The sequence below is a fragment of the Nannobrachium achirus genome (assembly GCF_963921795.1).
Source record: "Nannobrachium achirus genome assembly, chromosome: 7".
NCBI classification, from domain to species: domain Eukaryota; kingdom Metazoa; phylum Chordata; class Actinopteri; order Myctophiformes; family Myctophidae; genus Nannobrachium; species Nannobrachium achirus.
The window spans coordinates 979,555-1,051,643 of NC_137816.1; the positions used below are offsets into that span (position 1 = coordinate 979,555).

Here is a 72,089-nt window from a genome sequence, read left to right on the forward strand (position 1 = left end):
TTTCCACAGGAACCACACTTTAAGTATATCATCTAACATTGAAAGACAGACGGATAGAACATAGTACTTTATCTAGGATAACATACATTTCAAAAGCAGAAAAAGCATAACATCAAATAAGGGCAGAAAAAAGGGGGGGGGGGGGCATGGGGGCTTAGTCTATTTACAAGTCACGGGTAGCAGCCGCCTGAAGGTGACTTTTCATACCAATTTTGAAGGAGGCTAGGGATTTGCTCTCCTTTAAGGCTTCACATGTTGTTGGTATAGCAGGAGCACGAATTAGAGCCTTGTTTAGTGTTAGATCTACGTTGATGGTGATTAGTGGAGCTGCCTCTGGTGTTGTGATCGTGAACATCCTTGATCTTATAGGAAGTAGTTTGTCAGGTACATGGGTATCTTGGAGGTGTAGTGTATCTTGTACACCAGGCCCATTGCAAGATGCTGTACTCGCTCTACTACAATATGAACAGGAAGGATTGTTAATGTCAATTGCTTTCTTTTTGTGTAATGTGTCCCATATGGGATGGGCCAATCTTTCATTCATTCATTCATTCGTTCATATAAGGGGGACAGCAACAATTAGCCTGCTAGGATGAAGAGCCACAACACGATCGAAACGTTGTCGGCCAAAACAGACATTTTGTACCTACTCTGGTGTGCAGGGTCTACCTCCCTTTTTCTAGAGCCTATTTAGCCCAGCACCCACCAGTCCATGTGTGTTACCTAAGTTCCCTTTCACATGTATGAAATTATTGACCATGGCGAATCCAAACAGCCCTACAGACAAGATGGGGGCACTATTTAACCCCAGTCATTCTGAATTAAAAACAAACAAAACAACATTTACAAAAAGGAGGGGGGCTTTATTCTGCATTATAGATCTGCCTGCTAGGAGATGATTCCCCTCTTTCTCAGACCCGGCCTACACCAACTCCAAACAGCCCCAAGGGCATAGAGAGAGAGAGAGAGAAAGAGAGAGAGAGAGAGAGAGAGAGAGAGAGAGAGAGAGAGAGAGAGAGAGAGAGAGAGAGAGAGAAACTATAGAAAGAAACTATAGACTTGAGGGAGTAGTCACCCCTGACAATACAGTAGATGTAACATATACCATGTGCCCCTATTGTATTGTGCTGCTGAGACCTGAAAGCTATGGCACTGTGTTCACAACAGCAATAACTCAAATATGCAGCCTATGACAGTATTACAATATCAGAATCAGGTTATCTGGGGGTGAAATAATTTTTCATGCACAGTTACCATCACCCGATCTCTAATGAATCACCCCATAGATCCCCATCGTAACGTGTTTATATTACCACAGAATAAAAGAAGGGGAAGAGGAAGACGGGGGAGGCCAAGGGGGAAAGGAGATTAAAAAAATAAAGAAGACAAGATATCTACACATATTTACACACATGGTACCTGAGATAAGTACATGAGCAGCAGATGTACAGTGCATGATATACCGGAACTTATGGATGTTAATTAAGGTGCTAGAAAAGAAAAACACACAAAAGGACATGGGCCATTCAGAACGGGTACACATTATTGTGTATCATTATTTTATGCTTTAACTATTGAAAACTCGGTGCCGCGCTGTGAGCTTGTATATCTGCTATTTTTGAAAAATCTCGAAAATTAGAATTTTGACCCGATTCTATAAGTGTCTTTTGAATCCTTCAAAGGTTTTTTGAAAAAACTATGTTTCTATGTCAGCAATCTGGCCAGCCATCGTCAAAGAAAAGGTCCTTTTCACTCAACTGGAGCTCAGTTAGTCTGTTCTTGAGAGACTACTGTGTCAGTGGTTCTCAAACCTTTTCATGTGAAGGACCCCCAAAATTATATGTATTTGACCACGGACCCCCATCTCAAAATATTTAGTTCCAGGGTCCACCCAGAAGCAAAATTTGAGTTACAATCGTTCGCTTTGAAAATACATATATTCAAAGATTTGCACACATTTTCACGACTTTTTCAAAAATAGCAGATCTACAACCTCGCAGCGCGGCACTCGGTGCCGCGCTGTGAGCTTGTTGCGACCGTAGGTCGCAGTTACTTGCACACTATCCAAACCTCCACCGGCTGTCCCTCCGTCACTCCCTCCGTCACTCCCTCTGTCACACGTCACACGTCACACTTTTGCCCTGCTCATATCTCTGCAACCGTTGCCCCGATCCATGCCAGATTTTGCACACACACTCCTTGCCTGCCAAACTACAACCTCCAAGGACCCCCGGAGTTTCGGGGACCCCCAGGTCCCTGGGGGACCCCCAGGTGTAAAAAATTACCAAATGTGCAAAAATGACCAAATGACCACCCCAACGGGGCTGCTCACGGGGCATTCCCGGGGACCACCCACTCCTGGTGCTCCAGAACGGATGCAAAAGTGGTGGCGCCCCCAGTGGAGGACCCCCTGCCACTGCAGCTCACATAAAATGCCGTAACTCGGGCTAGGAGCGACCGGGAGAGCCGGGGCCGGTACCTATTCGTCCGCCTTGGCGGCGAGGAGACCCCACCCCTCATTTCTCACATGGCCCTCTAGCGCCACCATGAGGCCGATTCAGATTTTGCCCTAAAATCACGAAAATCACTACACAGTATGTCTACACTCATGTCAACAACATGGATCAGGAAGATTTTGGAAAAACACATTTTTGCTCTATTTATGGAGATAAGCGACCAACGGTCGCTTATCTCCCGATTAGGGAGTCTTACTGGTATATCTGCTATGTTTCACTGGTTAAAGTATTCAATAATTCTAGGCCTAAATGGGTTAATCGTCCCTGGTATAATCCACAGCAGGGACGTGCAGAGAATGTTAGAGAGGCAGGGGCTGAAATATGTAAAAGGGCTTTTGGTGAAAATATTGAAAATAGCAGACCTCCAAACTCACTACGCGTCGCAGGAGGTCGGCTATTTTCAGTACTTGATATAGCACACTAAGCTAAGCATAAAAATGCAACGTGGCATACAGCATGGATTTCTACACAGAGAGGGCAATTCTTTCAACATAAGATGCTGCATTCAAGTTCAGGAGAGTTTGGACAAGGCAATTCTCTTGTATGCTGCCTTCAGGTATGGAATGGAAAGAGGGCATAATTTGCATTTCTTTCACCAAAGTAAAAAGTGCATTCATGGTCTGGAGAGGGCGCTTTATACAGACGGATAAAAGGGCTCCTTGCTCAAACCCCCTTTGATGTCTATCTATGTGTGCACGTGAGTGGGTCCATGAGGAAGAACAAAGAAAAAAAGGTTCAAGTCATTTGTCCCTGGTACAAGTCACAGGCAGGTCCAATGAAGAGCTAGGTCCTTCCTAAGGTCCAATTAAGTCACTTGTCCTTAAGTATAATCCACAGGTAGGTTGAAGGAAGAGTAAATGTCAGAGTGGAGACCAGCCTGACAGCACCCACCTGTCATCAGGCTGCTGAACAAGGCTTATGCCTTGTAGAGCCGTCCGACAGATTGTTTGTGACACGGACACCAAGTGACCAGCAGATAACAGCTGCCTCCACAAGCGGCTGTGGTCCTTTAAAGTCAGGGGTCTTCAATGTTTTCAGGCCAAGGTCTCCTTAGTTGAGAGAGAGAGATGAAGCAGGGACCCCCACAACCCTTTCAAAGATTCCATATAGTTTCATTGTTTAACAGCACAATCAGTGTATTTTAGATTGATGTCAATTTGTGTTTTCATATATTTAAGCACTTGAACCGTCAATACTTAATGAACGTAACTTTCACTCTGTACTTAGTCTTCTCTTTTTCCCCTCTACACCAAAGCTCTTTGCCGATCTCACAACGTCTCACAACGTCTCGGCGCTGCTATTTTTGGCTAAAGTTCTCAGAATATGGATGCTAGGGTTCAAGTGGTTAATATAAAAAGGGTAGTAACTCTGAGGACCCCCTAGGGGTCCCGGACCCCCTGTTGAAGACCCCTGTTTTAAGTTACAGCTGATTGTATATACTGCTGTAGTAAGCTGCACTGTAATACACTTAACACAGCTGCAGCAGCGATTCGGTCACAGGTTATGTATTTATTTGGTATTTGTATATTGTAAAATGTCAAATCTTCCCAGCCTTGTTTTGCATTGTGTCCTTCTCCCCACAGTGTATCAGGGGCATCAAATGTCAAATTCAGGTCAGACAGGTAGGCAGGCAGGGAGTACTGCCTGCCTACCTGAACCTGGGAGTTCAGTGTAATACACTGAACGTTTCAGAAGAAACAAGGAAACGAATTCTGTATTTCATGTAACCAGGAGGAAGGAACCCGTGCCCGTCCTTTAGTGCTGTGTTGTTGAGAACTGAAAGCTGTGGGTGGCTTCACTACCAGGGACGTCAATTGGGTATGGCAGGGGTATGCAGCTGCCATACCCTGGGTCCAGGGGGGAAAATAAGTTACTTTTAAATATAAATCCATGAATGTCTCTTTGTCTATCTGTGCTGGTTATTATGTTGTTAAATTACAGTAAAATAACTACAAATGCAAAATTAAACAAAATGGTCACTTTAACACGGTATTATAATTGTTTTCTCCACACTTGTATTCTCCCCATCTTGACAGAATGGTATATTCCCAGGTTCCGCAGGTCAGCTGCACAGGTGCAATGCATTATTGTTAATTGTGGCACGTTTACTAACATGCCAAGTTTAGCTGCACTTGAACAACCGCTCCAGGCTGCCCAAGAAACCGTAGAAACGGAGGAAAAAATAAAATGTACTTCTTAAAATAAATGTATCGTGCCTGTTGCTAAGGTATGGCAACATGACTGGTGTCTTGCACGCGCGTGCAAGACACCAGTCATGTTGCCATACCTTAGCTTTTTCTGAACTGACGCCACTGTTCACTACCTGACGAGGCCTTTGTATTTTTTGTTACCGCTCTGTTATTAACCCATTTAGGCCTAAAATTTGTGAATGCTTTAACTATAAAAAAATAGCAGATCTACAAGCTCACAGCGCGGCACCGAGTGCCGCGCTGCGAGCTTGTAGATCTGCTATTTTTGGAAAAAGTCGTGAAAATGTGTGCAAATCTTTGAATATAGGTATTTTCAAAGCGAACGTTTGTAACTAAAATTTTGCTTCTGGGGGGGGGGGGGGGGGGGTCCCTGGAACTAGATATTTTGAAATGGGGGTCCGTGGCCAAATACATATCATTTTGGGGGTCCTTCACATGAAAAGGTTTGAGAACCACTGACATAGTAGTCTCTCAAGGACAGACTAACTGAGCTCCAGTTAAGTGAAAAGGACCTTTTTCTTTGATGATGGCTGGCCAGATTGTTGACATACAAACATCGTTTTTTCAAAAAATCTTAGAAGGATTCAAAAGACACTTATGTAATCGGGTCAAAAATCTAATTTTCACGATTTTTCAAAAATAGCAGATCTACAAGCTCGCAGCGCGGCACTCGGTGCCGCGCTGTGAGCTTGTATATCTGCTATTTTTCAATAGTTAAAGCATAAAATATTGCGTCATAATGTGTTCAGGCCTAAATGGGTCAATATTTTGGGAGCATTAGGACAGTGTGCAGACCAGCTTTTCTTCTTTTCAGTGTCTCTATTTTGATCCACCCGTCGAAATGTTTGGATGTGCGTGCAAACCGCATCTCTTGACCACTGTGTTCACAACAACCATATAACCCAAACATGCTGCCTGTGACATTACAGATGCATGTTCTTATTTATATCATATAAGATTTCAGATCTGATATTTGGCACTGAGCATTTCTTTGTATCTCTGCCATGCCAAAGATGCAGATGATGTTTTCACCACTGTGTGTGTGTGTGTGTGTGTGTGTGTGTGTGTGTGTGTGTGTGTGTGTGTGTGTGTGTGTGTGTGTGTGTGTGTGTGTGTGCGTGCGTGGGTGCGTGCGTGCGTGCGTGCGTGCGTGCGTGCGTGTGGCACTGGCCAAAGTACAACATCTATTCTCCAATGTGCATGTCCCACGAAAATCACTATGTGATTTGACTGATAAAACTGTACATCTAGTGAGGCAGTGGACTGGCCTAAACACACACACAACACGTGACATTATATTTCACAGTAAAGGCGAGGGTGTGGTCTGGGTGTTCCCAATTTCGAATGGGTTTATATTGCTACACGGCTCTCCCATCATTTGAATATGCTGAACAGTGATGACCACTATGTGAGAATGCTTGCGCGTTCTTCTCTATTCTTGGACCTAAAAAGACGCAAGGTCCCTCTGGCTCGTGGCTCGGACTCTAACTTCCTTGGTTTCAAGAGAAAACCGAATGGAAAAATGGACAGTCGCTCCCCTGGCTTTGGTGTGTGGTCAGACTGGCCGGACCTAAATGACTTGTGTTGCTGGGCTGATGTTACCTTGGAGTGGGTAGGGCCTAACTCTGAGGTGGTGGCTGTCTCAGAGAATGTTATATCTGACCCCAGTATCTCTGTGAGAGCAACTATGACTGTGTGTGGAACAGAACACCAACTTCCACTGATTAATGCCCGAGGTCGCCTCCTGTGGGCACAACAGCAAAGGCAGAGGCAGCATTGGACTCAGTTGAGATTGCAAGGGAAGACTGCATGTCTCCCTGAGGCAGACCATTCTGTCTCTCACTCTGTGTTCAAAAATGTTGCCATAGATGAGTGCATCGTTGTCTTTACTTTGAAAGCAAGCTTACAGGTTTTACCAACTAAACTTAATCTCTCCATCTGGTTTCCAGGCAACCATGCTCCTCACTGTATTCATCATGGCAATGAGCAAATAGCCGAAACCATGTCCCACATCTTAAATGGTTGCCATGTATACAGGGGCCTCTACATATGTAGGCACGACAGAATTGTAGATTTGATATCAAAAGATATCTCTTCTATGTTTATGTCCTCCATCATGCTGTATAAGCACACTGCTGTGAAGCCGAGCATGTTTAACCTGTGTAATGATGATTCTGTGTTCTCTAACATTACAGCTAACACTCCTGATGTCTTTGTTGTAAATGAAATCCTTAGGGAGGTGTTTATTCTCGAGGTCGGCTGCACTTTTGACTACAGCTTGGAAGAAGCCTTTCTAACCAAAGTGCTGAAATATGAACAGCTAGTGCAGACCATCTCACAGCTAGGCTACTGATGTAAACTTTTAGTTTTTATCTTTGGCAGCCTAGGGCATGTGCACAAGTTGGTTGTGAGGGGCTTACAAATGGCAGGCCTCTCCAAAAGGAGGGCCAAACAGTTATCAAGGTATTGCTCAGTGTCAGCCATTATAGGAAGCCGCTCAATTTGGAGGAGGCGGTGCTTCCTCTACCCATGACTTGGGTCTGCTGTCTGACAAGTATTGAATGTAACAATGATTAGCCGGTTAGGCTCTTCTAACTGGCTGTTCTTTCATATTATCTGACTTCACTGTCATTGTTTATGACCTTTGTATGAGGCTTCCTTGTACTTCTGTTTATGTGGTCATAAATAAACATTTCAAATGTGTGTGTGTGTGTGTGTGTGTGTGTGTGTGTGTGTGTGTGTGTGTGTGTGTGTGTGTGTGTGTGTGTGTGTGTGTGTGTGTGTGTGTGTGTGTGTGTGTGAGAGAGAGCATGCGTGCGTGCGTGTGTGTGATCCACAGACGAGTATTTTCTGGTGGGGAGATAATATCACCAACGTATATCAAATTATCTGATGATATCATTGATTGATTGATTGAAGACTTTATTAGAAGTTTGCATAGGAAAAGGTACAGTTTCATGACGGTACAGTTCACTGGTACAAGGTCTACTAAAAGGAGATCCATGAAAAGACTAAGCTTATTTCCACTGGAAACCATTGAAGTATCTCATATAACATTGAATGACAGACAAATAGAACACAGTACTATGCAGTAGATATGTAAAGAAAAACAAAAAAAGACAGTAAGTCTAAAACAAACAGTATATACAGAGAAGGGGCAGGGGAGGGTAGGGTTGGGCTAGGTTCATTTTTTACCAGTTGCGAACGGCTGCTGCCTGTAAGTGGTTTTTCAGGGCAATTTTAAAGGATGCTAGTGATCCACACTCCTTTATGGCCTTCGGTAAAGCTTTCCACATTTTGGTGGTATAGCAGAAAAAAGAGTTTGACCCTTTGTTGGTTTTGACTCTGGGTTGAAAGTGATCTGTGGCGCTGCCTCTGGTGTTGTAATTATGGACATCCTTAATGTTTATAAAGTATTTTGAAAGGTACTTGGGTATCATAGTGGTGTAGTGTATCTTGTACACCAGGCCCATTGCAAGTTGCTGGTAGGCACTGGGCAGCAGATTCCTCCTGAACTGTCCGCAGTCCACCTCTGAAACACAGCAGTAGATGGAAATGATGCCATCTTGAAAGAGAATGTGAAGAGCGTGAAATTAATAGCTGCATGCAAAGCTCACAACATGGCGCCACCTGTCCACTGAACTCAATCGACTAGGGGTCGCAGTCATGTTTTGAGACTAGCTCTTTCTTGATATGAACTTTATTGAAGCTCATTATATGAAGATTAAAGTTTGTGTTAGTATAAGATTGGTTTAGGTATTGGTGTGGTTCAGGGTGTTCTAAGAAATGTACATATTTACCAACCCACTGGAAAATGATCAGTTCTACTATAGCAGTGGTTCCCAAACGTTTCAGTTCGAGAGAGACACAAAAGAGAGATAGGACGTTTGCGACCCAAACTAGTGCAAATCTACACGTTTTCAACACGTCACTTCACGCTGCGTTGCAAGCTTGTAGATCGGCTATTTTCACAACTTCTTAAACATTTGTTTTCTAATTCATGGAATTTCTTTGATTTCTTCATGAAATTATTTAACAAATGATTGAATTTTCTTTTTAATTCATGAAATATTTAGCTTTTTAGGACCCCCCAAAACAAAATGTAGGAAACAAAAAAATGAAGGGACCCACAAAAGTGTGTCCGCGACCCAAAAATGGGTCCCGACCCAGTGTTTGGGAAACGGTGTACTATACTGTATATAAGAGCATTGTTTAGTGGGCAAGAGTGTTCTTCCACATATGGATCATGTGACAGCCTGGTATGAAATAAGGAACACACCCAATGAACAGTGGTGGAAAGTAACTAAGTAGATTTACTTGAGTACTACACGTTTTAGGTGTTTGCACTTTACTTGAGTATTTCCAATTTCCAATAGCCTACTTACAGTATACTTCTAATCCACTAAATATTGGATACAACTATTGTACTTTTACTCTACATTTACTCTACATTTATTCTGAACACAGCCAATATTTACATTTTGGCGATGTTGAAAACTTGAAATGGGACATTCTGCATAATGAGTACTTTTACTTCTGGTACTTTAAGTACATTTTGATGACAATACATTTGCACTTTTACTCGAGTACACTGAGTATTTCTGCACTGCAGTGTGTAAAAATAATTGAGTACCTTTTTTCTAGTGCAATGACTCTATTCAGATCACGTGGTCTCTCTCAAACAGAGTAAAGATGGGATTTATGGCTCTATGAAGTGAGCCGGTTCTCTGGGATCCGTTCCTTTCAAAGAGCCGTTCAAAAGACTCTCATTTTAGTTATACTGGTTACTTTGTAGATTTTGATTATGATTGCAAATCACTTCAAGCTATACATATTCCTATTTGGCCTATACATTTTGGCCATATGATACATTTCTGTCATTTGAAAATAGCCGATCTACAGGCGACGCATATGTGAGCTTGTAGATCTGCTATTTTCAAATGATTTTTCTACATTCATTGGTAAAACATAATGAGTACTTTCTACTATTGGTACTTTAAGTACATTTTTATACCAATACTGTCTTTTGTAGACCTACTTTTACTCAAGTACATTTTAATGCCGAACTTCAACTTGTGGCAGAGTACAGAGGCGACATTGCACTTAAGTAAAGCATTTTTGAGTACTTTTCCCATCACATTACTATCCCATTACTGTATATACTGATCAGTATACTGTATATACTGATTGTTTAGCCTTACTGTTACCTGCCCCTTCCTTGTATATATTGTATATACTGTACTTACTGATTGTATAGACCTACTGTTTTCTTTTTTCTTTACATATCTACTGCATAGTACTGTGTTCTATTTGTCTGTCATTCAATGTTATATGAGATACTTTAATGGTTTCCTGTTGAAATAAGCTTAGTCTTTTCATGGATCTCCTTTTAGTAGACCTTGTACCAGTGAACTGTACCGTCATGAATCTGTACATTTTCCTATGCAAACTTCTAATAAAGCCTTCAATCAATCAATCAAACAAACACGTTCATTAGAAAGGAACGGCTCCCTACTGCGAACCGGATCCCATCGTTCATTTCAAAGAGCCGTTCAAAAGACTCGATTCGTTCGCGAACGTCCCACCTCTCAAACAGAGGCAGAGCAAGGAGCAGGAAGGAAGAACAGGAAAACCCCGGAATTCGCATTGTGTTTGTGTGATGAACAATGAGACATCTACTGCGTTAAATTACAACACCTAACCGTTTGTACCGCTTTATAGCTTGGACACCGCGCTTCTTCTCATAGAGAACGTGTTTGTTTTGACCAAACTAAAGAGGACAAAGCGCACAGGCAGCGCTGCAGCAGAGCCAGAAAGAAGCTCCAACAGCAAAATGACAGCCTCTGTGTTTTTCGGTTGTACCTTCATTGCTTTCGGCCCCGCCATTGCATTGTTCCTGTTTACCATCGCCCGAGACCCGCTCAGAGTCATCTTTCTAATAGCAGGGTAAGAAGAGGCCTGGGTGTTGGTGGTGGAGGAGTCCAACAATGGAACGTTATTTTGGTTCTGTAGCATTGATTGATAGCTATCTCACCCATAGCATTTAGCTAGCGACATTGTTACACGCATATTGGTGACCCATAGAGGTCCGTGACTCCAGAGGCCGCTGTTTTGCTAGTTCACAATAGACAAGAAAAAAGTGGTGGGGAAAGTACTCATATTTCTTATTTAAGTAAAAGTATCAATACTGCAATATAGAAATACTCTGTTACAAGTAAAAGTCCGCAATTCTAAATGTACTTGAGTAAAAAGTTCAAAAGTATTGGTATTAAAATGTACTTGAAGTACCAAAAGTTATTTAATTATGCAGAATGTCCCATTTTCATGTTTTCAAATGTATAAAAATCTATTGAAAATAGCAGATCTACAAGCTCAAGTCAATGAACTTGTTGCTGTTCCCTATTTTTTAATGGCCGAAATGTATATAGGGCGTTAAATCTACAATGTAACTAGTAACTAAAAGTCTTTAAATAATTGTAGTGGGTTAAACGTACAATATTTTCCACTGAGATGTAGTGGCGGTAAATGTAAAACTACTGAAAATTGGAAGTACCTCCAACCTAGTATTGTAAGTAAAAATACCTCAAAATTGCATTAAGTACAGTACCAATGTAAATGTAGTTACCTTACACCACTGCTCAGGGCTCTATAAAAAAAAGAAAAAACACACACACACACACACACACACACACACACACACACACACACACACACAAAACACACACTAGGTGTATCCTCTCATTTTGTGTACAGATGACTTATAACAGTGACTATTTATACAGTAATAGTATAGGTCACCAACGCCGGCGTAACCCAGTCGGTTCTCTACAATGTCTAGCTAGGTGGCTAGTGATGGGGTATCATGCATTTATCATGCAATCATTACATTTAATAAATGATATGCAAATGTCATTGGAGATGCAGAGGTTTGCCCCAATTTAATGTCATTGTTTACAAATGAAGCAACACCAAAATGATTGTGGAATCAAGCCCACTGTGTTTTTTATGTTATCCTTTTAGCATCATTTTAAAGTCACTATTTGCAAACTGTTAAATCACTCAGTCAAACAACACCAATATGATCATGGAACTTCAGATAAATCGTGATTAGGGTTGGGCTCTTTGAAGAAAGTATCTGCTTTATGGAACCCTATTAAATCTTTTGGTTTATTTACCAATGTATCTGTGCAAAATGTGTAAAGTTTACGCCGTAGTGTACAGCCTTTATTGCACTTCAATACCCAAACAAAAAAGATGAAGTGCTCTTCTACATTGAAAGGTGCACACAAGTCTCACAAATAGTGTAAATGTTGACTGTAGCTGTCTGCCCCTTCTAAAAAAAGAGTGTGTGTGTGTGTGTGTGTGTGTGTGTGTGTGTGTGTGTGTGTGTGTGTGTGTGTGTGTGTGTGTGTGTGTTACACTCACACACACCACTGCACATTAGTCACTGTTATAATTTTAAAAAGGAGACACACACACACACACCGGCCACTTTATTAAGTACCGTACACTTGTCCAACTGCTCCTTGATGCAGAAATGTGAAAAAGAAAAGTGATTTTGAACGTGACATGGTAGCTGATATCAAACGGACTCAAATAAGTATTTAAGAGATTGCTGATCTGCTACTGTTTCATGCAATTGATATCATTACCATTCTTAACAATTTTGCTGCCATTTTAAACATAGCTGTAGTAAGCAGCTGCCAAATTGTCCTTACCTTTTAACGTGGGCACGTGCACGCATAGTGCATGATCTGTGCGCGACTCATCTAGTAGACGTGTAGACTCGATGACAAGCTTTCGAATAAAAAACCCCCCATTGAAATAGACATATCCGTTGCCACGCTGTATTCCTGCTTATCCGCCAGTGTTTAGTTTACATGAAAAAACATTGAAAAAAGCCAACTGTGCGCTATGGTAACACGTGGACACGTTCACGCACAAAACGCACGATATGTGCGGGGATCATAATCCAGGCGTGTAGAGACTGGATCAAAGTTTCCAAACGCAAAAATCGGATAGAAAAACGAGCGTTCCATCGCCGAGTAGCTTTCTCTTCTGTTACAATGTAAACCAATGGAGGCGGGACTATGGCCCAGGCTCAGACAGGATACGGAAAGCTAGATCCGGTCCAGAACGGAAATACGGCAGGATACAGTTAAGGGGCGGGCCTAAAGAGCCAGAATCAGCGAAAATCAGCGATAATACTTTTAATCCTTTCATAATGATTAAAGCTAATTAAACTTCCGGGATCTACGGGCATGGCACCGGGAAATCTGCGGTTTCGACGGGGATCGCAGAGTATGAGTTAATTGCATCACCTTTACTAAGTAAAAATCACATTTTATTGCTGCTTTATCAAAGGGAATGGAGTCGCACACTGTATGAAAATGAAATAAATCATTCTGAAAACGCACACGCATAATTGGGTGCCTGTGATGTGAGCGCTTTGTCCAGGCCTCTCCTGGCGTGTCAGAACGTAACATTTAGTTCTGACATCTGGCCCTGATGCAAGCACATCTACCCCTCTTTGTCTTTGTTCAAAAGATACTGTATGAATTATTACTTGTAGATAATGTGGCAGAACAGAAAATGTGTAGAAATCCCAAACAAAGCATTGAGGATTCAAAACCCAGCAAAGCAGCAGAATTTAACCCATTTAGGCCTAACATTATTGGATGCTTTAACTATTAAAAAAATAGCAGATATACAAGCTCACAGCGCGGCACCGAGTGCCGCGCTGCGAGCTTGTAGATCTGCTATTTTTGAAAAAGTCGTGAAAATGTGTGCAAATCTTTGAATATATGTATTTTCAAAGCGAACGTTTGTAACTCAGATTTTGCTTCTGGGGGGTCCCTGGAACTAGATATTTTGAGATGGGGGGGGGGGTCCATGGCCAAATACATGTCATTTTGGGGGTCCTTCACATGAAAAGGTTTGAGAACCACTGACATAGTTGTCTCTCAAGAACAGACTAACTGAGCTCCAGTTAAGTGAAAAGGACCTTTTCTTTGACGATGGCTGGCCAGATTGCTGACATACTGTAGAAACAAAGGTTTTTCAAAAAACCTTATAAGGATTCAAAAGACACTTATAGAATCGGGTCAGAATTCAAATTTTCACGACTTTTCAAAAATAGCAGATCTACGAGCTCGCAGCGCGGCACTCGGTGCCGCGCTGTGAGCTTGTATATCTGCTATTTTTCAATAGTTAAAGCATAAAATAACGATACACAATAATGTGTGTACCCGTTCTGAATGGGTTTTAATATAGCCTTTCCAAGCCAAATAATGTGTTTTATCTTTATGTTGTCTCTTCCTTCCAGAGCGTTCTTCTGGCTGGTGTCCCTGCTCCTGTCGTCTCTGGTGTGGTTCATCACGGTTCAGATCAGTAACAAAGAAAGCGCCACCCAGCAGAAAGGCCTGCTCGTCTTCGGCGTGGTGCTCTCCGTGCTTCTCCAGGAGACCTTCCGCTTTGGTTACTACAAGCTCCTCAAGTAAGCCTAAAATCCACTGATAAGTCTTTAGCACTGATAGGCTAAAGACTTATTAACTCTCCCCACGCTTTGAACGTTAACGTTCGCCCCATTTTTTAAAGAACCTCGATGCCAATACGGCGCTCGTTCGGTTCGTTCGTCTGATGACTGTAAGCTGATGAGGGGTCGCACGGCCGTGTACTGTACACACATTTTCCGCGGTGATGGTGTAAAAAATCCATTATGCGTTAGATCAACGGAGAACAATTCACTTCCTTGTTGATTTCCTCTGGCTGTAAGGCTCTGTGGCCAGTGACTGGTCTTCTTCTTCTTCAACACATTCATTCTCGCATGACGCCGCCCTCTGCTGCCTGGCAGACCAAAGTGCACTATTGCACAATTAAAAAAAATAAAAAAAATAAATGTCTGTCTATCTGCTATAACGTCGCAAAGGTAAGCCGCTTTTTGATGGCACCAGACCCAATAAATAAATAAATAATCTGGCAGTAGGAGAGTTAATACTTGATCAAACATGCCATGTCGTACGACAGACATGTGTTACACATTTTGCGTCTACACTTGAAACGTCTTTTCTCGTATGACCGTGTCGTACATGACACGGCCGCTTGCCCTAGTGCAGGGGTTTTCAAAGTGGGTGACGGGGCACCCTGGGGTGCCGCGACAGCAGTCCAGTCCAGTCCAGATAATTATTTGAAATTTATTTGGACATATTTATGGAGTGCCCTGAGACAAAAAAAAGTTTGAAAACCCCTGCCCTAGTGTATACCTGTACACAAAGACTTAAAATGTGTTGTGCTTTTTATTTTATATATGGATACATATAGATGTTTATTTATCAACCATTTTTGTTGTATACCCATATATGGTTGGATATTACACCAAGAATAATAAAGAGACGGGAGACAGGTATGGATTCACTGTAGCTTCACCTTTAGTGTAAACAAGACTGCAGGTACCTGGAAGTAGAACAATAGACAGGGGGGCATGACGGTAGCACCACAGGGACAAAACTAGGGCTGTCAATAATACACAACCAATACACAACAATTTTAATGTCAGGGTGACCTCCTGGTTAAATTGCAGTTGAATATTATCAATTTTGATATAAGTGTGACATTGTCTAAAGGTTTAGAGCTGCATTCCATAACCTTTTTTTGTATTATTGTTAATGGCTATTATTATTTTGTTTGTAGAGTATGTTACACAACTGCAGTGGTTGTAGTTGGTCTACTAGCTTCTTCTATTGAGAAGTGCAAACGCATGTCTTGTTATCGGATAGGACCCACTGCTGGTTATCAAGTGGAATTGCATGAAACTCATAATGGCGTCATCACACAGGCTTTATGTATAGTCTCAGCAGTAGAACTTTCAGCGCTTGCACAGCGGACCTGGGTTCAAAACGCCAGTAGGGCATTAAAGTTACAGATTGCAGCTTTAAAGGTGATACGGTCAGGGTACTAAAGTATCGTTAGATTTTCAATAGGAATTCAATTTTAAAAAATCATTTTTCTCTCAATTTTCAAATTTTCTAGCTCCCCATAAAATCAAATATTGGTTCATTTTTCCAATTTTCTAGCTTGCAAAAAAATCAGGAAAATGCTTCAATTTTTTAAATGTGTGATTCATATTTGTCATTATTTGATTTGGAACCGACAAAGGAAAAACATCTTTAAAAAAGGTATTTTTCATTTTTTTACCACATTACGAATATCAAAAAATGGACCAATTTTTCCAATTTTCTAGCTTGCAAAAAAATCAGGAAAATGCTTAAATTTTTTAAATGTGTGGTCAGGGGATCTTAGTATAATTGGATAATTCAATTTAAATCCAAAATAGAAAAATCCATTTTTGTGATTTCTGTCCTACCAACAAATTCAAAATAATCACATTTTGCCCCTTTTTCAATTTTTCAATTCAAATTGAATAACACAAATTATACTAAGATCCCATGACCGGGGGATCTTAGTATAATTGGGGTATTCAATTAGAATCAAATAAACAAAATTTGCTATTTTTTCAATTTTCGTTTAGAAATTAAAAATTGTGAAAACACAAATCAGAAAATCACAAAAACAGCCAGGGTGTCTTAGTATAATTGGGATATTCAATTTGAATAAAAAGAAACAGTAATTGGCTATTTTTCCAATTTTCGTTCAGAATTGAAAAATTGAGAAAACCCAAATAAGAAAATCACAAAAATGGACAAAAATGTATTTGTGCACAAAAAAATCTGGAAAATAGGCCCATTATTCAATTTTCTAGTCAAGGAAACAAAATCAGCATCATCAATGTCACGTGACCACGTCACAAATCACATGGTCTACAACTTCAAAATAAAAGCTAGTCTAGCTGCCTTAAAGCTAAAGCTCCAAACAGCCCAAAACAAACTAATTAGGGTTGTGCTTGGTCTCCCTCCTCTGACCCACCTTACCGAGCATCACCACGAAAGCGTGGGGTGGCTCAAAGTAGCTGACAGAGTACAGCATCTTGCAATGGGCCTGGTGTACAAGATACACTACACCTCCAAGATTCCCATGTACCTGACAAACTACTTCTTAAAGGTCAAGGATGTTCACGATCATAACACCAGAGGCAGCTCCACTAATCATCATCAGCGTAGATTTAACACTAAACAAGGCGCTAACTCGTTCTCCTGCTATACCATCAACATGTGGAACGCCCTTCCACAAGCCCTAAAGGAGAGCAAATCCCTAGACTCCTTCAAAATTGGTATGAAAAGTCACCTTCAGACAGCAGCTACCCGTGACTTGTAAATAGACTAAGCCCCCATGCTCCCCCCCCCCCTTTTTCTTTGTATTCTGCCTTTTGTATTTGATGTTATGCTTTTGAAACTGATATTATCCTAGATAAAGTACTATGTTCTATCCGTCTGTCTTTCAATGTTATATGAGATACTTAAAGTGTGGTTCCTGTGGAAATAAGCCTCGGCTTTCTAGGATCTCCTTTTAGTTGACCTTGTACCAGTGATTTGTACTGTCATGAAACTGTACTTTTTTCTATTGCAAACTTCTAATAAATTCTTCAATCAATCAATCAATCAATCAATAGCTCTAGTCTAACATCCAAGCAATAGGATCAACAGGCATGCAGGCAGGCAGGCAGGCAGGCAGACAGACAGACAGACAGACAGACAGACAGACAGACAGACAGACAGACAGACAGACAGACAGACAGACAGACAGACAGACAGACAGACAGACACTTAGAACATTGACATACAGAGTTATAGAATGATGCCAATGACATACACTTTAATAAATATAAGTATTAATAACATTAATGATTATTAGTGCAGTCAGTCTGTACGGAGTAAAATCATCTGTGTTATTTTATCCATTAATAACTCTTGAGAGAGTATGAATTGAATTGGTTCCATTCCATTCTCTCTCTCTCTCTCTCTCTCTCTCTCTCTCTCTCTCTCTCTCTCTCTCTCTCTCTCTCTCTCTCTCTCTCTCTCGGGTTAAATCAACACTCAGGTTTTTACTGTGTAGTTTCATGGATGATATAATTCAGTTTATTATTATGTATTACTTTACCCTATGCTCATACATATATTTAGAATCTATTTCTGATGTTATATTTGACTCTGTATTTAACTTAAAATGGGGGAACTACAATAAGCACTAGTTATAAAGACTTCCTGGGGTCTATATCCAGGGACACTGTTGATGTCAGAAAATATTGTTTACAGCCTCTCAGTCTAGATTAATAAAAGCATAGCTTTGTTTTTGAGCGAAGCTCCAACATTTGGCATTGGGACGAAACATGGACAAACACGTCCCGAAGCATGCCTTACATCTGGCCTTCATCTTGTCACATAAGCCCCTTTTCCACTGCAGCTTTAGCACCACACCACAGTACACCACACTACACCACACCACACCGCACCACATAAAAATAATTACACAAAAGTACCCCTTTCGGTAAGAAACAAATTGACCCTTTTAACTGTGATTATAATACAATATAAATTTGTATTACAACTATCATAAATTATAATACACTATAATGGATTATAACTGTGATTATAATACACTATAAAGTATTTATGTATTACTATGATAATTATAATACACTATAATAGGTTATAATAGTGGTTATAACACAATATAATCTATTGTCGTGTATTACAACTATATCCTGGTGGTCTAAATGAAAAGTCAGTGAGTGATCAGTCATTATGAAGTGTTTGGCCCTGTTTGGCCTTGCTCAGACCTACTCTAGATTGGATACCTTTTAGTACCACGTTTAGTACCACTTTCACACCACTCTACCCAGTTTTTTTTTTTTTTTTTTTTTTTTTTTTTTTGCTGATGTGTTTTTGTACTTCCAAAAAATGTACAACATTTATGGGTGTTTTTATCCACCTCCCCTGGGGTCCCCAGGAGTTCCCAGGCCAGTGTTCTCTCCATGTAATCCCTCCATCTAGTCTTTGGCCCCCAGACCACCCTATAGGGAGATGCTCAGGAGGCATCTATCTGTACTACAACTTAGGCATTTAGCAGACGCGACTTATAATAAGTGTTTCGTTCAATTGGTCACTTGCTCTAGTATTTAAATAATTGTCACCTGTTAAAATAATTTCATGGGTTTAAATAATTCATGGATATAAATAAGTTAATGTATAAAAGAAATGGGAACAGTTTAAAATATTAATACTGTATATTTGCTATTTCTATATATTTTCTATTTACAGTTTCTACTTGTATTGAAATAATTCATACGTTTAATGTTAAGATTACATATCTGGTACTCTACTGTATACTTATGCGCATGCGCAGTTCATACTAGCAGTCACTAGGTGGCGCGGAGTGCAAAGCTTCGTTCATTCATTTCAGACCTCTGACAGGAGCACACTGGCCGTTGGTATGTAAAACAATGCTAGAGTGTAATTTATGTTCTGTAACTACATCTGCCTGCTAGTGATGTACAAAGCTTGATCTAGTGTTTCTGTGTAAAAACGTTTGCATTATAACTTGAAATGGTCACTTTAAGACACTTAATTACTGTAGGTTGTGTGTGACTGTTGGTTAGCTTCTAGTTAGCAACCATGCTAGCGTAGCCAGCCGGCACATTAACGTCAATCAGTGACAAGTGTCTGGGCATGTTCAGTGTTGCTAAGCATTGTGGGTAGTGTAGTTCACTATTATTTCGAGCCCACTTGGTAGTACTAGTAGTAAGAGTGAGAGAACTACAGTACACTTTACCAGTGTGTCTATGTGAGTCAGTAGAACACATGTATTGGTTTGCTAGTTTATCAGTACATTTAAGTTAACACTGTGTGTTTTTGTGAGCTAGTAGAGTAGCCAGACATACTGTATGTGTTTTGGTTTGCTAATTTATGAATGCATTGTGTATATTTGTATATTCAATGAATATTGAGAATGTTTTATTTCTTTCTATTTTAGGTTTATAACCTGTGTAGCTGTTCATATGTGAGAGAAAGTGAGAAATAAATAATGATAACAGCCAAGCACGAGTTGTGAACAAGTGTGTGTCCTGTCAAGCCCTTTCCGTGGGCGAAGTTCTAAAATAACGGAACAATAAGCAAGGTCAATACATAAACATCAGTACATCAAATGCATAAAAAGAGTTACTTTCAGTCATGACCCACACTCCATGACCATAGGTGAGAGTAGGAACAAAAGATTGCTCGGTAGACTGAGAGCTTTGCAATCTAGCTCAACTCTCTCTTCTTCACAACAGTGCGATTCCGAGACCGCCAGCTCCTGCTGCTCTGAAGCTCCTTTTTCCGTTCTCATTCATGAACAGGACCCCAAGATATCTGAACTCCTTCACCTGGGGTCTCCCTACCTGGAGTGTGCAATCTATCAGTTCCCTGCTGAGAGCAATGGACTCAGATTTGGACACTTTTTTCTTTTTTTTAACTTTTCATATCAGGTCAATCACACATTAAAGTTCAGGTCAAGGTTAAATTTGACCTCTGGGAGAACAAAAAGTTGAAACAACTTCATTTTATCGTGATGTCTGCCTCGCTATGACTAAATGTAGTCTCCACTTGTGTACATTATGCTCACCAGCCACCCCCCATCAAGGACAAAGTGTCAGTCCACTCACACACAAGTTCAGTACACAGTGTCATCATGCGCATTACAGCATCTTTATGGTAGTCTGCTGGGGAACAGTGACAGTGTTCCAGAATCCAGCATGTTGCCATTAAACAGACAAGGTCTGGGTTAGCCTCAGTGACAAGGAGCACGATACAATGCACAGGCATATTCAGAAGGTACTGGGTTAGATATCAAGTACCTCACTATACCTCATCATGTGCTTCATGAGAGAGAAGGTGACAAGTTAATGTCACCATGTCTCCCTGCAGTATGAAGTAGTCGACCCACTATCAGCCAGTAGGGACATACTATGGAGATGAGTAGTGTCCAGATACTGCTCTGTACTGTAGCCTACTGATCTGTCCAAATGTCTGTATTTCATGCATGCATTTCCAGTGCTGAACCTTGCAGCCTTGGGTCAGCAACCTTTATCAAATTATGTTTTTATTGTCTAGAAGATTGTCAGTGTGCCATGTTAAAATTCATTTTAATGATGCCATCAAATATATTGACACATTTTGATTGGCAGGACATTGTTATAACGATTAGACAATAATAATCCAACAATCTCCACGACTCCCTACCCGGTCAAAGTTCAGAGTTTTAATAGATGTAGAATTATGTGCAGGACAGGCCTGGAATTTCGTAATTTTAGGGCCAAGCCCACTTAATTGGCCATTGGTGTTGTCCATTTTTTGAGGGCACAAAGGCCAAATGCCAGGGCAGGAAGGCCATCAATAAAACAAGATTTTAGTCCATTGAAAGAATTTGTTGAATTTAAGGGTTATAAGACAACCTAATCTGCAGTGATCTCTCTCACTCCTCTGCCAGTGTGACAGTGGGTTCCCCTGTGCCATTGTTGGCAGAAAGGGACCTTGACCTGACCTAGCCTATAGCATAAAAGCCTAAGGGCCGATGCATACTCCACTTTAGAGCCAAATTTATTTCGGTTCGACTCTGTCTAAACTACGATATGGCGTCATTCAGAGGATCGGGGGGCGTGTACCGTCATCAATTTAGCTGTTCGGTGCCACCAAGATTTTGTGACTCCCAGAACTAAATTTGTCTCTAAAAGTGGAGTATGAATCAGCCCTAAGACTGGCCTAAGAATATATTCTACACCTACGTATGAGCATAATTATGTTACGGCGGGTAATAATAATAAACTGAATAATAGTACCCATGAAACTACATAGTAAAAACCTGAGTGTTGATTTAACTCGAGAGAGAGCGTATAAACAGAACCAAATCGACCCATACAGGGTTTATTTGGTTCCATTTATACTCTCTCAGAGTTAAAAATGTATAAAACAGCACAGAGTGCCTATTGACCACACTAAGAATCATTATTACCCTTAATAACTAAGAATCATTATTATTATTATGGGTAATAATAATAATTGCGAGGTCGCAGATTAGTATGTGAACGGTCACAGCTTGTCCGTATGTAACGCCTGACATTGTGGTTCTATGGGTTTTGTCACTCTGACATCATACTCTGACGTCACTGTAACGTCAGGGGAACAGAATGGGTTTTCCACTCTGACATCACATGCTGGCTTCACCAATGTCACACTAACAGAATCCCTTTTATGCCCATATCTAACAGAAATTCAAATGGGAATGCCCATATATGGAGGCCACATCGGCCACATGCCACACTAACAGAATCCATATATGGCCAAGACAGCCCATGTGTGGCTGGTTCTACAGACAGGGATCTCCATGTGGGCATAAAAGGGTATGATGTCAGATGTCATAGACATCATAGGACTTTCACATGACGTATAACTGAGTAAGCTTTTTTGGGGCTCTTACAGCATATCTCCATATACAGTAGGGGTCTCCATGTAAGGCCTATGGGTAACTGGTCCGATATACATCACTGGTCAGATGGCCAAGAATTGGGGCGAATTGAGGCGTCTTACTAGTATATATTACAATGAAAATCCACAGATCTTAACCGTATGTATCTTGTCCGTGAGTAACGCCTCAATGTCTATATCTGCTGTTTGTTGACATTGTGACATCACATTTGTTGTGACATCACCTCATCAAAGATCAAACCCTGGATATCCATACATGGAGACGACTGGATCATCACCTAGATCTCCATACATAGAGCTGACCTCTACATCTGAGTCCCAGATGATGCATTTTTAAGGCAACCACACTAATAGTATCCCTTTATGCCCATTAATATTAGCCCATATTGAGTTTGCCCATACAATAGCTGTTGACCTGTCTGTTGACATTGTGACATCACATTGTCGTGACATCACCTCATGAAAGATCAAATCCTGGATATCCATTCATGGAGACAACTGGATCATCACCTAGATCTCCATACAGTATATGGAGATGACCTCTACATCTGATCCCTTTTATATTAAGCCCATATCTGTGAATGCCCATACAATAGAATCCCTTTTATACCCATCAATATTAAGCCCATATGTGGGAATGCCCATATGGACATATTGTGTCAGTTTAACCAGTCCAACTTAAACAACCAACCGCAACTTGCCAAATTGCAGTATAATATATGTATGTCAATGTTAGCATGCCTGCCTGCCTGCATAAGTCAAGGTAGCTTAATTTACACACACATTTTATGAAAAGGGTAAATACCAGATTGTGCTCTCAACTGTCAACAGAGGAATGTGGTGCCACCTTGTGAATTCATTTTTCAATTAATTATTTTAAAAATATATAAATATACACTGAACCAAATTAGCTAAATGAGGCAATCTTTTAACGGCTCTTTTAAGTGAGATAAAATGCCTAAGTTGTAGTACAGATAGATGCCTCCTGAGCATCTCCCTATAGGGTGGTCTGGGGGCCAAAGACTAGATGGAGGGATTACATGGAGAGAACACTGGCCTGGGAACTCCTGGGGACCCCGGGGGAGGTGGATAAAAACACCCATAAATGTTGTACATTTTTTGGAAGTACAAAAACACATCAGCAAAAAAAAAAAAAAAAAAAAAAAAAACCTGGGTAGAGTGGTGTGAAAGTGGTACTAAACGTGGTACTAAAAGGTATCCAATCTAGAGTAGGTCTGAGCAAGGCCAAACAGGGCCAAACACTTCATAATGACTGATCACTCACTGACTTTTCATTTAGACCACCAGGATATAGTTGTAATACACGACAATAGATTCTATTGTGTTATAACCACTATTATAATCTATTATAGTGTATTATAATTATCATAGTGATACATTAATACTTTATAGTGTATTATAATCACAGTTATAATCCATTATAGTGTATTATAATTTATGATAGTTGTAATACAAATTTATATTGTATTATAATCACAGTTAAAAGGGTCAATTTGTTTCTTACCGAAAGGGGTACTTTTGTGTAATGGAAAATGTAGATATTTTTATGTGGTGCGGTGTGGTGTGGTGTGGTGTAGTGTGGTGTACTGTGGTGTGGTGCTAAAGCTGCAGTGGAAAAGGGGCTTATGTGACAAGATGAAGGCCAGATGTAGGGCATGCTTCGGGACGCGTTTGTCCATGTTTCGTCCCAATGCCAAATGTTGGTAACCTGACTTTCGCCAGATGGTGGCAGCATTGCTTATGCCTGCATAACGCTCTGCTTTACCATCTGGGCTCGCTCCCGGCAGAGTTGATAACACTCGTAAAGCCCCGGGCCGGACCAATCTGCGGCAGCTATGGGCGGGCTCTGAGCGGCTCTGAGCCAATAGAGTCTGATTGCAGACCACGTGGAAACCCAGGAGGCGGATTCTGGGTGCAACGTCATGCAGACAGGCCAATATGAGTGGTTGGAGTTGGCACTCCCAGACTGTGATAGAGAGACGGCCATATCCAATCACCTGCTATAGAATTTGAAAAAATGGCCCGCCCCTTACATCGGTTCTGCCGGAGCGAGACCAGATGGTAAAGCAGAGCGTTATGCAGGCATAAGCAATGCTGCCACCATCTGGCGAAAGTCAGGTTAAAATGTTGGAGCTTCGCTCAAAAACAAAGCTATGCTTTTATTAATCTAGACTGAGAGGCTGTAAACAATATTTTCTGACATCAACAGTGTCCCTGGATATAGACCCCAGGAAGTCTTTATAACTAGTGCTTATTGTAGTTCCCCCATTTTAAGTTAAATACAGAGTCAAATATAACATCATTTAGGGGCGGCTGTAGCTCAGGAGGTAGAGTGGGTTGGCCAATGATCCGTGGGTCGGAGGTTCAAATCCCAGCTCCTCCTGTCAACATGTCGAAGTGTCCTTGGGCAAGACACTGAACCCCACATTGCCTCCAATGAGTTGGTTGGTGCAAGCTTGCCACCATTGGTGTGTGAATGTGGGAAGTGAGGACGCTGGCGTCGAATGTTCGCCGCTTCACTTCTCAATGTATGAATGAATGAACCATTGTAAAGCGCTTTGAGCACTTGGAAAAGCGCTATAAAAATGCAATTCATTAACATCAGAAATAGATTCTAAATATATGTATGAGCATAGGGTAAAGTAATACATAATAATAAACTGAATTATATCACCCATGAAACTACACAGTAAAAACCTGAGTGTTGATTTAACCAGAGAGAGAGAGAGAGAGAGAGAGAGAGAGAATGGAATGGAACCAATTCAATTCATACTCTCTCAAGAGTTATTAATGGATAAAATAACACAGATGATTTTACTCCGTACAGACTGACTGCACTAATAATCATTAATGTTATTAATACTTATATTTAGTAAAGTGTATGTCATTGGCATCATTCTATAACTCTGTATGTCAATGTTCTAAGTGTCTGTCTGTCTGCCTGCCTGCCTGTCTGCATGCCTGTTGATCCTATTGCTTGGATGTTAGACTAGAGCTAGACTAGCTTTTATTTTGAAGTTGTAGACCATGTGATTTGTGACGTGGTCACGTGACATTGATGATGCTGAATTTGTTTCCTTGACTAGAAAATTGAACTAGAAAAGAAAATTTCTAAGAAATTTTAAGTGTGCCTGCAGCTCGCTAAGTCTGTGCAACCTTGTGTGAGAGAAAAAAAAATTGAGAAAAAAAAAATTGAGAAAAAAGAAATTGAGAGAAAAAAAAATTGAGAAAAAAAAACTTTTTGAGAAAAAAGAATTTTGAGAAAAAAAATGTTGAGGAAAAAAAATTGAGAAAAAAAATTTGAGAAAAAAAAAATTGAGAAAAAAGATTTTTGAGAAAAAAAATGTTTGAGAAAAAAATATTTTGAGAAAAAAAAAATTTTGAGAAAAAAGAAAATTGAGAAAAAAAAATTGAGAAAAAAGAAATTGAGAAAAAAAGATTTTGAGAAAAAGAAATTTTTGAGAAAAAAAAAATTTTAGAAAAAAAAATTTTTTTGAGAAAAAAAAAATTGAGAAAAGAAATTGAGAAAAAAAATTGAAAAAAAAAAATTGAGAAAAAAAAATTTGAGAAAAAAAAATTTGAGAAAAAAAAAATTTGAGAAAAAAAAAATTGAGAAAAAAAAAATTTGAGAAAAAAAAATTTGAGAAAAAAAAATTATGACACCAGCCGCGAGTCTGTACGATAAACGGTTCATGAGATGTAGAGGCACTTCCTGTTTGGCAAAGGGCACTTCCTGTTATAGTGGGGGCGGGGCTTAATCAATTACAGCTCATCCCTATTGGCTGGAAAAAGACCAAAGTTGTGTGTGCATTTTAAAGTTTAAATCACGTTGCTAGGCAAAAGTATGGCAGAGTTATGTGGCGCCAAAGTTTCTAGTTTTTTTTCAGAGTCCCCCATTCTAAGTCAATGGGGTTTTTGGGCGTCGTTTTTTGCGAATTACATCGCAATCGTATCGCGGATCGGAAAGAAAAGTAATAGCACACCATTCCCGGCCGAGCCGCACATTTTGATGTATATATTGCGGGGGTGGCGTAAATCGTGCGGCAGTTATTACGTGCCGAAATTTCCCCCATTCTAAGTGAATGGGGTTTTTTGGCGTCGTTTTTTGCGAATTACGTCGCAATGGTAACGCGGATCGGAAAGAAAAGTAATAGCACACCATTCCCGGCCGAGCCGCACGTTTTGATGTATATATTGCGGCGGTGGCGTAAATTGTGCGGCAGTTATTACGGCTCCAAATTTGTGGCGTGATTATCATTAAGTATGGCGGATTACAATAAGTGTTTTGCCATTGCTTTGCATGGCAGGCACAGCACACTTAACTAGAAAAGAAAATTTCCAAGAAATTTTAAGTGTGCCTGCAGCTCGCTAAGTCTGTGCAACCTTGTGTAGCGGTTGGTGTTAGCATTAGCGTTACATTTTTTAACATTAGCATTTTTTGCATAAGCTTTAACATTATGGTTCTTCATATGACACCACCCACAGCCATTTCGACTAATTAGTGGCGTTTTGGCGCATTTTTGGCCGTTATCACGGGTCGCACTTTAACGACAGTTTTTTTGAGAAAAAATTGTTTTGTGAGAAAAAAATTGTTTTGTGAGAAAAAAAAAGTTTTTTGAGAAAAAAAAATTGAGGAAAAAAATTTTTTTGAGAAAAAAAAATTGAGAAAAAAAATTGAGAAAAAAAAATTGAGAAAAAAAAATTTTGAGAAAAAAAAATTTGAGAAAAAAAAATTGAGAAAAAAAGATTTTTGAGAAAAAAAAAATTTGAGAAAAAAAAATTTTTGAGAAAAAAAAAATTTTTGAGAAAAAAAAATGTTGAGAAAAAAAAATGTTGAGAAAAAAAAATTGAGAAAAAAAATTTTGAGAAAAAAAAATTTTTGAGAAAAAAAATTTGAGAAAAAAAAAAATTGAGAAAAAAAAAGAATTATGATACCAGCCGCGAGTCTGTACGACAAACGGTTCATGAGTTATAGAGGCACTTCCTGTTTGGCGAAGGACACTTCCTGTTACAGAGGGGGCGGGGCTTAATCAATTACAGCTCATCCCTATTGGCCGGAAAAAGACCAAAGTTGTGTGTGCATTTTAAAGTTTAAATCACGTTGCTAGGCAAAAGTATGGCAGAGTTATGTGGCGCCAAGGTTTCTGGGTTTTTTTCGGAGTCCCCCATTCTAAGTCAATGGGGTTTTTGGGCGTCGTTTTTTGCGAATTACATCGCAATCGTATCGCGGATCGGAAAGAAAAGTAATAGCACACCATTCCCGGCCGAGCCGCACATTTTGATGTATATATTGCGGCGGTGGCGTAAATTGTGCGGCAGTTATTACGGCTCCAAATTTGTGGCGTGATTATCATTAAGTATGGCGGATTACAATAAGTGTTTTGCCATTGCTTTGCATGGCAGGCACAGCACACTTGGCGTAAATTGTGCGGCAGTTATTACGTGCCGAAGTTTCCCCCATTCTAAGTCAATGGGGTTTTTTGGCGTCGTTTTTTGCGAATTACGTCGCAATGGTAACGCGGATCGGAAAGAAAAGTAATAGCACACCATTCCCGGCCGAGCCGCACGTTTTGATGTATATATTGCGGCGGTGGCGTAAATTGTGCGGCAGTTATTACGAGCAGAAATTTGCAAGAACATTACTTACTTACTTACTGACTGACTGACTGACTTAAGTATGGCGGATTACAATAAGTGTTCTGCTATTGCATAGCAGGCACACTTAATAATGGGCCTATTTTCCAGATTTTTTTGTGCACAAATACATTTTTGTCCATTTTTGTGATTTTCTTATTTGGGTTTTCTCAATTTTTCAATTCTGAACGAAAATTGGAAAAATAGCCAATTACTGTTTCTTTTTATTCAAATTGAATATCCCAATTATACTAAGACACCCTGGCTGTTTTTGTGATTTTCTGATTTGCGTTTTCACAATTTTTAAATTCTAAACGAAAATTGAAAAAATAGCAAATTTTGTTTATTTGATTCTAATTGAATACCCCAATTATACTAAGATCCCCCGGTCATGGGATCTTAGTATAATTTGTGTTATTCAATTTGAATTGAAAAATTGAAAAAGGGGCAAAATGTGATTATTTTGAATTTGTTGGGAGGACAGAAATCACAAAAATGGATTTTTCTATTTTGGATTTAAATTGAATTATCCAATTATACTAAGATCCCCTGACCATGTGTGATTCGTCTTTGTCATTATTTGATTTGGAACCGACAAAGGAAAAACATCTTGAAAAAGGTATTTCTTAATTTCTTACCCCATTACAACAATCAAAAAATGGGCCCATTTTTCCAATTTTCTAGCCCACAAAAAAATCAGGAAAATGCTTAAAATTTGCTCAATTTTTTGAATGTGTGATTCATATTTTGACATTATTTGATTTGGAACCGACAAACAAAAAATAGGCCCATTATTCAATTTTCAAGTCCAGGAAAGAAATCGTCATCATGAATGTCACGTGACCACGTGTCAAGTCACATGGTACACAACTTCAAAATAAAAGCTGTAGGCTAGTCTAACATCCAAGTAATAGGATCAACATGCAGGCAGGCAGGGGGTCCATGAGGGGTTTACAAGGGGGTCCATGGCTGGTTCCCAAAGTGTGGTTTGCGGACCCCCAGGGTTTCTATGGCTGGTTCACAACAGCCTGGTACACGTACAGCCATGGCTGGTTCCCAAAGTGTGGTTCGGGGACCTCTTGAGGTCCATGACGGATTTCCAAGGGGGTCCATGGCTGGTTAGCAATAAATGTGGTTCGGGGACCTCTGGGGGTCCCTGAGGGGTTTCCAAAGGGGTCCATGGCTGGTTAGCAATAAGTGTAATTGCGACCGTAGGTCGCTACTTACTATCACAGCCTGCACAAACTGTCCGTCTGTCTGTCTGTCTGTCACACCTCACACGTCACACTATTGCCCTGCTCATATCTCCGGGTCCCTGGGGGACCCCCAGATGTAAAAAATTACCAAATATGCAAAAATGACCAAATGACCACCCCAACGGGGCTGCTCACGGGGAATTCCCGGGGACCACCGACTCCTGCTGCTCCAGAACGGATGCCAAAGTGGTGGCGCCCCCAGTGGAGGACCCCCTCCACTGCAGCTCACATAAAATGCCGTAACTCGGGCTAGGAGCGTCCGGGAGAGCCGGGGCCGGTACCTATTCGTCCGCCAAGGCAACGCGGAGACCCCACCCCTCATTTCTCACATGGCCCTCTTCTAGCGCCACCATGAGGCCGATTCTTGCAAAACACATTTTTGGACACTGCTCCTACAGATTTTGCCCTAAAATCACGCACATCGGTACACAGTATGTCTACACATTGCCCACACAACTAGGAACCAATGGCAGTTACAGCCCTCTTTGTGTATACATGTGACCTACGGTCGCTTATCTCCCGATTAGGGAGTCTTACTGGTAGTGTAATAGGTGAAATAGTGTAATAGTGCATTACTTGTAATATTGAAATAGCATAAATGTTATTGCGACCGTTAGGTCGCAGTTACTATCAAAACCTCGACCAGCTGTGAGTCCGTCCGTCCGTCCGTCCGTCCGTCAGTCAGTCAGTCTGTCTGTCTGTCTGTCACACGTCACACTTTTGCCCTGCTCATATCTCCGCAACTGTTGCCCAGATCCATGCCAAATTTTGCACACATACTCCTTGCCTGCCAAACCACAACCTCCACCCATCAATTCACACATGACCCTCTTCTAGCGCCACCATGAGGCCGATTCTTGCAAAACAAATTTTTGGACACAGCTCCTAAATTTTTTGTCCTAAAATCACGCAAATCGGTACACAGTATGTCTACACTCATGTCATCAACATGGATCTGTCCCATATAGCGCCACCTTCAGGCCGATTTTTGAAAACACATTTTTGGACACTGCCCTAAAATCACCCTATTAGGGAGTCTTACTGGTAGTGTAATAGCGCAATAAGGGTAATAGTGTAATATTGTAATAAGTGTAATAATATAATAGTGTAATAGTGTAATTGCGACCGTCAGGTCGCAGTTACTATCAAAACCTCCACCAGCTGTCAGTCTGTCAGTCAGTCTGTCAGTCAGACTTTCAGTCACACTTTTTCCCTTCTCATAGTGATTTTGGCTGCCAAACCACTACCCCCATTTCTCCCTCTTCTAGCGCCACCATGAGGCCGCTTCTTGCAAAACAAATTTTTGGACACTGCTCCTACAAATTTTGCCCTAAAATCACGCAAAGCGGTACACAGTATGTCTACACTGTCCAAGATAGCGCCACCATCAGGGCGGTTTTTCAAACACATTTTTGGACTCTGCAAAGCAGAATTTGTAGGAGCAGTGTCCAAAAAATTATGTGTTTTGCAAGAAGCGGCCTCATGGTGGCGCTAGAAGAGGGAGAAATGGGGTAGTGGTTTGGCAGCCAAAACCACTATGAGAAGGGCAAAAGTGTGACTGAAAGTCTGACTGACAGACTGACTGACAGACTGACAGCTGGTGGAGGTTTTGATAAGAATGCACTATTACACTATTTCACCTATTACACTACCAGTAAGACTCCCTAATCGGGAGATAAGCGACCGTTGGTCGCTTATCTCCACAAAAAGGCCAAAAGTTTGTTTTACCAAAATCGTCCTGATGGTGGCGCTGGATGGGACAGATGCGTTTTGATTACATGACTGTGCGATTTGTGTGATTTTAGGGCAAAATCTGTAGGAGCAGTGTCCAAAAATGTGTTTAAAAAAATCGGCCTGAAGGTGGCGCTAAATGGGACAGATCCATGTTGATGAGATGAGTGTAGACATACTGTGTACCGATTTGCGTGATTTTAGGGCAAAATATGTAGGAGCAGTGTCTCTGTGTAGCGATTTGCGTGATTTTAGGGCAAAATCTGTAGGAGCAGTGTCCAAAAATGTGTTTTAAAAAATCGGCCTGAAGGTGGCGCTATATGGGACAGATCCAAGTTGATGACATGAGTGTAGACATACTGTGTACCGATTTGTGTGATTTTAGGGCAAAAATTTTAGCAGTGTCCAAAAATGTGTTTTGCAGAATCGGCCTCATGGTGGCGCTAGAAGAGGGCCATATGAGAAATGAGAGGTGGGGTCTCCGCGCCGCCGAGGCGGACGAATAGGTACCGGCCCCGGCTCTCCCGGTCGCTCCTAGCCCGAGTTAAGGCATTTTATGTGAGCTGCAGTGGAGGGGGTCCTCCACTGGGGGCGCCACCACTTTTGCATCCGTTCTGGAGCACCAGGAGTCGGTGGTCCCCGGGAATTCCCCGTGAGCAGCCCCGTTGGGGTGGTCTTTTTTGCACATTTGGTCATTTTTTACACCTGGGGGTCCCCCAGGGACCTGGGGGTCCCTGGAGCTCCGGGGGTCCTTCGAGGTTGTAGTTTGGCAGGCAAGGAGTTTGTATGGAAATTTTGGCATGGATCGGGGCAACGGTGGCGGAGATATGAGTAGGGGGAAAGTGTGACGTGTGACGAGTGACGTGACGGAGGGAAGGACAGGCTGACGGCTGGTGGAGGTTTGGATAGTAGAGAGTGTAAAAGTAACTGCGACCTACTACGGTCGCAATTAAACACACTTATTGCTAACCAGCCATGGACCCCCTTGGAAACCCCTCAGGGACCCCCAGAGGTCCCCGAACCACACTTTGAGAACCAGCCATGGACCCCCTTGGAAATCCGTCATGGACCTCCAGAGGTCCCCGAACCACACTTTGGGAACCAGCCATGGCTGTACGTGTACCAGGCTGTTGTGAACCAGCCATAGAAACCCTGGGGGTCCCCAAACCACACTTTGGGAACCAGCCATGGACCCCCTTGTAAACCCCTCATGGACCCCCTGCCTGCCTGCATGTTGATCCTATTACTTGTTGGATGTTAGACTAGCCTACAGCTTTTATTTTGAAGTTGTGTACCATGTGACTTGACACGTGGTCACGTGACATTCATGATGACGATTTCTTTCCTGGACTTGAAAATTGAATAATGGGCCTATTTTTTGTTTGTCGGTTCCAAATCAAATAATGCCAAAATATGAATCACACATTCAAAAAATTGAGCAAATTTTAAGCATTTTCCTGATTTTTTTGTGGGCTAGAAAATTGGAAAAATGGGCCCATTTTTTGATTGTTGTAATGGGGTAAGAAATTAAGAAATACCTTTTTCAAGATGTTTTTCCTTTGTCGGTTCCAAATCAAATAATGACAAAGACGAATCACACATTTAAAAAATTGAAGCATTTTCCTGATTTTTTTGCAAGCTAGAAAATTGGAAAATTGGTCCATTTTTTGATATTCGTAATGTGGTAAAAAAATGAAAAATAACTTTTTTAAAGATGTTTTTCCTTTGTCGGTTCCAAATCAAATAATGACAAATATGAATCACACATTTAAAAAATTTAAGCATTTTCCTGATTTTTTTGCAAGCTAGAAAATTGGAAAAATGAACCAATATTTGATTTTATGGGGAGCTAGAAAATTAGAAAATTGAGAGAAAAATGATTTTTTAAAATTGAATTCCTATTGAAAATCTAACGATACTTTAGTACCCTGACCTGATACACCATGAAATTTCACTTTTCCTATTTTAAAACCTTTTTTTGGGGTCCCACTAGCACCTTCTATCCTCACAAAGTCCCATTTCTGACCGTTGTGTCTTTCTCCGGTTTTGAGAAGGCGAAGGTTAAAAGTATCCCACGGGTTCTCAAAACAGGCTGTCCAGATTTGCTGCCGATTGTGACGTCATCTGCCGATTGTGACGTCATCACAAAAAAATAATAATAATCTAAAAACATTTTTTTCTTTTTCAAAAAAAAGATTTCTTTCAAAACATTTTTTTTTTTTTTTTCAAAAAGATTTTTTTTTTTGGGGGGGGGGGGGGGGGGGCGCAGTTCAGGCCAAAGGTGGTACTGCAGCTGAAATGCTCTGAGAGCCATTCAAAAATGAGAGAGGCTCTCTATTTAGGAGTGGTAATTTAGCCTCAAACCTTTTGAAAAACGTTTTTGGGACATAAACAATATGACATAACTACTTTTTAAATGCATGGTGTATCACCTTTAAACCACCGTTTCTCTGACCCAAGGCTCCTTTACTGTTTACTGAATAGTTATATAAGCACAGTGTTATTGTGTGAAAGGATAAGGAGGATTCTCTCTCCCCACCATTCATTTAACCCATTTAGGCCTGAACACGATATGACGCAATATTTTATGCTTTAAATATAAAATAAATTGCAGATATACAAGCTCACAGCGCGGCACCGAGTGCCGCGCTGCGAGCTTGTAGATCTGCTATTTTTGAAAAACAGTGAAAATTAGAATTTTGACCCGATTCTATAAGTGTCTTTTGAATCCTTCTAAAGTTTTTTTGAAAAACCTATGTTTCTGTGTCAGCAATCTGGCCATCCATCGTCAAAGAAAAGGTCCTTTTTACTTAACTGGAGCTCAGTTAGTCTGTTCTTGAGACACTACTATGTCAGTGTTTCTAAAACCTTTTTATGTGAAGGACCCCCAAAATTATATGTATTTGGCCACGGACCCCCATTCAACATATTTAGTTCCAGGGACCACCCAGAAGCAAAATTTGAGTTACAAACGTTCGCTTTGAAAATACATTATATTCAAAGATTTGCAAAAAATCACATTTTTTCCCCCAAAAATAGCAGATCTACAAGCTCACAGCGCGGCACTCGGTGCCGCGCTGTGAGCTTGTATATCTGCTATTTTTCACTGGTTAAAACATTCAATAATTCTAGGCCTAAATGGGTTAATAAACTTTCATCAGGCACGATGCCTGATGAAGGTCCGAGTGGCCAAAACGTTGTAGCTGTGAGTGTACAAATTAGGGATGTTAATCGACGCATTATTTGCGAATCGACGCATTATTTGCGAATCGACGCGTCGAGGCTGAAAATCAATGCGTCGATCGACTTTTTTCACTTTTTTTCCTGCTAAGCAGCAGCTGAGAGGAGAGCACAACGGCACATTACTTTAAGCAACACAACGTATGCAGCTGCACCCATCAGAACTTGCATCAAAGCCCTAATAATAATTATAATAAATAACTGCTCTGACTTCCTTGCGTTAGCATGGAGTCTGTTCTCTAGAGACTAGAAGCGGAGTGACATAGTCCATGGAACGTAGTGGGAGCGCTCTGGCTGGCACCTCAGGCTAGTGTATCAAATGTGGAGCTTTGGTCTGCCTCGCTCTCCCTCCCTGACCGCGTCCACGGGTGTGTCGCATTAACGACCTGTAGTGTATTTCTTTTATTGTCAATCTTGACAAAATCACCGCACACGAGGCGACGCTGCCATTAACAAGCAAGCTTTCGTGTCAAGCATGCATGTAGGAGGTGGTAGGAGGTAAACAAAACACATCCAGTCAGCACGCACTGCTATGACGCGTGCATCAGACCAGTCCAGCAGTGTTTCTCAAACAGTAGTCCGCGGACCTGACTAGCGCTGCATGCGAATCTGCGACGCATACATGCACAACACAGACATGCACTCGTCTCCGACACAGACACACACACCGGTCCTCTCACCTTTGGAAAACATTAATGCTTATAACGTTTTTGAACAAGCGATTAAAACATTTTTGGGGGAAAAACTTTTTTTTTTACTCTACTTTTTGAGTTGCGGTGAGCATGAGTCGATTTTTTGAAAGGTTTTCTGATGTGCCATTTGGTGGAGGTTTTTTATGTACTGTTTTTATATATATCTTCGAACCCTGCCAGTGTTCATTCATGCCATGCTCAACCCATTAAGATACACAGGGTCACAGTTTGACTTAGTCGTTGAGCGAGTGCATTTTGGGAAGGACCATTCTGAGTGTGTTTGTTTTGTTATTCCTCCAGGAAAGCAAATGAAGGTCTTCTGGTTCTCAGTCAAGAGGAGACTATGCCCATCTCCATAAGACAACTGGCCTACGGTACGGCTCAACTCATACTCTTAATTAACGTGTGCATCTGCAGCTGCTGATGTACTGTAAGATCATAGGCCTACTGTATGTTGTACAACACCTCCACTTGTACTCTCAATTATCTGATGATAAAAGAACCAAAGTGAAATATTTGCATCAGTGTTTAATCTGCTGAGACATTGGCATTTGAATTGCAATGGTAGTCTTGTAGTATCGGTCCTGTACTATTTTATGTTAAAACAGCTGTACTTGAGAAAGTGGTGATTGGTAAATTCTCTAAATGTAATAGTGGTTATTAGGGATGCGAATCTCGACCACTGAGGCGATACGATACGCACCTCGATACACTGCCAGCGATACGATATAATTGCGATACATTGAAATCCTGCCGATACGATACATCACGATACACCCCTGTTCCCGATACGATGCGATACGATTCACGATTCACCACGATTCAAGCCCACATCCCAAAATTTACAAAACATAGTGACTAAAAATGTATGAAATTAAATTCAAGGCAATTTATTGTTTCACTGTAGTACTAGGCTCTGTCTAACAACCCAACATATAGTAATCTGGGAGAACACAAAGCTGCTGGCTATTGTAGAATTGTTTGATAACTAATCATATAGAAGGCCTATGTCATTATTAGTATACTATATGTCTTCAACTGGGGGTCAGGGTCCCCAATCCAGGGTTATTACAGGGGGCCTGCCCTATTTGTGTGATACAGTAGGCTATAATGCCTAGCCTACAGCGAGAGTCCCTGCTTGATCTCTGTCTGAGCTAAGGGGTCCTTGACCTGAAAAACAATAAAGTCCCTCCCTGGTTTGTATTATTATATTATATTATATTATATAATAATATTATATAATATAATATAATATTATATAATATATATTATATTATATTATATTTCATCCAGGATTATGCATTTTTTATAGCCAAAATGTTTTAAAACAGACCAACAAGCTCACAGCGCGTCGCATCCACAACGCATTGTGAGCTTGAGGGTCTGCTATTTTAGGTGCGACACCCTTGTACTGCGATGTATAAATTAGGCTTCTTTCCCAGAGCAGAACTAGCAGCAGAGAAAGTGAGAGAGTTGCTTGCATCAAACAGGAAAGTTGTAGAACAGTGACAAATACTTTGTTTTAAACGCAAGCAGTAGTCCTACAACACCCAGCAACATTGTTGTTGTGTGTGTGCAGTTAATATAGCGCAGAAGATTATCTCAATCAATTGTCCGTCGGAGATTCGCTAAGAAACGGCTGTTGATTACATATCACTCAGCCTGTGCTACTCTGTGACAACAATCAGCGCAGCGGACTTGGATGTTATAAAGCTAAGTAGGCTACTGTACTACTAATCTTGCATCTTTTTAACCCGCGGGGCTGCTAGTTCGTCTGTGTTGATTCACTTGCATTTCGCTGCACTGTCTGTCTCCCTGGTTGCCTGCAAGCCCTGCATGCAGAGCGCAGATGTTGTCCGAGTCGCAGCTCGCGTTAAAGACTGGCTTTTGGGGAGGGGGCTGAACGCTGATGATGGTGCATTCATGGCGCCTCGGAAACACAGGATAGAATGAAATACTATATGGAAGAACCGATACAATCGCGGAATTTACCGATCCAGACACTCACGGTACGATCCATCACGATTTCAGCCGTCTATTGTACCGGTACACACTGAATGAACCGATTCACTCGTATCGCGGACGTTTGTATCGCGATTGCGATCCGTACCGGTATATCTTCGCATCCCTAGTGGTTATGCTTTACTGTGAATTGATGCAAATTACAATGTCTCTGTTTTAACATCAATTCAACTTGTAATATTGGTCACAAAACACTTCAGCTTGGTCACATGAGTTAGGAGACTTGGTCTTGTGATCTGCTTTAGCGTTAACAATGAATTCCATTGCTAACTTGATGACGCTTATGAGTGGTTTGGATTTTTTTTTAAGTGCTCTGAGCACATTTAATAATACAGTTTATTACACAATAAATAGTTATTTGTTTTGTAATAAATGTGAAGTAGGGGATTCTGTGAACAATTTACAAAGAATACCATGGCTAACACTAACACTCCACAGTGGCAAGTGAATCTTGCTGTTGCTTTTCACTTGCCTGATTTGGCATGTAGGGATGCACCAATATCTTATCGTATCGGCTCCCGATATGACTTAATTAAGTCATATTCGGATATCGGACACAACGTCACCGATCCAAGTCACAGATAAAAAAATTAATAATAAAAAAGTCTCTGGCTTATAAATATGCAATATAATCACACAATTGTAAGCCCATAACCAAACGTTTTAGCATATATACTTATTAAATAAACAATATCCCACTATCTTATCCAGCAAACCTTTTTCGTCACTACTCCACTCTTGAGACGAGATACGTGTTTTCATTGCATTTTGCACTCAGTTGCACTGACTGCACAGTTATTTGAACTGAAACCTATCCTAAAATTAATAAATGGCTTTAATTGAAAGGTGATGCATTTTTTTAATACAGCAAGTATTACAAAAATGCATCAGTATGTATGTAGCCTACTGTATCGGGCATCTGCATCGGAAATATCCAAATGTATATATCAGATCGAAATTGCAAAAACCTGTATTGGTGCATCCCTATTGGCATGTACATTTTTAAGTAGGGTTGTGTGCAGCTAGTCGACTTATTATTGCTGCTTCTGGCATGGAGATACTAGTCAGTATGCTATTGTTATATAGAAATACTAGTCAGTATGCTATTGTTATAGAAATACTAGTCAGTATGCTATTGTCATATAGAAATACTAGTCAGTATGCTATTTTTATATAGAAATACTAGTCAGTATGCTATTGTTATATAGAAAGGCAGCACAATCAGTAATTCAATTAAGGTAAAGAAATAAATGTGCATGAATAAGAAAATCATTATGGATGTAATAATAACATTCTTAACAGATTTGACCCCCAACTTGACCAACAGGTTAAGTGACCCATGAGGTTTAGTGTAGAGCAGGGCTACTCAACTTAAGATGGCTCAGGGGCCACTCAGCAAAATGCCAAAAGTCAAAGGGCCGCAAGCTAAAAATGACGGTCCCATTTTGGACGTTTACAATGATTTTGTCTAATAATTTGTCTAATAATTAAGGAAACACACAGAAAACAGCCACATTTTGGGTCTAACAACCCAACTGCTGCTATTGTAGAATTGCTTGATTACTAATCATAAAGTAGGCCTATATCATTATTAGTACATGTCTTCAACTGGGGGGTTAGGGACCCCAATCCTCAGGTTATTACAGGGGGGGCTGCCAAATATTTGTGATACAGTTTTATATAATAGCCTACAGTAGGCTATAATACCTAGCCTACAGTGAGGGTCCCTGCTTTATCTCTCTCTCAGCTAAGGGGTCCTTGGCCTGAAAAACAACTCCCTGGTTTATTATATTACATTATAATAATATCCAAGATTATGCCATTTTAGCCAAAAATGTTTTAAAAACATAGACCTACAAGCTCACAGCGTGTCGCATCCACGACGTGTTGTGAGCTTGTAGGTCTCTTATTTAAGGTGCGACACCCTTGTACTGCGAAGTATAAATTAGGCTTCTTTCCCAGAACAGAACAGCAGCAGAGAAAGAGAGAGAGAGTTGCACCATTGCATCAACACTCAACAGTAAAGTTATAAAACAGTGAAAAATACTTTGTTTTAAACACAAGCAGTAGTCCTACAACACCCAGCAACGTTGTTGTTTTGTGTGTGCAGATATAGCGCAGAAGCTTTCTTTAACAAAATGATCTCAATCAATACCGTCGGAGATTCGCCAAGAAACGGCCGTTGATTATAATATCACTCAGCCTGTGCTACTCTGTGACAACAATCAGCGCAGCGGACACTCATGGTCATGGATGTTATTATAACGCTAATTACTGTACTGCTAATCTTGCATTTTAACCTGTGCGGCTGCTGCTGCATTCAGTGCATTGCTAGTTCGTCTGTGTGCACTTCTGCACTGTCTGTCTGCCTGCAGAATGAATGTCCGAGTGCTGTGGTGGCGACTGGCGACCATAGAGTTATCCTGGCGACTCGCGTTAAAGATTGGCTTTTGGGGAGGGGGCTGAGATGGTGCCTTCAATGTGCCTCGGAAACGTAGGATAGAATGAAATACTACATGAAAAAAACGATACATCCGTGGAGTTTACCGATCCAGACACTCAGCGAACGATACATCATGATTTCAGCCGTCATGATGTACCGATACACACTGAGAAATGCTGCGTTCACTCGATAGAAAAATTATATTTTTATTAGATCATGACGGGCCGCACAGACATGCAGAAAGGGCCGCATGCGGCCCGCGGGCCGCGGGTTGAGTAGCGCTGGTGTAGAGCCTCGAGGCAATTTATTTATTTGTTTTTGCCACATTTCTGTGAATTTCCTGACTTCTGTTTCACTGTACATCACTGGTTCTCAACCTTTTCAGGCAGAGACCCCCCAAATAGTCATATTTGAACTGGGTGATGTTTCACATCATCTGGGGACCCCCCAAAATAATTTGGGGACCCCCCACAGGTTGAGAACCACTGCTGTACATGACCCTGTACTGTACTGTGCGTTGTTTCCTAGTCTCTGGCCTGGGCTTTGGCTTCATGAGCGGAGCCTTCTCTGTGGTGAACATCCTGGCTGACTCTGTGGGGCCGGGCACCGTGGGGATCCATGGAGACTCCCAGCACTACTTCCTGTCCTCAGGTACAACCACGTGGTGTCTTCAATATAACACTTTTACTGTTCTGTTCCGTGTGTCAGTGGTCGTTCGTAAATTCTGAGAGGTACTTGTGCCTTGTGGACTTCTCGAAGTAAGCCATTTACCATGAGAGGGAGTGGGTTGTTGGCTGATATACCACTGTCTCAGGGTTGTGGCACGAGGCGAAGCCGAGTGCCAAACAACAAACCCTCGAACCCTCGAATGGTAAATTGCAAATGGAAATGTTACAACTGCAACACAACAGTGGGAGGAGTCCATGAGCCAACTCAAGGTTGTTGACTGATTTACCACTGTTTTAAGCCCAATCAGAATTCAGTATCTGAACATGTGACCACAAAAAGTTGTAGAACACACTTTTTAGAATATATTGGAATATTGTGTGTGCACATGCACATGCATACTTTAAATGGACACCAGAGGTCAGTACATCCTATATAACCCAATGGTTGGTTGGGTCCTGTTCTGTGTCTAACCTGTGAGCTGTTAGTTGTTTGGGTCCTGTGTCTAATAATAATAATAGTAACCTAGTTTCTCCCGAGGGGTGGGAGCCCAGGTGGGCTCCCTAACCATTCAGCTATGCCTCCCGTCTAACCTGTGAGCTGTCCTATATAACCCAATGCTTGGTTGGGTTCTGTGTCTAACCTGTGAGCTGTCCTATATAACCCAATGGTTGGGTTCTGTGTCTAACCTGTGAGCTGTCCTCGCCAGCCTTCATGACCATGGCCATCATCCTGCTACACATGTTCTGGGGCGTGGTGTTCTTTGACGCGTGTGAGAAGCAGCGCTGGTGGGCCCTGGGTGCCGTCGTGGTCAGCCACCTCCTAGTGTCATGTCTGGTAAGTGCATCAGCTAGCAATAATAAGTACCAAAAATTAGTTGATTTCGCACTTGTTTCAACACATGTTACAACACATATGTTAACACATATTAACTCAACATTGTTGTGTATTGAAATATACAAAGGTGGATTGTTTTGTACAGTCAGGAAGATAAATATAAAGCATAAAACATAGCAGAACATGGGAAACATAGCAAGACACGGTGCAGACTTCATCACCTTTTTGGTTGGATGAGGCTGGGACCCATCATTTAAAAACACAGACTTATGTTGTTGTTCATTTTTTATATACACATATATACAGTACATAATTAAAGCATTTTAATTTGCTTTGAAAGGTGCTACCGTTTGCACTTGTTTTGAAGTAGACTGTTTACCTGTTCACCTTGTAAGATGCAAACTTAAGCCTCGATCAGAGTCTGCGGTGAAGAGCTATCCACCACAAATTCGAGGTGGAAAGCTTTCCACCTCAAGTCAGAAAATAAGTGAAGGCCATCATAGTCTGTCACGGTGGAGTCCTATTCACCGTGACTGACTGGTCCAGGTCGACCAATCAGTGAACGGGGTGAAGAGCCTGTCTGTCTGATGTGTCAATGGACCCTCAAAATTACATCTCAAAATATGTTGTTCCAGGGGTCCCCAGAAGTAGAGATTTGAGTTAATGTTTGCTTTGAAAAAGATATCGACCTATTCAAAGATTTGCAAATATATCATATAAAGCAGGGGTTCCCAAACTTCTTTGTCTCAGGGCACCCCATAAATATTCTTTTTAATCCGAGCCACCCCTACATTATAATTTTCACTCCCAGCACCTTATATTTATATAGCATACCGTCGTTGTCGGGTGGAAACCTTGTATGTTCAAAACCGTTCGTTTTGTATTTATCATCTATAAAATGTACTAAACTAGTGAAAACAGCCCATCTGTGTGCTTGTAGATCGGCTGTTTTCACTAGTTTTGTGCGACAGTCTTGTATGATGAAGCAGGGCTTTGCTTTACCAAAAGACATACACATTTGAAATTCGGAGATACAAGGTTTCTGCCCGACAGTGACGATATTTTAACGATTATGTTGCGAGGAAAACGTTGAGATAACAGCCATTTTGGTTAGAACTGACTGAAAATAACTTTGTGCTTTAAAATTATACTAAATAGTAGTTTAAAATGATACTAAATATTTTTCCAAATAAGTGGACATTATCAAATGATCTCGCGGCACCCCTGGACTGCCGTCGCGGCACCCCAGGGTGCCCCCGTCACCCACTTTGAAAACCCCTGATATAAAGGTCTGATTGAAATAAAGGCTTCTTACACACCTCCTCTCTTCCAGACATTCCAGAACCCTGAGTACGTGGGGAGTCTGGTGCCCACGTACGTCATCATGTTCCTGATGGGCGTGTGGGCCTTCTACTGCGCCGGCGGCTCCCTGCGCAACCTCAAGCTCTGTCTCACCTGCAAAGACAAGGACTTTCTGCTGGCCAACCACCGGCCCAGATAACGCACTGTGCTGTGGATCATAGCACCGCGGGGACTTTATTCCAAAATACCAGAAAGGAAAAATCACATACGTATACACTTTGGAAGTTTGTGATCTTTCTGCTAATCTGCTCCTTGTTGTCTAACTAATTTAAGAAACAAAATGAATCGTGGGGATATTTGATGCTGATATCATTTCTTAAACGGGTAAAGGTCAAGTAACATACCGGTAACTTTACATTTTGTAAAAAAAAAAAAGAATAATTTACATATGCAGGGATAACATACGTACTGTAGGCATCACAAAATTAAATTAACAGGTCTAATTAATTTAATTATACATGTAAGTTAATAATAGCTCTTCTTGACCCAACCACTAAATTAAATTAGGCAAATCATTTAACATTTCATCCCATCCAATGATATGCAAGTAGTGATGAAGAACACTGTTAGGCTTATTTTATCAGTGCCAATGTAACTAAAGTGTGACTGTCCGATGTCCAAATTCTGATTCAGAACGTTTTATTTTAATCTAGCTCTATTAGAGGGGAGAACCACCCATTTTCAACGATGTCATTAATACCTTGAGTTATGTGAAAATAAGAAAAAAGTCTAACTTTTAAATCACATTAATGTTTAAAACGCGGCCTTCTCTTCCGGCCGTTACAAAAGCACTGATGCCTGTGATTGTTATTTTTCTGTTCTGAGTGAAAGAAAATACACTCGTGAAAATAAACAGGACATACTGGGATTTCCTTTACTCTGATTACTTTTTCGCTGGACCTTCAAAACAAGGTAAAAATGGCGGTTTCCATGGCCGCTTAAAATCTTGAATAATCCTGGGCACCCGGTGTGTTAATGACATGAGTGGTTCTCCCCTTGAAGCTCTTTTCAGCGCTTCCCAATGTGATAGTGTTTTAATCAGGTTTGTCACTTATCAAAGAAAAAAGAACAATGCCAAGTTTACTCCCAAATCCTTCCTGTCCTTGGATGAGATGTTTAGATTTGCCATGAATGTATTCCAGGTGTTGAATGAACACTTTCTGTATTGGTTATAAAACATCTTATGACGTTAACAGGGTTCCCATGGTCATGAAATTCCTGGAAATATTTTGAAATTAGAAAAAAAAAAAAAATCCAGTACTGGAAAAGTTTTGGAATTGATCAAGGGTCTTGGAAAAAATAGCTATGCATTGTCTTTCGTTATTGATTTTGTTAATACCTCTGAAATGACAAATTAAACATTGGCCAAATTGTCAAATATTAGAGGCAGAAATTGTGAAAATAGCAGATCTACATGCTCCCAACGCCTCGCGTTGCGAGGCGTTGGGAGCATGTAGATCAGCTATTTTCACAATAGAAATGTGTTATACAAAAATTCCTCAAGTCTTAGTGCTCGTCAGGGTGCCGGGGTCCCAGTTCAAATATGATTATTTCGGGGGTCACGGCCTGAAAAGGTTGAGAACCACTGGTATACACTACCTGTCATTTGGGCATTGCGCATAGGAGTAAGCAACTCGTTATTGAGCTGAATTATTGTTATATCGTCCTGGAAATTGGGTTAAATATTCTGGAAAAGTTTTGGAAATTAATTGGTAAAGATGTGTGGGAACCCTGTGTTATGTTCAGTCTTATGTCAGACTTTAATGATCAAATCTACCTTTGACCCAGTATACACATACATCACGGAGGACTTTAGCAGAAGGTTGTGTTTTCTCTGTAGCTGAACATGCACAGAAATACCTAATAATTTAAATATGAATATGGTGAGTTAGATACCTTTGGTTAATGATTATATGTTGCTCTTTAAAGCTTTACTGTACAAAGTCCTTATTCCAGAAGATTTAACCTGTGTATTAATGTATAGGATTATACTGCAAGTACATGATGCTGTGCCTGAAGATACTCAAAATATGCCATCGTTTGTAAAGGCATTTGAAGTCATTTAAGCTATTGGGAACATGTTAATCAAAATGTGACACCGTGTACTACGAACAATACGTTTTCATTGGTAAATACACAGGTTATATACGTGGATTAAAGACTTTGTATAGTAAAGCGATACTTCATTTAAATGCCAACATCTATGTTGATCACATGTTTTCTGCGTACTTTGTAGATATTAGCCTAGTAATATGACTGGAGATTGTGATGCCTTTTCGTTTCAAGTGTGGCCAATATTCTCTCTGTGATGCATCACTCTTACCAAAATAATGAAGCTCTATAGATGACTTCATGACATCACAAACGTTTGTACATGGGTCCATTTTATATGGTTCTTCATAGGGAACCCATGCAAGAACCTAATGGTTCCATAGGAAACATTTTATATAGTTCTTTACAAAGAACCAACCGGGTTATTTTACATCAAAATGCTGACATGGTACTTCTGAAACCGGTTTAGGAGGCATATATGAAGTGAGGTATTGGTCGAATTCAGAGAGCTCTAGCTTGTAGCTATAGTTGCAGTGCCGCTTGACAACGCAGTTATGATTGCCGTGGATAGCAGTGGTTCTCGTCCCCAAATGATTTTGCGGAGTCCCCAGATGAGAATCGGAATGTTATGCCTCAACTCTTAGCGCTCGTTGGGTGGGAGAGGAGTTAAAATATGATTGTTTTGGGGGTTGTGGTCTGAAAAGAGTGTAGGAGCCTATTTTGGTGAGAGTGGTGACTCCAGACCATGGTGATAGTGTTGTTTGTTTCAAGGTCAGCCGAGCATCCCGTGGACTGCTTGGTTCTTGGTATCTGGCCTTTTCTCTACGCCGGGGGTCTTCAACAGGGGGCCCGGGACCCCTAGGGGGTCCTCAGAGTTACTACAGGGGGTCCTCAAAATCTTTGTGTGATAGAAACCTTTTTCTCCTTTATTATATTAACCACTTGAACCCTAGTGTCCAAAAATAGCAGATCTACAAGCTCACAACGCCTCGCAGCAGAGCGTTGGTGTAGAGGGGAAAAGAGCCGACTAAGTACAGAGTGAAAGGTTACGTTTTTTTAAATATTGACTGTTCAAGTGGTTAAATATCTGTAAACACAAATTGACATGAATCCAAAATACACTGATGATTGTGCTGTCAAACGTTGAAACTATATGGAATCTATGAAAAGGTTGTGGGGGTCCCTGCTTCAACTGTCTCTCAACTAAGGGGTCCCTGGCCTGAAAACGTTGAAGACCCCTGCTCTACACAATTGGATAAAAGGCCAATTGTTTTATAAACTATTTTTTTAACCATTATGGTTAACTGAGCTTGCATGTTCCTTTGTTTTTTTCAGCAACACCCTGCTTTATAATAAAGTTGTGCACCTTTCACACCTGCGACTTGTCTATAAGTATATAACCACAGTCAGGGGTGTCACAAGGGGTAGGAAAGTGGGACTGAGTTACTGGGGCCCAAGGTGGAGGGGCCCTAATAACTTTATCTATTGAAAAATAGCAGATATACAAGCTCACAGCGCGGCTGCGAGCTTGTAGATCTGCTATTTTTGAAAAGTTGTGAAAATGTGTGAAAATCTTTGAATATATGTATTTTTTAAGCGAACATGTCTACTCAAATTTTGCTTCTGGGGGTCCCTGGAACTAAATATTTTGAGATCGGGGTCCGTGGCCAAATGCATATCATCTTGGGGGTCATTGACATAGGTTTCTTGCACACATTTTCAAGATTTTTCAAAAATAGCAGATATACAAGCTCACAGCGCGGCACTCGGTGCCGCGCTGTGAGCTTGTATATCTGCTATTTTTCAATAGTTAACATTCATGGGGCGCCCGCAGTGAATCCTTGTACCCAGGGCCCAGAATTTGGTGTGACGCCCCTGACCACAGTCATCTACTGTCTGACGGCCGCTTTGCCAGGGCTGAAACCATTCCTCAAAGTACCTTAACTTCAGGTCAAAGCTGTGGAGGGAATCCAAGATAATGCCACAACAAGGATTTCCAAGTCAAGCAGTGCTTTAGGAGCAGTGTCCAAAAATGTGTTTGAAAAAATCGGCCTGATGGTGGCGCTATATGTAGTTAGGTAAAGTTAGCCGAAAGTTAAACCAATCTGGGAACTAAATCAAAATCAATATCTTTCTTCACAAATGTGTTCATAAAGGTGTCTACTATTACCTCTGAACTTTCTCAATCACAACTCCCTTGTGGAACTTTGTGGGAGCCAATTAAAGTTGGGGGTATCCCGTGGGCCTGGGATTAAAGGGGATAAAATAAAAAATGGCCAATATGAGGTGTGTAAAGCATAGGGACTAACAGGACACAGGTGAACTCGAATGACATGATTGGCTAAGCCTTAGCCAATTAGGCCTATTTTATGGCCTAATTTAAACTGAAAACGACATTTAAACTGAAAACGAATGGTTGGAATGGATTCAGCAGCCCAAAAATACCGTAATTACACTCCCCATATGCTCATATTGGCATTTTTTTCAGGGAGTTGCGATTGAGAAAGTTCAGAGGTGATAATAGACACCTTTATGAACACATTTGTGAAGAAAGATATTGATTTTGATTTAGTTCCCAGATTGGTTTAACTTTTGGCTAACTTTACCTAACCAATGGGACAGATCCTTGTTGATGACATGAGTAATGCAAATCAGTTAAAAACGACAGTTCCAGGGGAACCTGGGGGTTGCCACTGCTGGTAGACCTTCATGTAACAGAGCAGCACTATGTTAAAACCCATTTAGGCCTAGAATGATTGAATGCTTTAACTATTGAAAAAGAGTACAAGCTGTGCTGCGAGCTTGTAGATCTGCTATTTTTGAAAAAGCTGTGAAAATGTGTGCAAATCTTTGACTATACAGTATGTATTTTCAAAGCAAACGTTTGTAACTCCAATTCTGCTTCTGGGGGGTCCCTGGAACTAAATATTTTGAGATGCGGGTCCGTGGCCAAATACTAATCATTTTGGGGGTCCTTCACATGAAAAGGTTTGAGAACCACTGACATAGTAGTCTCTCAAGAACAGACTAACTGAGCTCCAGTTAAGTGAAAAGGACCTTTTCTTTGACGATGGCTAAGCCAGATTGCTGACATAAAAAAATAGGTTTTTCAAAAAACCTTAGAAGGATTCAAAAGACACTTATAGAATCGGGTCAGAATTCAAATTTTCACACATTTTCAAAAATAGCAGATCTACAAGCTCGCAGCGCGGCACTCGGTGCCGCGCTGTGAGCTTGTATATCAGCTATTTTTCAATAGTTAAAGCATAAAATAATGATGCACAATAATGCGTACCCGTTCTAAATGGGTTTTTAAAGTCCCCGCTGCATGGCTTGTTGTCAAAGTGTCTTTGACAAAGGACGCCGGAATCCCTACTGTACCTGCTCAGTCTAGAGGAGATAACAGAAGCTAGTGCTAGTACAGTAAAACCCAGGAGACAGGAGGTCTGTGAGTTCTATAGCCATGTTGTTTTAGAGCAGCCCCCTGGGCTCAGTGGAGTAGATGGCTTGCTTTACTCCAGTGGTTCTCAACCTTTTCAGGCCGCGACCCCCAAAATAAGCATATTTTAACTGGGGATCCCCCCCTCTGAAGAGAACTAAGAGTCGAGGAATTACATTTTGTCTTACACGGTTCTATTGTGAAAATAGCCCCCCAAAATAATTTGGGGACCCCCCTGGCCCACTGAGCATGCCGTCTAAAAGTGGTCTAATAGTGGTATAGATTTGAAAGTTTTTTAGTTGTCTAAACTTATGCCTCATTCACACTACAGATATATAGTTGAACGTTTTGCTTGGTAATTCAATGTAATCTCAATGGAAACCAGCTTTAAAGGCTGGGCGTGTCGGCTGTCCTTGGAATCCAGCCTTTAAAGCTGGTTTCCATTTAGATTACATTGAATTACCAAGCAAAACGTTCAACTATATATCTGTAGTGTGAATGAGGCATAAGACTAGACGACTAATAGATGTCTACTAGTCATCTAAATATAGACGGTCTACATTTAGACGGAGGAAATACAATGAAATGTAGCCTGTTGTTTCCTGGATAAAATGGTGCGTTTATTTACAGGGTTCCCACGGTCATGAAATTCCTGGGAATATTTTGAAATTAGAAAAATGTTTTTCCAGTACTGGAAACGTTTTGGAATTGATCAAGGGTCCTGCAAGGTCCTGGAAAAAATAGCTATGCATTGTCTTTGGTTATTGATTTTGTTAATACATCTGAAATGACAAATTCAACATTGGCCAAATTGTCAAATATTAGAGTCAGAAATTGTGAAAATAGCCGATCTACATGCTCACAACGCCTCGTAGATCTGCTGTTTTCACAATAAAACCGTGTTATTAGTGCTCGCTCGTTAGGGTTCAAATATGATTATTTCGGGGGTTGAGAACCACTGGCATACACTACCTGTCTTTGGGCATTGCGCATAGGAGTAAACGACTCGTTATTGAGCTGAATTATTGTTATATAGTCCTGGAAATTGGGTTAAATATTCTGGAAAAGTTTTGGAAATGAATTGGTAAAGATGTGTGGGAACCCTGTATATAGCGCCTTTATCCGAGGCGCTTTACATAGATTGTGCATTACATTCATTAACCCATTCACACACCGATGGCAGAGGAAACCATGCAAGGCACCAACCTGCTCATCAGGAGCAACTAGGGGTTCAGAGACTTGCTCAAGGACTCTTTGACACTAACTCTGGGGGAGCCCGGGATCGAACTGGGAACCCTCCATGTTCTAATGACGCTTTCTCTACCCCCCCCTCTACTGAGCACACGTATATACGTGCAAACAGACAAAGACAAATGTAGGAGTGGTTAGTACCGCTCAAAGCTCTATCAACCGCGGCATCTTCCCAGACAATTAAGGGCCTTTGGAATCATCCTAAATTGTCAACAATATCCAGTAGAATGTGCATGACATAATCACCGTAGTCTACATGACATAATCGCGTTAAAGATCTGGTTCACTTAGCCATATGACCTCATAACACCCTTTTCTCTTTTGCGCCCTCTCCCCCACCCCTTGCCCCAGCCGTGCCCCCCCGCTCCCACCTTAACCCAGCTCTGGTTTCCATTTATGAAACTGCACACCCGACGGTGAAGCAGCACAAAGCAGAGGACATGGGAGTCCCCCAGACTGTCTCTGAGGGGATTCACTCAAGGGCCTTTTCTCTTTCTCTGTGAGAGACACAGGGCCACTTCCTGTGGTGAAACCCCAGCCTCCATGGAACTATTCACATTCAAATGTTCCTTTTCCAGCAGTGGTGAGCAACGAGCTGTATTCCTCACAATGAGCAGGCATTGTGTTAATGTAGCGATAACCATATTATTATTAAAGGCTTTTGTTTTCCTCCCAACTATTTTGACTGGGACCGTAGAGTGACATTGGAGGTTACTGGTACTGGGGCCCAATAATTCCATGGCTGTTCAGGGATTTCTGTTGCTCAATAGAAATTCTATTGGCATCCTGGTTGGAACTGTGGCCTTTAAAGCACAACTTTAGTTTTTTACAACAAGGGTTCATATTTTTGATTGTAATTAAAGAATATAAAAGATGAGTGTTCAAATTATTTCATTTACTTTCTATTGTTTTAGAGATTTTTATTTCAGTGGTTGGGGGCCTGCGTACAAGTGGCTAAATATGTCATTTTACACAGAATAAGCCCATTCCCAAGATACAACGCAACCTTTCATGGTTGGATGTGACTTATGGGGGCTAGAAGTGTTACTGTAAATAGCAATAAAGAAACTGCTGGCTTATTGTGTCTAAAAAGACATATTTAGCCACTTGTACGCATGCCCCCATGCATACGCATGCCACACATTTTAGCACGGTACATGGGATAAAACAACAGAGCGAAGCAAATGAAAACATTTTACTTTACTTTACTTTATTTGTTTATTTAGACGGGACAATGCATATTAATGAACACTACATGAAAGCAATGTAAATAAGCCGGAATTAGCAAGAATGCTAAATTTCATCCGTAGTCCCCACATGAAGACAAAACAATACATACCAACAAACAGTAACCCTACATTAGGAGAGGGCGCCTAAGAACATACATACAAATACTATTTTTCCTCAACCAAGAGAAAACAACAAAACAACACATATTACTAACAGTACCCTACATTAGAAAAGAAAAGTTAAAAATATACGTACATGACATGAGCTGTACTCTTAAAACTATACATGGTCACAGGTTTGATTGTCAACTAACCATTTTTTTAGATTGAACTTGAAGGATGGAAATGACAAACAGTCTCTTATTGTTAGAGGTAGGCCATTCCAGATTGAACATCCCTGCACTGAAAGGGTGTTTTTTCCAAAAGCGGTTACCCGGTACGGTACTTCGCAATCCCCTCTAGTGATTGCTCTAGTATTGAGTCCTCTATCGGGCTTCCTTTTTATGAATTCCTTTAGGGGAGGTGGGCATAGACCATTTAGGGTCTTATATATGATACTGACCTGTTTAAATACCTTAAAATTAGTGAAACTCAGAAAACGGTACCTCTGAAGAATATTACAATGGTGATATGAGCGGGGTTTCCTATCGAATACCTTAAGCGCACTCTTATATAGCTGTTCAATGGGTTTGAGAATCGTTATACCTGTGCAAGACCAGTTTGTGAAACAGTACTCAATGTGTGATTGGATCATGCATTGGAGATAAGATTTAGCAGCACTAACTGCCAAACAAGGTCTGATTTGTTTAAAGTTCTGAAGGTTGAACTTGATTGTGTTTGTAACCTTTTTTACATGTTTTTTAAAGGTTAGGGTTGAGTCTAACATGACCCCGAGGTACTTGAACTCTGGCACAAGTTCAAGTTCCTCTCCACCCAGAAACACATTTGATGACTCCATCACAACTGGTCTTTTGGAAAAAGCCATGCAGACCGTCTTTTTTGCATTCAGGAGCAGGCATGAGTCTGTAAGCCAGTCCTGAACGCTGGTCAGAACAGAAGTTAAAACCGTTGACACCTCTGCATAGCTCTTTCCATGAGTCAGTATAACCGCATCATCTGCGTACATCTGGATATGTACATCTTTACATACATCAGGTAGGTCGTTTATGAACAGAGAAAACAGAATTGGTCCTACTATTGATCCCTGGGGGACACCAACCGAGCAAGTGTGATAAGGAGACTTGATGCCATTTATGCTTACACACTGTTCTCTATTTGATAGGTATGATGTAAACCATTTAATGGCCTCTGGGGACAAGTTGAAATGTGTTAGTTTGGACAAGAGGACCTGATGGCTGACAGAGTCAAATGCTTTCTTGAAATCTAAAAATACTGCCATTGCACATGGGGCCTTGTTCAAAGCACACTTTAACTTTTCAATGAATAAGCAATTTGCTGACTCAGTGGAGTGGAAGGCTCGAAACCCAAACTGCATAGGATGCAGAGGGGTGTAGCCTTTGTCTAGATGTTTAACAATAGACTTTACAATCCACTTTTCAGCCACTTTTGATATAACAGGTAAGATGCTTATGGGTCTATAGTTTGATATGTCCGTTTTTGAGCCAGATTTGAATATAGGTGTTATAACAGCAGCTTTCCACTGAGTTGGGACAGTGCATTTTCTTATGGACAGATTTACCAGATGTGTGATTGGTGCCACCAGAGAGTCAATATTTGTTTTAAGAAAGTTTGTGTCAAGCCCGTGTGCATCTTTAGCCTTGGATGCTTTCAGTGATCTGACAATGTTTGTCACCTCGTTTTCTGTGACTTCCTCCAGATTAAAAATGGGGAGATCATTTTGAACAGGGCGTGAAACAAACTTAGAGGGTCTGAACAACTGTGTGATTTCATACACAGAGTTTAGAAAAAACAGCATTAGATTGCTAGCAAGCGTGTGGGGATCTTTCACCAGGACATTATCTATTTTAAATTCTAAGTTGTTATTTTCCTGCTTATAGTATTTCCCTGTCAGTTTATTTATGTATTCCCACACTTTTTTTCCATTTCCTCTGGCACTCTCTATGATGGAGATATAAAATCCAGCTTTAGCCTTCCTTAAGAAATTTGTGACTTTGTTTCTAGCATGTGTGAATAGCTGTCTGTCCGTTGTCAGGCCAGATTTTAATGCCTTTTTAAGCAGTAAATCTCTGGTTTTCATTTGATCTCTACATTTTTTATCGACCCAAGGTAGAGTAATTTTTCTCCCTTTCCTCTGGTTACCACCTCTGGTGAAAGATTCCATTACCCTGCCAATTTTGGAAAGCAGGATATTACATCCGGTCTCAACATCATCACATGTGTGTAAGTCATCCCACTCAAGCCCTTGTAGGGCAACCTCAAGGCTATGTTGCAGATGTTTTGGGATTGTTTTGACTATAGGCTGGGACTGAGCTTTGCTAAACGCCTGTTTAGAGAGTTTTCTGGAAAAGAATATTATGTTGTGATCAGAGAGACCTGTCACAAAGTTAAATGTTTTAGCGATTCTTTCCACTTTATTTGAAAACAGTAAATCTATCTTGGTTGCTGAGTGACTGGTTATTCTTGTAGGTTGCTCTATCAATTGGGTCAGATTATAGTGGTCTGTTACCAGTTTAAGATTTTTCCTTATTTTTTTATCGTCCCAGTTAACATTTGCATTTTAACACTCACTTTTTCTTTTCTGTGATTACAATCTAAAATATGAACCATTGTTGTAAAAAAAAAACAAAGTTGTCCTTTAATAGGCATGTGCCATTATGAGTAAATCTTGTTCTTCTTTGTTCTTCACAGCAGAATATTACTTCTACCGTGATTGGGTTTGGAATTAGGCAGAAACTAACACTATTAATTTTATGTTGCAATGATTTTTTCTCTTCAATGTCTCGCGTTGCCATGGTTACCATAGACTTCCATGTAATTGTGCAATTGTGTAAAAAGTGCACGCCCATGTCTAGATGATGCACCACGTGTGTAGATGCTGTTCACAGCTTTCAAACAAAAAAATCCGCTTGGAAATCCGTTCAGGCATTCATGATTTATCAGCCATTATGTTTTCTTCAGATGTAAACAAACATGGCTGCCATGTTTGAAAGAATGAGTTGGTATGGGGGTTAAACATGCAATTTCGCGATCGCGATCATGCCTAATACATTTCTGGAGGTCCAAAAAATTTTTTTGAAAACAAAAACTTTTTTTTTTTTTCAAAAACGGCCCAAACTCGGGGTTGGCACAGCGGTAGTACCAATACAAACTCGGGAAACTCGGGGTTGGCACCATATGTGTTAAGAATAAATATGATTTAGGATACAGCACAGGCCTGGCCCCCTTCCTGTTTACTGGGACGATGCATGCCCTGAGACATGCAATCAGTGGCAGGGAGGAAACAGCGTTTTGTTCACACTGGTCCTGAGACAAACTAAGCGAGTACATCCCATCGCCATCTCCCACCTGGACATGCAGATGACATGGCCCTAGTCTTTGACACAGAAGAGAGGAAATAGGAACTACTACTGGCAGTAGAAGTGCAGGAAGACAGGCCTTAAATGCTAACCCTTAACCCATTTAGGCCTAGAATTATTGAATGCTTTAACCAGTGAAAAATAGCAGATATACAAGCTCACAGCGCGGCACCGAGTGCCGCGCTGCGAGCTTGTAGATCTGCTATTTTTGAAAAAGTCGGGAAAATGTGTGCAAATCTTTGACTATAGCCTATGTATTTTCAAAGCGAACGTTTGTAACTCATATTTTGCTTCTGGGTGGTCCCTGGAACTAAATATTTTGAGATGCAGGTCCGTGGCCAAATAAATATCATTTTGGGGGTCCCTCACATGAAAAGGTTTGAGCACCACTGACATAGTAGTCTCTCAAGAACAGACTAACTGAGCTCCAGTTAAGTGAAAAGGACCTTTTCTTTGACGATGGCTAAGCCAGATTGCTGACATAGAAACATAGGTTTTTCAAAAAACCTTAGAAGGATTCAAAAGACACTTATAGAATCGGGTCAAATAGTTAAAGCATAAAATAATGATACACAATAACGTGTACCCGTTCTGAATGGGTTTTAAATGCCAATAAAGCAACAGTATAATTTAACACGGAGGACAGAACCATTGCTACTGCCAGGGGGATGGTGCGGTACTTGGATTGCCTCAGCAGAACATGAAGGTCTGAGGGGCAATTGGCTGGAATGCCTTGAGGAAACTGACTGAGGCGGCTGTTCGTGGCTACAGCATAATCATTCAGTACTGCTGTACATGGACACTCACATCAGGCCCTGGATGGTGTATACACTAGTAAGACGCCGCAGGGCGACGCGCGACCTCGCCCAATGTCAGAGCGGAAAACCCATTCTGTTAAAGGAGTAGTTCACCCCCAAAATGACTTTTTTTCTATTGATTAGTCACGCCATGGAGAGGAGAGTTCAATAATATTTTTAGTTTTTTGTCACATTCCTAAGACAAAAATGTGATAACAATAAATGTACCCCCATTCGTTCCGGATGAGGACCCGTTTCGAAACGGGTCCCTGATACAGTCTCCTTCCCTAGTGATGGTGGCCTTTTATGTATCCACATTTACCTTCCACACTCCATTCTCAATCTCCATTCATACATACATAATCATAAACATGTGTATAGTGTAATGAACTGATTCAGAATAGTACAAAAAAACAAAACAAAAAACAATGTCATGAATTAAGTACTTTATTTATACACAGGTGTTGAAGAGTGTGAAGGAGGCATGCTGCCACATCCTCTGTCCCGTGCACATTTGGCCTTATGCAACCACGTGGTAATCCACCTGTGGGGTAACAACTGGGATGTTTGGTGAGTGGGCAGACTGTAGGCCTGCCCTATAGTGATTCAGTTCAGAGGGGCAGGGGTTCTGTCGTAGTCTAGCCTCGCGTAGCCAGGCTTTACCTGTGAAGAGAAAAGCCTGGTGACAATATAAGACAGAAAGTGTTCAACTTCCGCCGTGTCAGCTTCCCCGGAAGTGAGCTTCCCCGGTTTTCCCCTAACGTAACTTCCGTTAAACGCAGCACTTCCGCTAGAAATCTTGGAACCAACCGGAAGGCATATTGTCTACAGGGTGGTTGTAGTCAGGAATTATGATGATGTTTTCTGGAGGGTGGTGTCAAGGAATTCTGCATCAATCGGTAATTGTCTCCACCAGCCGAAGGCATGGGGGAGAGTATGTTTTCGTCTCCATCCGTCCGTCCGTCCGTGCGTCCGTCCGTGCGTCCTTGCCGTTTGTTACCACCTAATTAATCTCAGTCGCCGTAGGCCCGGTCGCTGGCAAAATGAGCACACACACTCCCTGGATGCCAATTCAGAACCTCTGACACATTTTTCAAATGGGCCTGTTCTACCGCCACCATGAGGCTGATGTTCGCAAAACACATTTCTGTACACTTACAGATTTTGTCCAAAAATCCTACAAATCGGTAGGCAGTATCTCGACAGTCATGTGATCGACATGGATCTGTCCGATTTTGCATATAATATTCCATCCTGATTGGCTAAGATTGGCTTCCAAAGTTTGTAGGATTGAGCCGTTTTGAACAAAATGCCTCAAATCACAAACGCAAAGTGCAATTATCATGAAATCGCACACACACATTCCCACTAGGCCGAGGAAGACATGCCACTTAATTTTTTTTTAAATCAGCCTCATGGTGGCGCTATAACAGGCCGATTTGTGGTTTTACCTATAACTCCACCGATCAGTTTCAAACTTTGTAAGCCCATTCCCTAGAGGCCAAGGAAAAACCCTTTCCCTGCATTTTTCACATCAGCCTTTTATAGCACCACCAGGAGGCCGACTTATGTAAAACACAATTTTTCCTATTATTCCTTGAGATTTTATCCAAAAATCATGCAAATCCGTACACAGTATCTCTATAGTCATGTGATCAAGTCCGATCCGTCTGACATATTCCATCCTAATTGGCTAATATTGGCTTCCAAACAAAATGCCTCAAATCATCAACGCAGCTTGCAATTAGCGTTAAATTTACACATATATTCCCACTAGGTCAAGGAACAAATATGCTACCTTTTTCACATTGGCCTGTTATAGCGCCACCACCAGGTAGACTTCAGCAAAACACATTTTTGGAACACAATGCCTCATATCATCCATGCAGCGTCCGTCTGCCATGAAAAGTCTAAGATTGGTGAAGAACATATGCCACCCTTTTTACATTGGCCTATTATAACACCACCAGGACGCCTGGCCTGGTGGAGACCTGTGCTCGGAAGAGCACTGCCTCTAGGTTGTTGATGCAAACAGAATTGGAGACACGTTGCTTTATTTTAAGATAGAAGTTTAATTCACAAACAAATCCCTTTTATGCCCATATATGGAGATATGGAGATCCCTGTGATGCCAAGGGAACAAATCCCTTTTATGCTCATATATGGAGATCCCTGATGTCCACATCCCTGATGTCCACATCACTGTGGCGTCGCCCTGGGGCGTCTTACTAGTTATAACCCCCCTCAGAATCATTTAATTTATAGCCTAGCCTACGTTTTTTTTTTTTTTTTTACAGGTGTTGTGACAGTTGTTAGTGTGACCTATGGAATTTCGTTACTCCCAAAGTGGTTGTTTTGCAATTTCCTTATTTAGGGCCAGAATGAAAATGTTTTCCATCAGGGACATGATGTGTTTGTGAGTGTGACTCAGCTGCAACAGGTTACAAAAAGCTTGGACAGTGTCTGTCAGTGTAGCACACCCCTGGTGGCAGGGGCGTCACAAGGGGAAGAAAAGTGGGACTGAGTTACTAGGGCCCAAGGTGGAGGGGCCTTCATTATTTCTTTAGCTATTGAAAAATGGCAGATCTACAAGCTCACAGCGGTGCCGCGCTGCGAGCTTGTAGATCTGCTATTTTTGAAAAATCGTGAAAATGTGTGCAAAATATATGTGTTTTTTTATAAAGCGAACATTTGTAACTAAAGTTTTGCTTCTGGGAGGGTCCCTGGAACTAAATATTTTGAGATGGGGTCCATGGCTAAATACAAATCATTTTGGGGGTCCTTCACATGAAAACGTTTGAGCAACACTGACATAGAAACATAGATTTAAAAAAAAAACAGATCTACAAGCTCGCAGCGCGGCACTCGGTACCGCACTGTGAGCTTGTAGATCTGCTATTTTTCAATAGTTAAAGCACAAAAGAATGCGTGATGTGCTCCACTGCTCCCAGTCGGGTTAAACCCCCTCCCCCTACGAAGAACATTCACGGGGGGCCCGCAGTGAATCCTTGTACCCAGGGCCCAGGATTTGGTGCGACGCCCCTGAGTGGTGGTGTTGGTGGTGGTGGGTCACCAAGTTCGGTGTAACATCGAAAAGTCTCCTCTTCTTCTCTATCTGGCCACCGGGACATTACGCGCGCCATCCGTGCATACATTATGCAAATGAACCAGGAGCGGTCTGTCTGTGGTGTGTTGTTAACAGGCGGCAGCAGCGCTGGGTGAATGCGGTGATTGCTTCCCGTTTTTTAGGAGTCTGAATGGCGCACGAGAGGAGGTCGCAACCGCGGGTCTCCTGCGCGCTCAGGACACAGTGATGCACAGTCCAGCATGGTGACGATGCGTCCTACATGAAACACTCTTCACCTGCGCAGCCGATCCACTCGCCGTGGATCGCCTGATCAATCACGAATGGATCCTAATTTAAGTGTTTGCCGGACAAGGTTTTTGCATATATTATATTTTTATTTTATCCTAATTTATCAAGGTGAGTAAAGCCCCCGAATTATGCACTCACTCACACACTCACTCACGCACGCACAATGGATGTTGTTTTGATGCTCTATACTTTTTTATTTATTTTGTATTGATTGAATACTTTATTTGCAGTTGGCATTATAGGAAAAGCACAGCGCAGGACAGTTCGAAATTCGGATCAAGGTCTGATTGGTTGATTGATTGAAGACTTTATTAGAAGTTTGCTTAGGAAAAGGTAGTGTTTCATGACAGTAGCCTACAGTTCACTTGTAGGCTACAAGGTCAACTAAAATGATTTACTCCTCAAAAAAAGCTTTTGGGCTTGTTTCAATTTGGGTAATTTGTGTCTATAACAGTGAATGACAGACACAGAACACAGTTTAAAAAAATAAAATAAACAGTCGGATACAAGGTCTACTAATAGGATTTAAACCCAAGAAAGCACTATATGGCGTGTTTAGCCTACATTGACACATTGATTGATTGAAGACTTTATTAGAAGTTTGCATAGGAAAAGGTACAGTTTCATGACGGTACAGTTCACTGGTACAAGGTCTCTTCTAAAGACTAAGCTTATTTCCACAGGAAACCATTAAAGTATCTCATATAACATTGAATGACAGACGAATAGAACACAGTAGGTCTACTATGCAGTAGATATGTAAAGAAAAATAATTGTATATTGTGTCTAATGTTTAGTCCAAAGTTTGTGTGGGACTTTGGTCAAGATGTTAACGGAATTATCTCCTGTCCTGAACTTTAGCCTAGTGGTTTTTATTTCCATTTTTTGGTTTTTCTAAACCCTTTAATAGTTAAAAGAATCCAACATATTTGGCATGTTTGTCCTTGAAAAGCAGCAGCAGCAGTAGTAGTAGTAGTAGACTTGAAGGGTGGTCCGCTTTGGCTTGCCAGACAATTTGCATTACAGATGCTACTGACTTGTGCTTTTTGTTTTGGCCTTGCATTGCATTTGTAAGTGTACTGTGGTTCCATATTATGTTCAGAAGTCTTCTATCCCAGTGTTTCTCAAACTTTCAAATTTCAAGGTCTCCCCTTATAACTCCAAATGGAACCAAATGGACCCTGACGGGTCCATTTGGTTCCATTTGTACACGGTCAGAGTTACACACTTGTAAGGGTCAATTTAGACCCCCCTAAAGGAACCCACAGAGTCCCTGGAATTCACTTTGAGAACCACTGTTCTGTCCTGTAGCCAATATTTACTGTCTTTGTTTAACCATTTTGTTGAAGTTTGTTTTCACCAGTTTGAAGTTGAACCAGCGTTGAATTCTGAATCTCTTCAACTCTCTTCCAGCACACATTTCCTGGGGTATTGGCATAGTGAACATTTCCAACTCGAATGTACTTGATACTAATAAGTGAGTTGAATATTATTATTATTATCATTATTATATTGTGGTAGTTATTAGATACTACAATTAATGCTACTGAATTAAAACAACGCATAGCCTACCGTTACTTTATTATGGAACATTATCATTCAATAATTAACATCACAAAATGACTTTCTATTGATTACTCATGCCATGGACACTTGCATTTGGGTCCCCATCCGGAATCAATGGGGGTACATTCATTGTAATCAAATGTTTGTCATAGGAATGCAACAAAAAAACTAAAACATATTATTGAACTCAAGTCTCCGTGGCGTGAGTAATCAATAGAAAAGGAGTCATTTTGATTGATTGATTGATTGATTGATTGAAGAATTTATTAGAAGTTTGCAATAGAAAAAAGTACAGTTTCACGACAGTACAAATCACTGGTACAAGGTCAACTAAAAGGAGATCCTAGAAAGCCGAGGCTTATTTCCACAGGATGAACTACTAGGGGTGAACTACCCCTTTAACAATGTATCGTTCTGGCAAATATCGAAATCAGTTTGCTCATGTCGACCGCTCAGATGTAGGACTCAGATCACATTATTGGACATGATGATCTGAGCAGCTCTTTTTCGCAGATTGTCTGCCTGTTATGTCAGTGTCAGGGAAAAAAAAGATCTGTGTGCGTGTATTATGCAGGGCTTCAGTGCTGATTACCTGCCGAGAACAAACCTTTCCTTGTTCCCCTTTTCTTTTCCAGCAGCGACAGCAGCAGTATAATGCTGCAGAAATGGGATCCGGCTTCCCAGAGAGGGCAGGTAGGTAGGAGAGTGGAGCCGCTGCTTTTTGAAACGCTGCATTGATGGACGGGCCACGTTAAAACCTATTCAAAACGGGTACACATTGTTGTGTATCATTATTTTATGCTTTAACATATTGAAAAATAGCAGATATACAAGCTCGCAGCGCGGCACCGAGTGCCGCGCTGCGAGCTTGTAGATCTGCTATTTTTGAGAAATCGTGAGAATTTGAATTTTTGACCCGATTCTATAAGTGTCTTTTTAATCCTTCTAAGGTTTTTTGAAAAACCTGGGTTTCTATGTCAGCAATCTGGCCGGCCATCGTCAAAGAAAAGGTCCTTTTCACTTAACTGGAACTTAGATAGTCTGTTCTTGAGAGACCACTATGTCAGTGGTTCTCGAACCTTTTCATGTGAAGGACCCCCACAATGACATGTATTTGGCCACGGACCCCCATCTCAAAATATTTAGTTCCAGGGACCACCCAGAAGCAAAATTTGAGTTCCAAACTAAAAAAATACATATATTCAAAGATTTTCACACATTTTCACGACTTTTCAAAAATAGCAGATCTACAAGCTCGCAGCGCGGCACTCGGTGCCGCGCTGTGAGCTTGTATATCTGCTATTTTTCACTGGTTAAAGCATTCAATAATTCTAGGCCTAAATGGGTTAAATAACGTCAGGGCACACAGACAGACAGACATCTGCAGACAGCAGAGTCATCCCTCGTACACATGACGCGGATTCGACCTAAACCCGTTTCGCAGAAGCAAACCATTCAGTCACTCTGCAACAAAAAGGCTGCCGACACTTTACCCCCCGCCACAAATGGGCAGTGAAAAACTTTAGTTGTTATTGTCTGTCTAATTGTTGTATTGAAAATGATTTCCTATATCCTACTTTAAGCACAAAGCATCCTAACATAAGAAGACTGTTGTTGACGTTAATTGCGTGTCCCGTGTGTGAATGGAAAATTACATGCATTTATTTGTTCAAAAGGCATGTTTAAAAATTGTAACCGTTCGGGCTCGGGAGGTCCCAGCAGGGATATAAAATAACGTGCACTTTTGTCTGCCTGTCAACACTATCGGTGCATCGCATCGGGGTTGAATGTGGTCACTCCCTTTGTCCAAGCCTTCATTTAACACAAAAAGGCGTGAGAATCTGGACCCCCACAATAGGGGTTAGGAAACTGACAAAACAATTAAACGGCTCGTACAGGTGACCGAGGCCGAGCGCTTAACATTTGACCCAGAAACTAGGCCTAGGAAACAATACAAACATAAATATGTAATTCAAACTCCACAACACCTCATAGGTGGTCACAGAGAGACTTGGCCGGTATTGTTATGCTTTTGTTCCATGGAAAAAGGACCAGTCCAAATAGACGTGGGCTATACTTTTATGGCCATGTATTTGTTTTTTTATTGTAACTATACCCAAAGCCTGCCCTTTTAACCATTCCTCAGCACATTGTTAAAGTGTTAGTTCACCTATTTTTGACATAAAGCTGTGTGAAATACTTGCCATTAAAATAGTGGTTACAAATGTATTAATTCATTACCAGAGTCCCGTGGTCAGAGTTCTGGTCAGTTTTAGATGAATATAAAGTAGTTCCGGTGATTTGGCAGGGGCTCATGGCCCAATCATTAAAAATAGATGAATCCACAAATCTAGCGTCATTTGTATTGTTGACCTATTTCTACCAAATAGACCAACTTTGACCCCTCTGTCACATGGTACTATTTTTTGTGTCCAGTAGTTTTGTGGATTAATCTATTTTCAATGATTGGGCCACACCAAATGGCCCCCACCCCATTGGAAATACTTAATATTCATTAGAAACTGACCAGTACTCTGACCACAGGACTCTGGTATTTCACACAGCTTCATGTCAAAAATAGGTGAACTAACACTTTAAGTACATTTATGACACATGTCAAATTCCATTGTATGAAAATGAATTATAATTGTGAGAAACATCTTTATTGGGGCAACATTTCCAACGTAATTTAGCTTTTTGTTATCCACTGTTCAGGAGCTCAAAACCTGTGATTTATTTCACGTTTTTAGCCCTGCTATTTTAATTCACGCACACAATAAATCCTCCACTCTGGTCGGCGCTTAATAATTCATAGCAACATCTATCTAGCGCTTTCAAGCAGACGTCGTCTTTGTTCCTGCCCTTTGAGATGAAAGCAGAGGTTTGAGGTCTCAGGTATCCTCCAGACGCACTAGGAGTACCAGAGCTGTCAGCAATACTGGGATCTAACGCCGGAATAGTGTACTGCAGGGGCCTTCAACGTTTTCAGGCCAGGGACCCCTTAGTTGAGAGAGAGATGAAGCAGGGACCCCCCACAACCTTTTCATAGATTCCATATCGTTTCATCGTTTGACAGCACAATCATCAGTGTGTTTTGGATTCGTGTCAATTTGTGTTTTCAGATATTTAACCACTTGAACCAGCGATAGTTAATAAACTTGACCTTTCACTCTGTAATTAGTCGTCTCTTTTTTCCCCTCTACACCAAAGCTCTTTGCCAAAAAATAGTAGATCTACAAGCTCACAACGCCTCGCGCTGCGAGGCGTTGTGAGCTTGTAGATCTGCTATTTTTGGCTACAGTTCTCAGAATATGGATGCTAAGGTTCAAGTGGTTAATATAAAAAGGATTGGAAGATTTGGAGGACCCCCTGTAGTAACTCTGAGGACCCCCTAGGGGTCCCAGACCCCCTGTTGAAGACCCCTGGTGTACTGTATATGTGCTCCATCTGCTGGGATGGAGAATCGACAACACACATGCACCTATGTGAAAAGTGTTCCAAAAATAATGACACGTGACATCATCTTAAGAAATTCAAAAATTTATATTTGCTGACACATTTCAGTTATGAATTTCTCCATTCATAGCATTAATCAATAGTCTAGAAATTCATATTGATGTTATGGGCACCCCAGAATGGATGGAGTTGATTTTTTTTTTTTCAGATTTTTTTTTGGGCTTTCGTGCCTTTATTGATAGGACAGTAGACTGACAGGAAATGGGGGGAGAGACGGAGACAGACATGCGGCAAAGGTCTTCCGGATCGGGAATTGAACCGGCGACGCCGCCAGGCATCCATGCCTATGTCGCAATGCCTAAGCGGTATGCGCCTGGACCAGTAGGCCAGCGGGCGCCCCGATTTTCACTCTTTCTTATCCCCCTAAATTTTTACTGGACCTTAAATTTAATGAGCAACTTTCTCCCATATTCCTAACACATACTTACTACTTCATGCCTACGTCATGTAGAACATGCCTACGTCATGTAAAGAGTTAACTGTTCTTCTCCATCTTTTCCTCTCCCCAATGCTGCCCCAGTTCCATCTTCAGGATTCTCATTTGGCTGTAATGGCCAGTGTAATTCTGCTAGGAATGTTTCCCCTCCAAACAAAACACATAATTGTAAGACGTCTGGATGTTGATTTCAGACCATTGTTTTGATCAAATCTTTATTAGTCTCTGCCACCCGAGAGCTAAGCTTGTTTCTCAGCTTTTGCTTAATTTTATATTAAAAGTCGGGGGAAGTCAAATATACAATTAATTACGGGAATCCGGCTGTATTACAAAGTCTTAGTTTTTATTAGTTGAAAACAGCCACTCGTTCACTGCCAAGACTCTCCCTATGTAAATGATAGGATCTCCCATTTTCCATTGGAAGAGGCTTAGAAACATAGTTTAATAGCATCAAACTGTGGCTTCAGAACATTATTGAATAGTTAACCATTGTGCAGCAGGCATGTGCACACATAGACATCAAAGGGGGCTTGAGGCTCTGCCCTTTTATCTGTCTGTAAAAAGTGCCCTCTCCAGACCATGAATGAAAAATTTTCTATGGTAAAATAAATGCAAATGCCCTCTTTCCATGCCATACCTGAAGGCGGCATTCAAGAGAATTGCCTTGTCCAAACTCTCCTGAACTTGAATGCAGCATCTTATGTTGAAAGAATAGGCTCTATGCATATACGCCAATTTGTTCTACTTCCGGGTGTCTTTCGACTTCCTTCACAGGTGTTACTGATGATACTAATGAAGGCTCTGTATGATTTATTGTACAGTGGTTCTTTAATCTCAAGGACCCCCATAACTCTGTACAAATGGAATCATCAAATGGACCCTTGCGGGTCCATTTGCTTCCATTTGTACACTCTCAGAGTTACACACCTGTATGGGGACATTTGGAACCCACTCAAGGACACTTTGAGACCCACTGGTGTAGCAGAGTGTTTCCAGTGAGCCAACATGCACAATATCAGCACCCTGGCTCAGTTTGACCAGAATGGAACAGACCCTTCATTAGTATCATTGGTAACACCTGTGAAGGAAGGCGAAAGACACCCGGAAGTGGAACAAAATGGTGTATATGCATATAGCCTATTGCCCTCTCTGTGTAGAAATCAAGCATCGAAAATAGCTGACCTGTTGTGAGCTTGGAGGTCGGCTATTTTCGATATTTCCACCAAAAGGCCCTTTTAGAAATGTCACCCCCTGCCTCTCTAACATTCTCTGCACGTCCCTGATGTGCAGAAACAACTGCTAATGTGTTTGTCTCTCGTCCAAGGAACTTCGGAGTGAAGCTCATACAACCTCAGCCAGCAGACTGTCAGTCAGCTCAACGTCATCTAATCTGACATCCTCTGAGTCTGACCGGTCATCTAACCTGACATCCTCTGAGTCTGCTCAGTCATCTTCATCTGCCACCACTTCCTCCACATCGTCCAACCACACGCTATCGGGCGTGACAGGAAAGACTGTATATAGCCCAACGGCTTCCAGCCAATCAGCAACAAACTTATCAGCTTCTGAGCAATCACCATCCAGCTCACCAGCGTACAGCCATTCAACAACGTTGACGCCATCCGGTTCAAGGGCTATCAACCAATCGTTAACAAGCCCAACGTTATCGAACCGGCCACAAGCAAGCTCGACAGCCTCTAGCCAATCGGCAACTAGCCAAACGACTTCCAACAGGTCATCCAACAAGAGCCCGGTGCCATCCAAGCAATCAGAAAACAGCCCAGCGCCATCCAACGAATCACTATCCACATCTGCTGATTCATCCTTAGCTGAGCCACATCCAAACTATTCATCTCAAGATAATGCTCCCTTTCTCAGACACGCAAAGGAAGGTCAGAGGGCGTCCTTGCAAGTTACAGGTAAAGTTGGGTTGGAGCTGTACAGATTTACTAGCTTTGATTGAGCACATCAGTTTCTATAAGCAAATAATGCTCGCTGAATATAGATAGATTTTTATTAATCCCGCCAATGTTAACTCAGTCGCCAGAGAAAGCACAGCAGTTAAGGTACAGATAGAAAGTAAGAGAAGTACTGTTAAGAGGCACTTGGGTGGAGCAGTGGTAAAGTCCCTGCCCACCACCTCTGAGGTTGTAGGGTCCAATCCAACGTGGTTCAACCGGCTCTGTCTGCGTCTTTGAGAACACAATTGGCCCAGGTTCAGGGGAGGGAAGACGAGCGGGGAGGGGGATATTGGTCATTGCATATACTCCTACGGGCTGTCAGCGGGGAGCGTTGGGCGGGAGGAGTAGAACGAAGGCTCTACGTCCTCCCGGTGGGGGCTCCTCACTGGCAGGTGAGTCAGTAGGATACAACAGCAGTGACTATGAATATACAACGCTGAAGAAGGCTTCACGCCGAAACACGTCCGTTTGTTTCTGCTGCTCTGCAGCTTGCCCTGACCAACTAAACTTAAAATAAATGTGCCTTAAATGGACTTGTCCGAGAGTGCTGGTGTTCTCTTTGAGATTTCTTGTATACAACAGCAGTGACAACACACAAATGTGAGTGTGGTTGGGGAGAAAAAGGGGTAAAAAGAATTGGCTACTCTACATTTTTAAGGGGAAAAGGATAAGTGCTGTGAGGTCAAGGCTAGTTAAATGCACTTACAAAAATGTAACAATGCTTATTAATGTGCATGGAAATGAAACAAGATGTTACTCTACATCAGGCAACCTTAGGCATGGGTGACGGCTGGGTGCCAACATTGGCACAGGGGAGGGTCATCACTGGCACACTGGCAGAAGTGTGAGAGAGAGGATTTTTATTTTTAAACGTCTTTTATTTTTAAACCTGGTCAATTGAATTAAGTCAGCAAGTTACATCCTGCACATAATTCTACATTCTTTAATATTCTGAACTTTGACTGGGAGGGAGTCGGGGAGAGTAAGGATTTTTATAACAATGTCCTGACAATCAAGATATGTGTGTCAACCGTGTCATTAAAGGACAACTTTGTTCTTTTTACAACAAGGGTTCATATTTTAGATTGTAACTAGAGAAAAGAAAATATGAGATTGTAATTAGAGAAAAGAAAAGATCAGTATTAAAATGTTTTCATTTACTGCCTTCTATTGTTTTAGCGATTTTAGTATTTTGATTTCAGTGGTTGGGGCCTGGGGGCATGTGTACAAGTCTTTTTAGATACAATTAGCCGGCAATTTCTTTGTTACTATTTACACCAGCCCCCATAAGTCACATCTGCACATGGAAGATTGCGGTGCGTCTTGGGAATGAGCTTATTGTGTCTAAAAATACATATTTAGCCACCTGCATGCATGCCCCCAACCTGCATGCAAATCAAAATTGTTAAAATCACTAAAACAATAGAAACAAGTAAATGAAAACATTTTAACACTCATCTTTTCTTTTCTCTAATGACTAAAATATGAACCCTTGTTGTAAAAAAACAAAGTTGTCCTTTAACATTTATGTTGACATGGGAGACTGACTATCTAGACTAGAAAATAAAAACATGGCACTTCATTTCAAAAAGGTTGCTGACCCCTGCTCTCCATCCTTATGAGTGCAGGATGCTTTAGGTAGGTTGTATAGTGCTTTTATGCACAACACATACAATATCATCGTTGTCGGGTGGAAACCTCGTATCTCCAAGTTTCAAATGTGTACGTTCTTTCGCAAAGCAAAGCCCTGCTTCATCAGACAAGGCCATTGCCCAAAAGTAGTGAAAACAGACGATCTACAAGCACACAAAGCCTCGCGGTGTGAGGCGTGTGCTTGTAGATCGGCTGTTTTCACTAGTTTAAATCATTTTCAAAATGATAAATGCAAAACGAACGGTTTTGGACATACAAGGTTTTCACCCGACAACGACGACATATTTGCGTACATTCTCTCCACATCTGCAGGTTAAATGACACATTGATACACAAACAGAGTGAAAGCGCCACACACTTGTCAGCGCATATGTTATGAGGTACTCTGTGTCACAGCTGTCCTCCTATATGGGCTGCCATGGTTGGAAGCACACTGCTCCACACCTGTCCCACTGATCACTGAGAGCAGATGATCCCAGGGAAGATAAGGAGAAGGAGCCGATGTTAGGCTGTGTGTGCGATGTCTGGAACTGGTTAACCCCATGCCCACCCCTCCAGACCCTGCACGTGGAACGCTGCATAAGAAAAGATCTCCCCCTTATACAGACACTTAACCCCCTTATCATTGTCCAGGTGCTCTGGCTCTGACCATTGTACGTAAACGTAAAAAAAAAAGACATTTGTAATTTTACACTTTCAGAGTTAAATGGACACTCAGGATTTAGCTGTTTGTTCCTTAGTAATGCCTTGTGGGTCATAAATGGATGGTGACAAGGGTCGTAGAAACAAGTAGAAGGAGAGTTTATGGAAAGTAGCAAGTGTGGCATTACTTGTTTCAAGTGAACTGTATTTATTCTTGCCGGTATAATGTGGAAGTGCTCTGGTAGAGAGATACACTTAAAAGACATCTTTGTTTTTTTTACAACAAGGGTTCATATTTTAGATTGTAATTAGAGAAAAGAAAAAGTGAGTGTTAAATTGTTTTCATTTGCTTCGTTCTATTGTTTTATCGCGTTTACCATGCTAAAATGTGGGGCATGCGTACGCATGGGGGCATGCGTACAAGTTGCTAAATATGTCTTTTTAGACACTATAAGCCAGCAGTTTCTTTATTGCTATTTACAGTAACACTTCTAGCCCCCATAAGTCACATCCAACCATGAAAGGTTGGGTTGTATCTTGGGAATGAGCTTATTCTGTGTAAAATGACACATTTAGCCACTTGTACGCATGCCCCCAACCACTGAAATAAGAATCTCTAAAACAATAGAAAGACACTCTTTAATTAACTTATTTAATTACAATCTAAAATATGAACCCTTGTTGTAAAAAACTAAAGTTGTCCTTTAAATGTACTACTTTCTTTACTGATTTAAATGCCCTGATCTAAAGATGAGAATCTTACCTGCGTGTGGCTGTTCTTTTTGCAGAGCCCTGCTCCATCCCTTGTCTAAACGGGGGCCAGTGTGGTTTGTCAGATTCATGCGACTGCTCCCTGTACCAAGCTACCGGCAGCCGATGTCAAACAGGTAAATGAACTGCATTTCTGTATGTTTAGCTATATTACTAAAGACGCCTCAGGGCGACGTGCAACCTCGCCCTTTAGGGCCATCTGGCCAGTGATGTATATCGGACCAGTTACCCATATATGGAGACATGCCCATAAATGGGCATTGCCAAATATGGGCATTCCCAGATATGCGCTTACGACATCGGGACAGGGATCTCCATATATGGGCATAAAACGGACAAGGACGTAATTAATTTGCAAGTGTGACTCGTGATGACATCAGCGATCTCCATATATGGGCATAAAAGGGACATCAAGCCAGAGCGTGAAGTCAGAGCGGCAAACCCATTCTGTTAAGAGACATCACAGTGACATCAGAGCATGGTGTCAGAGTGACAAACCCATAGAACCACAGACAAGCCCATATAGAACCACAGTGTCAGGCATGACAGACAGATAGAGATTTGATTTGATTTGATTTGATTTGATTTGAAAAGCAGTAAAATACAATACAGCAAATCGAGGATTACGCAGAAAAGTCGTGAGACTTATTTCCGCTGAGGTCCTCATACAAATAACAATTACTAAGTTAAAAACAAAACAAATTACAATACAGACATACAGTACCTACAAACAGTACAACCATAAAACATAAACCCATACTCCTGTGTCTTTCTTAGACTATCGGGGTACCCTTTCTAAAAGACCTGCTTTTATCTTCTGCTTAAAAACCCTTACATTGCTTGTCAATTTGACATTTATTTCTAGGTTATTCCACTGTGTGGCTCCTAGGTATGTAAAAGAACCCTTACCTACTTTACCTTTAAAAGTTGGGTGGCTCATGTCTGCTATGCTAGCTCTGGTAAAGTGTGTGTGCACATCACTTACTCGCGTAAAACATCTCTTTAGATATTCTGGGACTTCTCCGTATTTAATTTTATGTACCATGGTCAGTCTTGACATGGTCACTCTGGATTCCACAGGGAGCCAGTTGATTTCCTGATAAAAGCTGTACGGTCACATTATCTTAGTATATTTGTATGCATCACTGTGTTGATAATGCGGGGCAAGACCGTGAGGATCCCCAAGGACCTGCTGTATGGACAGCTTGCCACTGGCACCAGGCCAGTGGGCCGCCCCACCTGCGCTTCCAAATCCATGGACATAAAGAGTGGACAACTGGGAGGATAGTGCAAACCATCGTGCCAGCTGGAGGCAGGAGGTCTGGAAAGGAATCCAGGAGAGCAGGGGTCTTCAACAGGGGGTCCGGGACCCCTAGGGGGTCGTCAGAGATACTGCAGGGGGGCCACCAAATACTTGTGTGATAGGATAATTAAGTACCAAGTACAGAGTGAAAGGTGACGTTTCGATGATTTATGATTTTTTTGTGGTTAAGTGTCAAACAAGTCTATATGAAATCGATGAGAATCTCCATCACACATTTATACATTATGTAGAGGGACCCCTGCAGAAGAGTGAAACGGTGCAGAAAGGAGCGCACGGCGAAAAGCCCCTCGATCAGCGTCAGCAGGCGACAGCAGCACATTCAAGTGCAATCACTGCCAGAGAGACTGTACAGCAGGGTTCCCCAATTAGTTTTCCCCAAGGGCCGAATCATGTCTAGGGTACCAAGCAGAGGGACACAACATTGCAGGGGGCGATGGTGGTGTTCCCGCTACTCCAACGACAGTTCACATATCGTCGTTGTCGGGTGAAAATCTTGTCCAAAACCGTTCGTTTTGCATTTATTTTAAAAATGATTTAAACTAGTGAAAACAGCCGATCTACAAGCACACAACGCCTCGCACCTAATTTTGTGCGACGGCCTTGTATGATGAAGCAGAGCTTTACTTTGTGAAAGAACGTACAAATTTCGAGATTCGAGGTTTCCACCCAACAACGACGATATACTAGTGTTGTTGATGCTCTTATACCACCATTATTACTGGTGTTGGTGGGGGCCAGACAGTAGCCCCCCGCGGGCCGCAAATGTCCCGCGGGCCGCCTGAGCACTGCTCCCCCAGCACCACCTGATCCAATCCACGTGCGCTTGTGCCGTGGTCTCTCGAGACTGACGGCCACCACTAATATAAGGAGAAAGATTTCCACTGCTTGAAGACGATTACGTCTTTAGCTGTTCACATTGCGCTGCTGTGTGTCAAACCTGCAGACCCAGCAGCTGCATTGGCCATACATTACTGTATTACGTTTATAAGCCTCGAACCTCGCTTACTCACTATGTCAGTGGTTCTCAACCTTTTCAGGCCGTGACCCCCAAAATAAACACATTTTAACTGGGGACCCCAGCTGACGAGCACTAAGAGTTGAGACATTATATTTTGTATAACATGGTTCTATTGTGAAAATAGCAGATCTACATGCTCACGACGCCTCGCAGCGTCGTGATATATTGCCTCTAATATTTGACAATTTGGCCAATGTTTAATTTGTCATTTTAGAGGTATTAAAAAGGCCTTAAATTGTCACTTTAGAAATGTGCAGATGCCCTCATACACTTTAGTTTACTGTTGAGTGAGAATGTTGGTTTGAGGTGCCAGTTTTAGCCATGTATTATTTTTTATTTATTACCGAATAACTGCTGGCACGAAAAAATTCTTGACTAATTTTAGCAATGCAGACATGATAACAACGATAATAATAATGTCTCTAATGGTTTACGTTGTGTACATGCCTGTGGTCATTTATGGGCTACTTTACTCAACGCCCTTTTCTCTACACAGTTCCAAACTTGGGCTATGAGAGGGAGATGACCTGCAGGGCGTGGGGCCAGTATAACTTTGAGACCTTTGATGGCCTGTACTACTACTTCCCTGGTCGCTGCACGTACACGTTGCTGAAGGATTGTGAGGACACCTCCCAGTCCAGCGTTGTCGTCCAGGTATATTATACTTGTATTATTGTATATACTTTATATGTTTGATACGCTGTATTGATGGTACAAGGAAAATCCTCGCCGAAGGGACAACAACGAAACAACAATGTTTGAAACTTTGGGAAACAGAAGGGCTTTTTAACGCTTTTCATTGGTTCAATATTTGTAAAAACCCACACACACAGACATAAAGGGCGTTCGGTAGCACTGATTTATTAAAAACATAAAAAGTTGAAAAATGAAGATAGCAGGTTTCTGCCCGACAGCGACAATACCCTGCCGATAGTTTATTACAGAGGATCCTCCAAAAATAATACTTCATTTTTTTTTTAATGGAAGTCAAAGGGGCTCAGGCTGAAACCTTGCCCAAATTCTGAGCCATTAGACGACTTATTTCATAGATGGCCAGTCACGTTGGTGCCACATCCGAGAATCACATTGGAGCCACAACGTCCGTCCGTCCGTCCGTCCGTCCGTCCGTCCGTCCGTCCGTCCGTCCATCCATCCATCCATCCATCCATCTTCAACCGCTTATCCGGAATCGGGTCACGGGGGTAACAGTTCCAACTGAGACCTCCAGATTTCCTTATCCTGAGCAACTTCCTCCACTCCCTCAGGGAGTATATCGAGGCGTTCCCAAGCCAGTTTGGAGATATAATCCCTCCATCTGGTCTTAAGCCGTGTACACACTACAGATATATAGTTATAAAAATAAGCGTGCTAAACAACCAGGCAGCTTGGTCAAAACCATGCAGCTTTATTTTTATGCAAATGAGCGGTCCAAGGTACCTGTCACTCAACCAGTCAGCCTGCTTTCGATCAGAGAAAACAGGTTGTTTTAACAGGAGTGCATTCGGAAACCTATAATA

General features: G+C 41.3%; 2 protein-coding genes and 1 long non-coding RNA gene across 3 annotated transcripts in view; all 3 read left to right on the forward strand.

Moving 5' to 3' along the window:
* Positions 1 to 10,335: 10,335 nt before the first annotated feature.
* On the forward strand, positions 10,336 to 43,428 carry aph1b (APH1B gamma secretase subunit). The gene is made up of 6 exons (XM_080729945.1): positions 10,336 to 10,672; positions 14,052 to 14,222; positions 35,015 to 35,088; positions 39,708 to 39,830; positions 40,555 to 40,682; positions 42,016 to 43,428. Exons 1-6 carry the CDS (start codon positions 10,560 to 10,562, stop codon positions 42,181 to 42,183), a joined length of 777 nt encoding a protein of 258 aa, XP_080586071.1. The 5' UTR covers positions 10,336 to 10,559; the 3' UTR covers positions 42,184 to 43,428.
* An 83-nt stretch (positions 43,429 to 43,511) lies between these two features.
* Positions 43,512 to 45,470, forward strand: LOC308289006. The gene is made up of 2 exons (XR_013962207.1): positions 43,512 to 44,436; positions 44,496 to 45,470. It is a non-coding gene; the product is annotated as an uncharacterized lncRNA (long non-coding RNA).
* A 14,446-nt stretch (positions 45,471 to 59,916) lies between these two features.
* otog (otogelin) overlaps positions 59,917 to 72,089 on the forward strand; it is a gene marked incomplete at both ends in the record, with an annotated part of 160,880 nt that continues 148,707 nt past the window's right edge. Inside the window, 3 exons of the mRNA XM_080729331.1 lie at positions 59,917 to 59,944; positions 68,248 to 68,346; positions 71,069 to 71,226. Of these exons, the coding sequence (XP_080585457.1) occupies positions 59,917 to 59,944; positions 68,248 to 68,346; positions 71,069 to 71,226 (285 nt within the window). The remainder of the gene's footprint in view (positions 59,945 to 68,247; positions 68,347 to 71,068; positions 71,227 to 72,089) is intronic.

What these genes read in the sequence shown, in the direction of transcription:
- aph1b (XM_080729945.1), top strand. Translation starts at nt 10,560, where the DNA reads ATGACAGCCTCTGTGTTTTTCGGTTGTACCTTCATTGCTTTCGGCCCC. An exon ending in GTCATCTTTCTAATAGCAGG is followed by an intron (nt 10,673 to 14,051) that starts GTAAGAAGAGGC and finishes TCTTCCTTCCAG; the next exon opens with AGCGTTCTTCTGGCTGGTGT. An exon ending in GCACTACTTCCTGTCCTCAG is followed by an intron (nt 39,831 to 40,554) that starts GTACAACCACGT and finishes TGTCCTCGCCAG; the next exon opens with CCTTCATGACCATGGCCATC.